We start from the raw sequence: 72,089 nt of genomic DNA, 5'->3' as shown, positions 1-72,089 counted from the left end.
CTCAGGTGAGTATAAGCAAAGAGGGCTCTGCTTTGCCTTAGGAAAAATATTACCTCCCCAAAAGGCCCAGAGGTGACATAAGTGATCCTTAGAAATAAGGATACTTGGGGCTGGGAAGGTGGCTCAGTGGTAGAGCGTTGCCTTGCATGCATGAGGCCCTGGGTTCGATTCCTCAGCACCACATAAGCAAAAAAGAAAAAAAGCCGGAAGTGGCACTGTGGCTCAAGTGGTAGAGCGCTAGCCTTGAGCTGAAGAGCTGAGGGACAGAGCCCAGGCCCACAGTTCAGGACCCACGACTGGACCTCCCCCCCACCCCAAAAAAAGAAAGAAATGCGGATACCTACCACATCCATCAAGGTATTTAACTCTACTCCAGCCTTTGTCTTTGAAATTTAACATTTGGACCTAATTTGTTGTTGGGGGGTGGGGGGAGAGGGAAGGGCCTGGTCCTAATCTTAATCAATACAAATGGTCAAGTTTCAGTAACTGTCGGACTGCAGCCTTGTTCTACTCCCAGAGTCTGTCCCTATGTTTCTCTAGTTACCTGGGACTTGTTCATCCCAGTTAAATGTCCTTCTTCCTTGGTCTAATCAAGTCTCTATTTGCTTAATTTTGACCTGGTCCTAACAATTTCACATGTTATATTTTTTCTCTTTGGGGATGGTCATCACACCCTCAAGACTCAGTTTCCTAACATCAGGTACACACAAGGTGGAGGCAGCAGAATCTCTAGTTCAAAATCAATCTGGGTCTTGAACTTGCAAACTCCTCTCAAAAACAAAATAAAAATCAGTTGTGCTGGAGCTTAACTCAAGTGTCAGAGCACTTGGCAAGCATGTTTGAGGCCCCGGTTCCATCCCCAGTACCAATAGAAAGTAAAGGTCCAAGAGTAATTTAAGCTTAGTTTGAAGAAGAAAAAGAATCTGAAAACTGTACTAGGAAAGAGCAATTATTATGAGACTATAATAATTGTGTAAAACTTAATCAGTACTTCTCTCAGGTTTTGAGATCCTTTTTACTGGTCTCTATAGTGGCTGCAGCTAACTGCTGGTTTCTGTGTTTTCAGTATGATTGCCCTTGGGCATTTAGAGTAGCTGTGATAGGACCTCTCTATTGTTTGGCCCTAGTCAATGTAGCCTGGAGCACTGACCTTTGTTGTGCAGCTTGAAAGACTCTTGGCTCTCCTACCCAGAACTAGCCCAGTAACTAGTATTCCAGAGACCCTGGAGCCTCCAGGCAGAGGCTAACCATATCTGAAAGCACCTGCTAGCTGTGCTTCTCCCTCTGCTCCATCTTCAGTCCCTTTCTCCCTCACAGGCTTCTCCTAGGTGTACCATTCCTTTTTCCTTGGAAAACAAGCTTCATTTCACTCTCTACTTTTAGAGTTCAAGTTCCAGGACCAGCACATACACACAGAAAGGTTTAAATTTGTTATAATGTCCTTTGTTTGTTTGTTTCAATCTGATATTTAAATGCATATAAAGTATTTTGATCAATTTCACCTCATCTACTACTTTTTCTTTTGCCCTTCCCCTCCTCCCCCCCCCCCCCCCCCGGCCACCCCTACTTCTTCAGCCTGTGGAAGGAGAGGCGCTCAAAAGAAAGTATAGAGGGAAACGTGTATGAAGTACTTTGTTAGCATGCATGGAGATAGAAAATGAAACTATTAATATTGCTTAAAAGAATGTGTTTTTCACAAAAAAGAATGTGTTTTTCTCCTTTTGCCATATTTATCTTGTGTTGTTTTTCTATAAAGACATCATCGCTCAGATTGCCTTTATACTGCATCATGGTTTCCTTTTATTTCAGTCATCTGATTTCCAGAATATGATCTTGCAAAGCTTCCTTGTTGGCCCACTAACATCTATCTTCCTAACTTAATTCTTTCCTTCACCAATCCTTTTATAGACTTGGTCACTGAGCATGGTAGCAAGGAAATACTATTGAATAGAAGCAATAGAGTAGAAGATCATTACTAGTTGGTTAAGTGAACAAAGGAAAGAATGATCCAAAGAGGCAGATATCATGATTATCCTTTGAGCTATCAACTATTTGCCAAGAAAATAATAGCAGTCATTCAAATAAAAAAGAATTAACTTTGGGGCTCTGTGTCTTCTTTTTCAAGTGAATCTTTGCATCGTCCTTCCATAGAGATGCTTTGAAATGTGCCTTTCTAAATGGTATTGCTATTTGCTTTAAAATGGCCTATATGACTTAATAACAATAGCTATGGTATTAGAGAAATGGTTTCTTGTATACTTCTTGAAGGATTGATCCCCATCCTATTATCCCAGGTATATATGGGCATCACACAAAACCCCAGGTAGGTGCAGATATGTTTGATGTAGGCAGGACAATCCAACCTAGGCCTGGCCACAAATATTCCATTGTGGACTTAATTGAAAGTCCCCACCTCCCCCAGCCCTAGTAGCCTTTTAGATAACACCTATCTCCTTGCTCTGACACCATAAAAGACTAATTCCAACCTCACCTCCTCACAAAACCTCCTTCCCTGCCAGAAGATTGCTTGCCCCTGGCTGTGTTTCAATAAACACAGGTTGAGAATCCAATTCCACTTCTTCATTCTCCTCCACCTTCCTATCACTTACTTCCCTATGAACTATCTTTTTTTGTTTTTTAGTAAATAAGTGGTTTGGTTTGAATGTTTGCCCTTATATTGCTTATGCATTGAAATCTTAATCTCAAACTGTTAGTTTAGGAGGTGAGTTTTGGGGGTTGTGATTATATCCTAAAGAGGGAGACCTTATCATTGAGATTACTCAAACTAGAGGAGACTACCAAAGACAAGCTAGTTCCTTCTAGTAAGAGAAGACTGGAAGAAAGAATGTTAATCAGTAAGTGGCCCTCACAAGATAATGAGTTGACTGGTACCTTGACCTTGGACTTCCAAAACTCCAGAACTGTAAGAAAAACTTCTGTTTATAAACAATCCAATTTATGGCATTTTGTTATAGTAGCACAACCAACCAAGGCATCAAACATAATGATAAGCCTGTTATTAATATTTCCTTTTCATTGTCTTTTGTTGTTTGTGTAGGATAAAGATTGAGAAATTAACCTCATCATGTTATTTCATACATTCTATTTCTCTCCATTTTTGCCTTTATAATTTTTCAGATTTTATTATATGATCAGCTTTGGTTCATGAATAAAAGAAAACAACCATACACATTTGTATATATTATAAAAAGTATATGTACTTTATTTAATGATATATATATACATTTTTATATACTTTTTAAACTAAGGTGTTAAACACATTCTCTTCCCATTAAATATTCCATCACATTTTTCAACAGTCCCCTAGTACAGTATTATCTTTTAAAAATGAAAGTCGGACTTTTTCAAAGTTTTTCATCTTTTGAAACTCTGAGCTTTTATCTGTAAAATAGAATTTGTGGAGAGAGGAAGGCAACTAAGGCTGAGCCGTGATGGAGTGTGTGAAAAAGAGTACGTTCTTGTCAGTGGCACTAATTCTACTGAGGACTAGAGGACAGTCACAATGTGAAAGTCTGTTTTACAACTCCAGGGATAGAAATCAGTGAAAGGAAAGGTGAAAATGATGAAAGTCAATGTGGTGACACTGTGAAAGATTTACCTCAATATGCCTTTGTTGGTTAGAACTCACTGTGCTGCCTGCGAGAGGGAAAAGACTTGACTTATTTTATTGCACTCATCAGTCATAGATAATGCTCTGCACAGAGGGTGTAAGGAAGTGCTGAACTCATAATCAGTCTGTGTACACATACAATAGGAAGCCGGTCTGAAAACTCAGCAGGCCTGGGCAATGTGTGGCTCTCATAGAGGGGACAGTGATACTCCACTGAGATCAGTAAGCATGAAATTCCAAAGACAGGGGAAGGCCAACTTGATCTTCCTTTGTGTATCCACTGTTGGGTGTGATACATGTACCTCCAGACTTGGTAGGGAGTCCCAATCAATTGCTAGACAAATGCAGTACACTCACCACCAGTAGGCAGAAGTCAACTTGTAACTCTTTGAAGAAGTCCATAGAGAATCCACTCCCCCTGTAATCATGATGAATGGAGCCTGCCCCTTTCCAGCCAAAAGACTACACTTCCAAAGCTGCTGAGATCAATGCTTAGGTGTCAGATGCAGCTGTTAAAAGCAAAATTCCTAGCAAGTTATGAGAAGATTAATACTTGTCAGCAATGCTCGCACCATTTTAGTTATCACAACAATAAAGGAACCAAAATGTGTTTTTTTTTCTCTTATAAGTTTCTCTTGTTTTATCATAATCTTGAGAATTCCTATTATCTAGGAAGTTAAAAAGTTTTTCCCTTTTCCAAGTTCTGTAAATTGCAGGTGCATTTACCTTCTTTATAAGATTTTGTGATTAAAAATTTAGGCTGACAGTAATAGCTAAAAATGCTCACGCATTGTCTGGTTAAAAAGTAGTGTTAGATTTTCAATCTTTAAATATTTTCTTTTTTCTCAAAACGTGCGCTTTGTCATTTACAAGTCTATAATAATCACTTGAGTAATTTTTAAATTACAGCTATGCATATGTCAGAGTAAGTTAGACTCAGCCAGAAAACCACTTGGACTTCCAGTTGGAAAGAACAAAAGAAAGGTTTATTGCCAGGAAGGAGACCAGCAAGACCCATCTCACCAGGTAAGAGGAAGTGAGAAGTGCTGGCTATTATCTCAGATGACCTTTTATAACCTCTGGGATGTGGGGGAATCTCACTGCCTTATATAGTCATAGCTATCCCTACAGGATGCTCTATCAGGGAAAGAGGGGTAGGGGCTGAACATTTGCTGCCTTTACTATATGGACCTAGTGTTGCCTAGGGAAAACATGTTAAGCCCTGAGGGAGGAGGCTTCTGGGCTAACAGTATATCTTACTGTTTTGAAGGCTGGGAGGTCCAAGGTAAGACACTGGCAAATGCTTTGCCTCATAGACAGTTTCATGCGGCAGGATGACAGGGCGAAGAGGAAAGAAGCCTTCTTGTATCTCTTTTACAAAGGCAGTAATGTAATTCATAGGGCTTTGTCTTATGATCTAATTACTTTTTAAAAGTACCTCCTCTTAGTCTTGCATGGGGCTAGATTTTATATTATGAGCATGGGGAGGGATCATGTAAGTATTTGGATCAGAGAATGTCTCTTAATACCCATGCTCATGTCAACTAGCAGTCCCTACCAAATCCCTCCTTGCTCTGCATCTCACTTCTTGGGGCTTACGTTGTAAGATGTTCTCTCTAGAGCCTTGGTTCATGTTCCATTCTTTTCAGATTCCTTTTAGATGAATAGATCAAAAGTTTTAAGTATCTGAAATACTTCACAAGTAAGAAATATGAACTCTTAAAAAATACTGTCAGCTCCAAAAAAGAAGCTTCTTATTCACTTTATTATGGACAGGGAGTCATTCATTATCCCCTGAAAGGACTCTTCAATGAAACTGTGCATCCATTACTATGGTGGTTTGCCATTAACTACACATCATACCTAAGATATTGCCTTGTAATTATTGATGAAGATATAATTTGACATTTCAGAATTGCAAAGTATTTATTTTGATTTTTGATTTTTTTATCCAAGTACTGGAGGTTGAACTCAGGGCCAGAATACGCTCCTTTAGTATTTTGAGCTCAAGGCTGGTGCTCTACTACTTGAGCCACACCTCCACTCAGAATTTCTAACTATTCATTTAACTGTTCCATCTGGCATTCTATCTGATACATTGACCAGTAAATGCATTAAATATTTCTTGACTTTCCTTTAACACAAGTTGCACCCAAATTGAGTATTTGAATTTAAATTACACCAAATAAGAAGAAAAATCAGATGTAATTTTCTTCTTTTTGTTTTGAGGCAAAGGTTTAAAATTCTAAAAGGAAGGTATTTGGGGAATTCTCCTGTCAGAGAAGCTTCAGAGGATGCATTTATCCAAGCTATCATCAGGATAAAGCTGGTGTGCAGTCAAGGTTTTGATAGGGTTATGTGGCTTTGTGGACAAGGATTAGAAAGCTATTCTGAGCATGAAGTAGAGCCATTCTTTGACAGGAATAAGAGAAAAGAAATAAAAAGGTGGCGAGGGTGAATGGTTTCTCTTTACCCCTTGGAACCCTCATTGTCCATCTGACAAATCGTATCTATCCCATTTTCCAAAGCTCTCCTGCAGGCTTAGGGAAACAACTGAAATCAACTCTCATTATTGTATCTGTTACACAATGAGTTTCCTCTTTACCCTCAGGTTTCAGCCTACAGTTTATGCAAAATGTAATTTATTGTGAACCAACTGGTTAGAGAGCATGTGCATTTCATATTTTGTGAAAATATCCTGTTTCTGAACATGCAACATGTTAATTCACATGCATACATAGGTTCGATATGAGGATTATATTGTATCCAATGTACTGAAGTTTCAGTTTTGTTTCTGATATATTCTGGTGATGTGAGTTTTTGCCAAGTTGTTTCCTTTTTATTTTGTAAATAAAGATAAATAATCTTTTGGTGAGAATGCTGTGTGGAATTAAGCCCTTAGCACAGTATTTGGCACACCAGCTATATTAGATGTCATCTTTTACTATTGTTTCTGTAATCAAAGAAGATTGATCATGAATTAGGAGTGTATAAAATATAATGAGTTCACATTGTAAATATCAATTGTCATGACTTTGGAAAAACCACTGAAATATCTGTTTTTTATTGAAAAAGGGAAAGGGTCACAATGAACAATATGAATATGCAGAAATGAGCAAAAAATCATCTAGACTGTGGAAACAGAAAACAGTAATAATCTGCTGTGATTTTTTTTTTACATTTTTGATAGGGCTATTGTTAATTTTCTTATATAAACCTGGAATTGGAACTCTATTTAATAGGATCCTAGTAAGGAAGAGTAGAAAGAGCATTTTAGATAAGCTTTATTCTAATGAGTATACACTGGTTATACTACATATCACTTCTTAGACATTCTAGACTCAGAAAAAGTTATCACTGCTTAGCTAAGTTTGATATGGAAAGAATATTTGGACAATTTGGGCTCCATTACTACAAGTTCGGATTGTGAAACCCCCAAGTATTGCTTTACAACTCTTCAGATTAAAAATTAATTACAACAATTATCAACAAATATAAAAAGTCAAGAAAATAATGGGAGCCCATCTGTCTAGTTGGCATTGAAAGGCAGAGCATGGTGGTTAACAACTAAATATATACATCTTTTATGGTGAACTCTAAAAGTCAGACCATATGTAATCTCTTTTCCTTCTTTTATAAAAAATGTCTATATTCTTTCTTAAAACAGATGAACTTGTTTCCTATGAATGCAATGCATTCTTATCTTTAAGCAAAAATGTATCATGTAAATCACAGTAATTGATGACATAGAAATTTTTGAGATGGCTGATTATATTTCTCCTTGGAGATATCTTGTACAGAGAACAAGGTAATAGCTTCTCAGTAGCTATGGTTATTAAGCTTAACATGTTTTAACAATATGTATGGCATTATATGTATGTGTACATGGGCAGACAAAATTTGGTGTACTAAATAACTTCTGTAAGGTTAATCACAATTGTATTTAAGGTAGTCATTTCCTAACAGACTGACATACTTTTGTGGACAATTGCTACTTTCAAAAATGTTTTATATGTGGGTCACATACCCATACATTTATCCTACATCTAAGTCAGAAAGATATTTAATTTGTCCCCTTAAATAAATAGTATAAGGTTGCAACTATTTTTTTCATAGAAAAAAATAATTAAAATTTCAAAGAAGCTTTTCAAATGGATTTTATATTTATTTCCAAGAACTTCTGCTCCATGGAAAAAATACTCTGAATACTAAGAGATATAATTAATGAATAGAGAATCTAATTAATAAATGGGATCTCATCAAATTAAAAATCCTCAAATAAGAAAGAAAGCATAATAAACAATCTATAGTAATCGATCTATAGCATGAGGGAAAAGTCTTGCCAACTATTTTTCAAATACAAGATTAAAAAACAAAATGCATAAAGAGCTCCAAGAACTAAGCACCATAAATAAATAAATAAATAAACAAACACCTATAGAATGAACAGCTAAATTAAGGCATAGGAAAATAAGTTGAGAAGACAATTTTTAAAAGAAGTGTAAATGACTATTAAATATACCAATAAAGCTCTACAACCTTTGCCATAAAGGAAAATGAAAATCAAAATGACCTTGAAATTTCATCTTACCCAGGAAATGACGATGATTTAAAAATAAAACAACACCCCCAAGATAGGGACAGATCTTTTTTCTTTCTTGTTATTGTTTCGAACGTATTGTTTCGAACTTATAATGTACCATGTGGTTTTTTTTGTTGCTTATGTTTCTCCCCCACAGTATAACCCCTGTTTTCACTGTATTTGATGTTGGCACCTTGCATCTTGTATATACACTTCTCTAATTCGGGGAGAGGAAGGGAAAAAACAAAATGCTTAAATGAGGATACAGGTTGACTCATTGTAACAATGAGATGTACAAAACACTATGCTGAAAACGAACTTTACAACCTCGGTGGGGGGGGAGGTGGGGGAGGGGGAGTGTGGTTGTGGAGGTAGGAGGGAAGGGATGGTGGGGGGGGAACAAAGAAGGAGGCAACAATACTCAATAGGAAATGTACTCATTACCTTGCTCATGTAACTGTAACCCCTCTGTACAGCATTTTTACAATAAAAAACATACCAAAAATTAAAACAACAAACAACAGCAAATACTGTTGAGAATGGGTATATGGTGTAGAAAGAATGCTCATGTAGTTCAGAAGACAAATTAGTGCAGCCAATATGAAAATCAGTATGTAGATTCTTTTTTATTTTTATTTTTTTTGGGTCCAGTTGTGGGGCCTGAACTCTGGACCTGGGCAGTGTCCCTCAGCTCTTCAGCTCAAGGCTAGTGCTCTACCACTTGAGCCACAGCACCACTTCTGGCTTTTTTCTTTTTGCTTATGTGGTGCTGGGGAATCGAACCTAGGGCCTCAGGCATGCAAGGCAAGCGCTCTACCACTGAGCTGCCTTCCTAGCCCAGTATGTAGATTCTTCAAATACTTGAACTTAGAATTACTAAATGATTATGCTATACAATTTGGGGGCCTCTATCTGAAAAAATCTGTCATAAAATAGAGATTCCTACACACCCATGTTTATAGCTCCATTATACACAATAGCCAAACTAAATTAGACTAGGTACCCCTCCAATGATGAATAAAGAAAATATGGTATATATATATATATATATATATGAACTATTTAGCCAATAAAAATGATATTGTATCATTTTCAAGAAAATGGATGGAATAGAGATCATCATGGTAAGTGAAATAAGCCAGATCAAGAAAGGCAAATATTACATGTTTTCTCTTATATGTGGAATCCATAGTAAAACAAAAATGAATGACACCAGCGTAAAACATATTATGTGTTGAAGTGGGAAAGGGTAGGTAAGGGAAAGTTGAAAGAAGTGGGTTAAAAGAAGTGCATATGATTGAAATTATTTACACATGTATATGAAAATTAAATTTTATAAATGATTTAATTTATGTAAAAAGAAGGAATGGCTCAAGGTCATCATTCTCAATTCTTGCTACTCAGGATGGTGAGATCTGATTATCACAATTTGAAGTCAGCCTAGGCAGAAAGTCCAGTTAACCTCTAAAACCTCAGAAATGAAGCTGTGGCTCAAGTGGTATAGTGCTAGCCTTGAACAAATAAGTTCAGGGACAGTGCCCAGGCCCTAAGTTCAAACCACAGACTTGCACAAATAGAAGAAAGAAAGAAAAGGAAGGGAGGGAGGGAGGGAGGGAGGGAGGGAGGGAGGGAGGGAGGGAGGGAGGGAGGGGAGAGAGAGAAAGAGAAAGACAGAGAAAGAGAGAGGGGGGAGGGAGGGAAGGAGAGAGGAAGAGAGAAAGAAAGAAAAGGAAGGAAGACAGAAAAGGAAGAAAGGAAAGAAAAAAGAGGAAAGAGAAAAATGGTCAAAATACATTAGATATATTAAAATAAAGGCCCTCTGTATGATTTATATGAGTTTTAGAAGAAAGGAGAAATTAATACATATATCAGGAACAATTTACAACTAGGTTTTATGCATTTAACATACTTCTGCTAGGGTAAAAATGAAGCTTCAAAAGCAAGTTAGTTCCACAAAATATTGTCTTCAGAGTTATTGGAAAAATGATTACAGGTTGTTTGTTCCTAGAATTCTAAGGGATTTTTTTAGAACATATTGATCTTTTGTATCATTTAAAATATTGATTGATGTAACTTCTGATTGGCAAAGCATAATATAATTTTTGTATATCAAGTGTGAACTTTTTAAACTTATAATTTATTTAACACTAATATTTCCTTTGCTGCAATGCTGAAAATTAAGTGACACAGTTAAAAACCGGGGAGGGGTGGGGGAAGGGGGGAAGAATGAAAAAATAACCAGAGGTTACATTAGTTGCTGTGAAAGTTTCACCAGGTAAAATGTAACCAGATAAATTAAAATAAATACAGTTTTTGATAATTTGCTGAGCTTTTAGAGCATTAAAGAATTTCTTTCCCTTTTTCTTTCCTTGTTTCATTCCTTTCTTTTGTTTCTGGGTATCTGTCTCTGTCTGTCTCTCTCTCTCCAGCATTGGTGCCTCAGGGTCTAGACACTGTTCCTTAGCTTGTTTGCCCAAGGCTGATGCCACAGATACCACTTGAGCCACAGCTCCACTTCTGTTTTCTGTGTGTGTGTGTGTGTGTGTGTGTGTGTGTGTGTGTGTGTGTTTGTGTGTGTGTGTGTGTGTGCCAGTCCTGAGGCTTGAACTCAGAGTATTGGCACTGTCTGAGTTTTTTTAGCTCAGGGCTACTGCTCTACTAATTGAACCATGTCTCCACTTTCAGCTTTTTTGATACTTGAGATAAAAGCTTTCATGCCTGGGCTGGCTTCAAACCTCAGTCCTCATATCTCAGCCTCCTGTGTAGCTAGGATTACAGGTTTGAGCCACTTGGCTCATTTCTGGGTTTTGTTTTCATTTGTTTTTGTTATCTTTAGTTGGATAAAGGAAGGTAAATTCAATATAGCAGTATCTTGATTAATATTATCCTTTCCATGAGTTTCTAAAATGCAAAAAAGGAGTATCAGTAAGCAGTGTAGCCAGAGAGAGCAGAGAGTTTTAAGCAAAATGCAACTTGAGATGAATAGATACCATCCTTGGTATGGACATACAAGGACTTCCTTAGAGCCCAGGTAAATTCCAGACATAACCTTTAACTCCTGCATTAATCATACAAATATTAAAAGGAGCTACATGGTCCCACCGCAATACTCTCTTGATCTTACAGAAAGCAAAACTTCTACAAAGTAAAAACTCTCTTATTTGCTGGGTTCCAGTATAATTCTAGTTACACAGAAGGCTGAGATCTGAGGATCACAGTTCAAAGCCAGCCTAGGCAGGATTAGTCACCAAAACCCCAGAAGTGGAGCTGTGGCTCAAGTAGTAGAGCACTAGCCTTGAGCACAAGAGGCTCAGTGACAGGACTCAGGCCCTTAGTTCAAGCTCCAAGGTTGGCCAAAAAAAAAAAAAGATGATGCTATTTGAGCTCTCCATGAAGTCTATTATAGTTTGGTTAATTCATTTGAAACCACTTGCATACTACCTAGTATGTTTACTTACATATTAATTTTTGTTGGCTTTCTTTCTTAAAAATTTAAACCATTCTATCCAAATACCAAACAGTGTTTGATACCTGGTAGGGTGTCAGAATAGAACTTGTTAAACAAATGTACAAAATATACTATTTATATTGTCAACAGAATTAAAGCAGTGTTGGTTCTACAACAATCATAATAATAAAAGTCTTCTGTTTTATAGGGAGGTATATACATAGTGATAAATACCAAGGTCTTAGATGAAAGGTCTCAAGATTCAAATATATAATGAATCTCCTAATGGCTTTTGTAAATTTGTGACTATTTTAACCAAATTTTGAAAGAATTTTTCAGTCTAGTTTTTACACAAAGGCCCATGAATCACTAAACAAAAGAAAGTAGAAGGAGGAAGGAGGAAGGCCCAGAAAAAGAGAGGTTTGACTTTTTTAGAATATGACTCAGGTATATAATGCCTTATTTTAAATATAGAAAAATTAATTAATAGCACATAGTAGAGGGTTTAGAAATAGCTCATTGAACAAATAGAAATATAAAACCTAACTGATGTGATATTGGAAATCACTGTGGGAAAGGGAGAATAATCAAGAAATTGTGCTGAGCATTGCTTTTCCAAATTAAAAACTAAATTAAATTAAAATTTTCTATTTAATTATGTGCAAAAGTTAATCACAGAACAATTATAGACATTAATGTGAATGGAACACTTTAGTACCTTCAAAATAATATGATGAGAAACAAGTTGACCTTTTTAGAGAGTAGAATGTTTTAGATAAGACCAAAGGCTTTATTAAGATATTGATAAATTTACTATATTAAAACCAACCATTTCTATTGATCAAATAGCACCACAGACTGATCATTCTAGTCACAAATTTAGAGAATAAAATTGCCTAAGACATAGAGAAACACAATTCAATGAAGAAAAATATGTGTGATAACATGTCAGAAGAAAAGTACAAAAGGATTTCTTCATGTTTGGTAGTACTGGAGTTGGAATACAGGGCTTCAAGCTTACTTGGCAGTCACAGTAACATATAAGACACATAGCCAGCCATTTTGTTCTGGTTGTTTTTGACATAGAGCCCCAAAATTTCCAACAGACCAATCTAGATGGTAATCTTATTTATGTTCCTACATAGCTTAGATCACAGGAATGCGTCACCAGTCCCTACTCTTCTTTTCTGTTGACATAGGGACTTCTTAACTTCCAGGGCTGGCTTGGAACTATCCTCTTAATTTCAGATTCCTGAACATCTGGGATAGCAGGTCCACACCACTGTGTCCACTTACTAGTTGAGAAAGGGTGTCACAAACTTTTGCCCAAGATGGTTGCAAATTACAGGCCTCTCGATCTCCAGTCTCCCAAGGATTACAGATGTGAGTGAGGAGCACTCAATTGAGAATTTATTCATATCCATATCCTAGGAGAAGAAACAATAATTCCAAATAGCCAAGAGAATATGTGCTAAACCTCATTAATAATTGGGGATATGATGAACAAATGCAAAAGCATGGAGTGAAGATGTAGAACTCAGAATCTCCAAGAACACTTGTGAGCCCAGAGTTCCCATGCTGCTGAGTTCTGCAATTAGGTGACAAACTGCATGAGCAGATTAATACTGCTGTTATAATAAATTATTATACATTATTATTATGGAAGAAAGGGAATTCAGGGAATAGAATACACACATATTCTGGAGTTGTAAATATGTTTCTTTGTTGCTATTTTCTAAAAGCTATCAAACTTCAGATTTTAAGAAACTCATTTCAGTACATGACATATAAACTGGGTAATAAGTCAAAGGATGTTGTGTTTATTTTATTCAGACAATTATAGACAATTATAAGACAATTATTTAGACAATTATAAGAATTACAAATAATTTATTAATTTCTTTTTTGCAGTATTGGGTTTTGAACTCAGGGCCTCCTACCTGCTAGGCAGGTCCAATTCCTCCTTTTATTTTATGTATTTTTCAAAAAATATTTCACACCTTTTCATAGTCAGTAATAGTTTCTTGCCACCTCTTCAGCTTTTTGTATAATTGAGCCTCTAGTGAATTTTATCATTAGGGATTTTCCCTCTTACCTGATCCATTCCAATTAAGAATTGCAGTGATTTTATGCATAAAGTGTTTTATTATGTGAATGATCAATCAGATACTATAGCAGAATAAATTATAGTATATTCTATAAAAACATTGAGACTGGAATAGGGAGAGAACAGATCACAGTATGAGAGAGGATGCTATATTTACTACAACATATAAAATTATCTTTCATGAGAAATTCTTTGAGGGCACATGATTCCTTAGAAAGAGGAATAAAATAGAGTGAAACACAATGAAGCAGTAGTTATGTAGGAAAAGAGAAAGTTCTATTGTGAAATGCAAAACAAGATGTGCTCACATTTTCAGTGTGGTAGTACCCCAGTATCCATGGACACTTGATTCCCTGACACTGCAAATACCTAAATCCATGGAGGCTTGAGTCACATGTAGGATTGCAGAGTATGTGCATATAAACTGTAAGCATCCTCCTGTACATTTTAATCATCCTACATTATTTGTCATACTTAAATACAACATAAATGACATGTAAATAGTTTTTATGCTATCTTTAGAGAATAATGACACAAAGAGTGCCCATGTTACAGATGCAATTTTGTTTCAAAATTGGTCCCCAGTTCGTTTAGTCTGAAATTGTAGAACTCTCAGATACCAATGATTGATTGTAATTTTAATATTTTTCTTCACTGTGTTTTAATGGACATTGGTTTTTTACCTGTGAATGCAGCAAATAAATCATTTCAGATATACTTTGATATAGCATCACAAAAGATATTCTCTTTTTTGAGAAAAAGGGTCATACCAAAAGCTAAATATTTAAATACTAAAAAAACATGATTCTAATTTTTTCAGAAAAAAAAATGGAAGAATGGATAGTAGTGAGGTTTTTTGTTTTTTATATTTTTTGGCCAGGAAAAGTACAAAATGGAGCAAGGAGATGGATTTGGGAGAAAAGAGGTAAGATGAACTATTGCAGACATGAAATTGAAGGTTCCTTCCTCTTTATATTCTAGATGAAGAAAAATTCAGAGAACAGTATCGCAGCAGGCAACAGCAGCTCTTGCAGTGTGGTGTTAGGTGCATCTGTAGAAATGGCTGTGTGTCAAACACTGGAGACATGTAATCATTATTCTTAGAAATTTTTGGACATTTTCTATTTCCTACCTATCATAATTTATTTCTTACCAGAATGTTGATCATCTATAAGAACTGTGTACAATTTGTAATGCAGTCTTGAATCCCACCTTTTGAGACAATTCAGTGTAGAACTAGAAGAAGCCTACAATAATTATATTTTATTTTATTATTCAACCTGGAGACACACAAACAAGAAACCTTACCTGTTCACAGATCATACTGAAAGCAACCTAACTACAAGTGTTTTTTTTTTTTTTAATGAAAAATCACTTGAACATTGAAAACTGGTGTTTGATGATTTTGATGATATAGCATCTATGGTGTTCAATAAAGGACTGTTTGGCCTCCCAGCTTCATGTAGCTATGAGGATCTCTTACTTTTGCTGCATTATAACATACATTCTGTCAGAAAGAGTCTTCCATGTTTTTCCAAGACACAGCAGCACATACCAAGGGTGGTGCTGGAAATTAGAAATCAACTGCCATTGAAACTGATATTTTGGTTTGGCTGATGATTCCAAGGCAAGTTTCTGTAGTCTTAGGCTGAGTTCACAAGCTACTATTATCATAGGGCTTTTTTTTCCCTAGTCCCTTGACCTGCTATTGATAATTTGGCATCTGCAATGTTAGACAACATCAGTGCATCATAGTTTGACTAGTTACTTTTTACCAAATTGGAAACAATATTTTTAAGCAGGTGAAATTATTTTAAAAGAAAAATAAAGAAACAATATGAATCATGAAAATGACAATGGGGCAAGTCATTTGAGGGTTGTCTCTTCTTTCCATGGTCTCTTTTTCTGCAAAAATTAGAGTCTTGTGCCAAATATAGATTCAGGCGGATGCTCTCAATTTCAGTATTTGTTTGGAGACAGAGTCTAATCATGCAACCTAGGCTGACATAGTACTTACTGTATCCTCCTCCAGTTCTGAGATTATAGATACACACTGTCATGTCTAGACATTTGTTTTGTTTTATAGGTCAAGATTACTTCCAACTCACTTTGAAAGCCTGCCTCAGCCTCCAAGTTTTGGTATTACAAATGTGTACCACCACATCTAATCTCTAGAATTCCTTTTTTACTCTCTCTCCTCAACTCTTCTCCCAATCTTCCTTTCACCAAAATCAGTTCAATACCACTCCATTGTTTCTCTATTCTTTCCTTCTTCTTGTCTCTTAACTACTCACCTATCAGTTCTTCATCAACTGATATTATTTGACTTTTACTTAACTATACAGAGATGCTATTTGTTTCTAAGGGACTTGAAAGTAAATGAATTGGTTTTAGACTCTTAAATATCACAAAACTTGATCTACCATCTTTTTGGCTTAGTATCATTATCACACTTTATAAACTAATAAATGAGGCTATTGAACATTAGTAGAATATTCCCTGGAAAACAAGTGAATCACAGAAGCATGTGTCTGAAGTTCATTTTTACCCTATGTACCCATTTCTGTCTCTCTGTCTCTGTCTCTCTCTTCTTCCTCTCTCTCTCTCTTTTTCCACCTACTCACCTATATGTGCAAGTTTTTGTTAGAGGGGAGAGAGTAGTTAATGAAAAAGGAGCAGAAAGAGAAGTAAACATATACATGAAGAGAAGCTAACTACTCCACAGATGGCAAGAATGTAACAAGTGCATTTTTTGATTCCATATAAGTGAAAAATATTGCATTTCTTCTCAGTGAGTCTCATGGATTCTATTTTACTTTTTACACAGTCTTCTATTTTCCTACCAAGTGGAACTGATGGGAAAGCCTATTAATATCTCTGGCTTCTTCAAAATTCTGAAGTCTGTAAATGAATCTATTAGTATTTTCTTTTGAAATTAAAATTCTCCTTGTAGACTTGCAAGTCAAAATTGGAGTGATCTTTATTCAGAGCCCCCTGGGAATTTTACACATCTCATGAAAACTTAAAAAGCAGCTTTTCCTTTCCTTCTCTCCAAAACATCTGTTCCCACTGGTAAGGTATCTGGCTCACTACATTTTTCTTTGTATTTAGCTGCTTATAAAAATCTCCAAGTTCCCCATGCAGACAGGGATATGGCATAGTCTTTAAATTTATTTAAAAGTTGCATTTGCTAGAAACTGAAAAGGAAATTTGGGTTTTTTCTCTCTCTCATAGCATAACAAAACATAAGCAAAACCAACTTACATTGGACCTAATCTTCACTTTAACTTGAGCCCACCATAGATACGATTATTTAATGCATGTAACACTAACATGGGTCAGACTTACACATGGCTTAGAGAATATACTAGTGCCTGTCTGCCTGGGCTAGATCCCATTAAGGCCAGTTACAGCTGTGAGAAGTAGACAACGTAACTTAGCATTTTAGTGTCTCAATTTCCTCGTAGTCAAAAGAAACTGTCTTCTTGATAGTACTCATCCTCAAAGGTTAATTTGAGAATTTGTTGGTTTAATTAATTAACATCAAGCACTAGATGACACACATGATGACTATTGTTGTCTTATAAATGATGCTGAAATGAACCACACAATGGAATCCTTCAGACATAACACCACCAGCTAGCAATACCTATATTTTTGGTCTGTCCTTAGCTTCCTTTTCTTTCCATAAGCTATGATTTTAAGAAGTTACTCTAAATATCTTATTGAGACATTTAATATAGAACAGTTTCAAACATACAAACATTGCCTATACCTACCAACTTATAGTGAATGGTATATGCCAACTATACTAGTTAGGTGTGCATTTTTAACTATCCCACATTATAAGTAAAAAAAAACACTGAAGCTCAGGGGAAAGAGTAATTATAAGTTCTCCAGCTAATCAGAGACACAAAGAGAAAGTCAGTATTGAAACCCAAGTTTACTTACTTGACATGCTTACAGGGAAGCTATGTGGGAATAATGGAATAGAAGACCAGTAAATAGCCACAGGTGCCACATCTTTGATAATGCATATATCTCTGCTTGACTCTAAATCCTGGGAATAAATAGCATAGCCATGAGCTTAAGTGATAATTGTGCTGCTTTTGCATGAATCTGGTAGTGTGTTATTTTGAGTTTAATGAACTGGTCAGCAAGTTTAGAGATAAGAAGAAGAAAGCAGTAGGTGAGAGATAGGGTAATATTGAACTCACTTTGGTGAAAGGAAAATTACAAGAAATGAGGGAGTAAGAAATAATTCTGAGATTCAAGCATGGTGTCACATGGTTGTAATCCTAACACTTGAGAGGCTGAGGTAGGATGATCATATAGTTTAAGGCTAACCTGGGTTTCATAGTGAGCTGGAGGCAATCTTGAGTTACAAAGGAAGATTTTGTCTCAAAAGAAAAAACCCAAAATGAAACCAAAAATTTCTAGTAGTAATAGAAAATCCAGAAGGACTTCTAAACAGGTGTTAGTTACATTGGGACAGAATCAATGTTTCATTAGTTAGCTTTTCACTGCTGTGATAAACACCTGAAAGGAACAATTTAAAAGGAGGGAAGATTTATTTTGGTGATACTGTCACTGATTTCAGCCCAAGGTCATCTGGATTCATTGTCCTAGGCCTAAGGTGAGACAGAACACATTATGGTAGACAAATGTGGCAGAGGCTGCTCATTTCATTGTGGCTAGGGAACACAAGTAACAGGTATGGCAGGTTAAGATATACCCTTTAAACACATGCCACCAACAACCCCCTTTCTCACATGAAGACCCAGTTGTTTCCAGAAATGCCTCACAGACACACTTCCAGGTGTGCGTTATTAATCTCCTGAGCATCTCTCAAGCCAATCAAGTTCACAATGTGCATCAGAATTGTTCAGCACTTAGTCTAGGAGTATCTTGTCCAAGTCTTCATTCAGGTGATCTAGTGTAGACTCCAGTTGGATACCCCACCTACACCATGTGGTGTGTGGAACCTATTGTTTAAGGAACAGAAATCAAATTCCATTCTGTCATTTGATCAAATTTCCAAAAGAAATCATTTGCTCCTTGTCTCTTTCAGTTTTTTAGGAAGAAAAATCACAAGTCTAGTGGTGGTTTATATTGAGAAAATTACTTAATACTTCTCAACCCCCAGGACCATTAGAATGGGCTTCCCAATGGAAACAAAACAGTATCCCTCACATTTTCGATGGAGCACCGCAAAAGAAATGTAGCTAAACATTTAAATGCTCTTTGAGTTGACATTCATACAAGAAAAAGTATTAATTTGACAGTCTTGTTTCTATGGTGTGGCGTCATCATTAAGAATGGGAAATTGGTTTTAACAAATGACATGGGATTGATAGATTAGTGGTCAGATCTCAATGGCCTCAATTTCTAATGATGCAGAACTAATACTAAATAATGCTTTTTCAGTGTAGTTATGCTTTAACTCATACCACAGAGCTGTTTAATGGTCTCCAGAGAATGGCAGCTATGTTTAAGATAACAGAAACCCAGCTAGTACTTTGCTTGCACATCAAATCTAAATATCTCATAATACAAGTTACTTTGGTTTACAGTGTAAAGAAAGGAAACAAAACAAAAACCTTGCTACAAACCATCAAAACATTCTGACCTTGGACAATCAGCCTGCTAGTAGCATAATGATAAGCGTTAAATGTATAAGGGCCAGTTACTGGCTATCAGTAGTCCTGTTTATTCTAATCTTCATTTATAGTATAAAGATGCTAAGACAATTAGGCAATTATCTGTCTGATTTGATCAGTGTAGACAGCCAAACCAGCTAATTCAGCAGGGAGATAACGTCTTGACTAGCTACACTGATCAAATCAAGAAAGTAACTGCCAGAACTCCTGTTAACTTTGTGTGGAATGGATGCTGCCTTGGGGAATGGCTTAGATTCAAAGGCTCTTGCTTTTTGAAGTCCCCCAAAAGTCTGTTAATTGGAGCTCTTTGGACAGTTAAAACTGCATAGTTTGGGTTGGTTGACTGGTTCTCAAACACCATAAATTCACCTACCTTATAATGATTTTATATATATATATATATATATATATTCCTAATAAAAATATTTAGAACAGCCTAATTTTGTTATTTAGAAAAAAACAGAGAAGGGCTGGGAAGGTGGCTCAGTGGTAGGGCGCTTGCTTTGCATGCATGAGGCCCTGGGTTCGATTCCTCAGCACCACATAAGCAAAAAAGAAAAAAACCGGAAGTGGTGCTGTGGCTCAAGTGGTAGAGCGCTAGCCTTGAGCTGAAGAGCTGAGGGACAGCGCCCAGGCCCAGAGTTCAGGCCCCATGACCGGACCCAAAAGAAAAAAAAAAAAGAAAAAAACAGAGAAAACTTGCAATGCTGTTTTTTTTTATTGTGAAAATACCGTACAGAGGGGTTACAATTACATGGGCAAGGTAATGAGTACATTTCTTATCAAGCATTGTTGCCTCCTCCTTTGTTTCCCCTTCCCATCCTTCCCATCTCTCACCAACCCTTCCCCCACCCCAAGGCCAAAGTTGTAAAGTTCATTTTTCAACATAACTACTTGTACATCTCATTGTCTCAATGGTTCCACCTGTATCCTTATTTAAATAATTTGTTTTTGCCCTTCCCCTCCACAAATTATACCAACATCAAATACAGTGAGAGTAGGGGTTATAATGTGGGGGAGGGACATACAAAGCAACAAAGAAATAATCTTATAAATATATTAGAAACAATCAAATGAAAGAAAAAAACATTTGAATATTTATATTGGGGTTCAGCTCTCTTTTTATTTGTAAAGGCAGCCAGGAAGTGCAGGGAAAAAAAAAAACTTCCTGAGTTCAGAATGGTTTCAGGTATACTCTAGGCATACTGACAGTCACATTACTCATCATCAAGATCAGCTAATATCAACAATTAACAGAAGATGAAACACATATTGATATTATATTCTAATTATACTCATTAAAATTAATCTGGACATTTTCATGGGCATGTCTAATTTTTTTCTTTTAAAAAATATTTTTAGCCAGGCACCAGTGGCTCATGCCTATAATCCCAGCTACTCAAGAGGCTGAGATCTGAGGAGCATGGTTCAAAGCCAGCTTGGGCAGGAAAGTCTGTGAGCTTCTTATTTCCACTTAATCACAGAAAAATACTGGAAGTGATGCTATGGCTCAAAGGTAGAGTGCCTTGAGAAGAGCAGCTCAGGAACAGTCCCCAAGTCCTGAGTTCCAGTCCCAGGACAAGCAAAAAAATGTTTGTATAAAACAATGAAATAGCCCAGTGAGAAGACAGTGCTGGAAGGTAGAGCTCAACAAAGGGCAAAATAAAGGGTAATGTTCAAGGTAATGAGAGTAAAATTAGATTTCTGGGAAAGAGGAATGAGTAATTCTGAATAATTTTCCTGGGTATTTCAATGGAGATAGTCACTACAAAGACGGTAGCTTCCGCTACATTATTCATATTACTTCTCTGAGGGATCCATTGGCAAAATTAGGTCCTTCAATCAACTCAGGGAAGTATTTATAGCCTGGTTGATTATCTAGTATCTAGACGTTATTAGAGTTCTTTCCACAGTCTCTCAATGTGGGAAGGGGTGAAAATAGAAGCAAATAGAACAGAGAAGGAGGAAAGAAGGAAGGAGGATGGAAAGGAAGGAAGGAAAGAAGAAAGGAAGGAAGGAAGGAAGGAAGGAAGGAAGGAAGGAAGGAAGGAAGGTCAGAGGGAGGGAGGAAAATAAAAAGAAAGATTTTAAAGAGTCACACATCAGAAGTAAACAGCTCTCAGTCTTTTATTTCACCAAATGCTTATGGAGTATTTATTAAAAGTTAGCATTTTTAAACATATAAAATATGCAAAAAGGCACAACTTTTAAGTGCTTATAGAACTCATAAACATTTTAATTTATTTAACACAACAACCCAGTTAAATGACTATCATTACCATTGCTATTTCTTAAATGAGAAATTGGAAGCTAAGGGAAATTAAATTGCTTCAGTAAAATTGCTTACAAAGCTAGTCAGAAATACATCCTGACTTTAAGGAATTATCACAAAGAATTAACTGGCAAATCAACTAGTAAAACTATTCTATCAGAGTTGGTTACGGTGGCACAGATGGCTCAAGCTCAGGAGTTAGAGATCAGGAAAATTGCAGGTTGAGATCAACCAGCACAAAAGTTTCTGAGACTTCCATCTCAACCAAATAAGAGCTAACAAGATGATATTTGTATGTCATCCCAGCAATGACAGAAAGCATATATGAGAGGATTGAGGTCCAGGCCAGGCTGGCACATAAATTGCAGACCCTAGTTGAAAATTAATAAAAGCAAAAAGAATTTGATGTAGCTAAAGTGAGATTATGTTTGCCTAGCAAGTGTGGGTTCAAATTTGAGTTCAAAACTTGAGTTCATATTGTACCATTCATAAGGAAATAGAAAGACTTGGAAAATTTATATTAACTGAAGCCAGCCAGAGCCAAAGAAACATAGGTTGTAGTATCTGGAATATGCCTATAAATAAAGTAAACACACACTGCATGGTTAAAAAACATATACCAGGACATGCTAAATTATACAGGACTCTACACATTCACACAATGAGCCAAAAGAGGACATGCATAGGAGCAAACCACAAAGGCTCAATAGTTATGTGCATATGATCATATAAAATAATACTTTATGAGAGTAACTCCAAGAAAAGGGAACAAGATTTTTTTAGTTGCTATTGTTTTCTTTTCCTTTTGTCTTGTTTATTAGTTTGTCTTGGGAGGGTAAGGAAGGTACAGAAAAATGGAACAAAGAGTGAGCAAATATAACAGTGGCACTCACTAGACCCTATGTGGAAAATGAACTGTACATCTTACAGGTGGGGATGGGTGGTAAAAACTGGAAGAGAGAGAGGGAAGGAAAGACATGGTTCAAAAGGAAATGTTCTCGATACCTGACTCATGTAACTCATGTATATCGCCTCTACACTAAATAATAAATTTTTAAAAAACCTCTGAGTTCAAACACCATTACCACTAAAACCAAACTAAACATGGCAAAACAAAATACTGGTATGCCATCAGGAAAATGGCCGCTCTGAAGAGTGGTATAAAGTTAAATAATAATATATTAGCAGCAGGGAAGATCAAGCAATATTTTATACATGAAAGTGGATGTGAGGGGGACCAAGAGAAATGGTTGGTAACTCAATAAGCAGTTGTAGGGAATATTAGAGTTCAGGGAAATACTGTGAGCATAAGTGCTGAGTAGTTCAGAATTCACCATGTTAGAGCATTTGCAGAAATTCCTGAAGCCGAATGTGAAAGGAATAATGATTTAGAGAGCTCGTGTTTCAATATCTAGGAGACAGAGGGGCATTTAGACTTTGGAAAGAATGAGTGTGAAAAAGTCATTTTGGAGATGGTTGGTTGGTTTCAGTCTATAAAATGTATTAAAGAAGAAAGAGATCAGAAATGTATTGTTAAGAAACTACTGAGCTATGTTGCCTCCATAATAGATTGTGGTAGCCTTCCTCAAGCAGAGATGGAAAAGTTGTCAGAAAGAATAATTCACATTGGGTTAGGAGGTTGAGATTTGAAAATTGTGGTTTAAAGCCAGTCCAGATGAACAAATTCAAGAGATTCTTATGTCTAGTTAACCAGCAAAAAGACAGAAGGAGAGCTGTGGTTCAAGTGGCAGGATGCAGGCTTTGAGCAAAAAAGCCAAGTTAGAAGATGTCGCCCTGAATCCAAGACCCAATACCAACACAAAACAAACCAACAAGCAAACAAACAAGGAACCAGCAGAATTGTGAAATCAGGAGTCTGTTCCATGAGAATGTTACCTATTACACCGTATGAAAAAAAAGTCAGATTCACAAATGCCTGAAGAATTCCGAATTCTGAATGAAAGCAGAATTCACCATTAAAGGATGTGCAAAAACTGAAGTCAAGTACAGAAGAAAGTTCCTCAAATATTCATAACAGCTTAAATGATGAGAAGGAAGGTGGGACAAGAGCTTGAATGTAATATCCCTTGGAAGAGAGGCCTCTTTCCCTCAGAGGAAGATTAACAGAAGGAAAAAGAAGAACAGGGCAAAGGCACCACAGAAATCGTGACCTACATATTGCACTCTTGGAAGATGGAGTAGCCTCCCATGGGAAGTACTGGGAATTTCATCACTCAGGACACTGAAGGTGAGTTTGAACAAAGCAATAAAACATCTGTCTAGAGAGAAGTTCTATATCTGCATGAAGGGATAGTGTGGTCATGGGAGTCATTTCTAACTCTCATACATGACTGGCTTTATGCTATGCTAACTCAAAAATCAAAGTAACACTTGCCTTGGGGATAACATTTTTTTACATCTCCCAGCAGATTGAGTACATTCAGAAACATGTGACCCTTTCCTCAATCCCTACAGATATAGATTCAGTTTTTTTTTATCACCTTCTCATAGCCTGAAGCAGCTTCCTATCTTTTTACCCCTATTTCAGGAAGGGTCATTAGTTATCTTTCTGCCTCTATTCTTATTCTCTGAGGGTCAGGTGGTTTTGTGCCTAAGACAGGCACAGATTTTGCGTTAAGAAAATCATAATTAGTAGATGTTGTGTTATTCAATTTCTTGGCAGAAATAGGTTGTGTAGTATACATATACTAGAATTATGGCCTAAGACATTCACTGAAGACATTCAGAAAGTTTCTGGAAAATATTTGCTTCACTTTTCAAGTTGTATTAGGGTCACCAAATTCCAACTCACAAGCCTACCAACCTCTTTTCCTATTGACCTTAACCAGAGTGACATCTTCTTGGCTTGCATTATCTCATCCAGTCCTTATTAGTGCATTGCTTCTTTTTTTTTTTTTTTTTTACTAGAAATGCATTTATTTTTATTGAGGATCTTTTAGGTTTCTTTTTCTTAAAATCTATTTAATAGAACTTTGAGCTTAGATCATATAAAAACTGAAAAATTCAAAGGAGGAGGCAACAATGCTTGATAAGAAATGTACTCATTACCTTGCTCATGTAATGGCAACCCCTCTGTACGGTATTTTCACAATAAAAAAACTTATTAATAATAAATAAAAAACTGAAAATTTCACTCAGATAATAAAGCTGCTTCTCTGTATTTGCACATTGTCTTCTCCTCACATGTTGTCCATAGCTGCTGCTAATAGCCAGCTTTCCATCCTTCCACATGTATCATGGCTAAATTCCATGTTCATTATATATTCCTATTTTGTTTTCTGAGTGCATTGCTTCTTATTATCTTGTTATCCCCAGTGCTATATCTCAGGATCCTTCAGAACAATCTCCTGTTTTCATTCTCTGCAAGATCCAGCTTTCACAATCCCTGGTTTTCCCTTTATGTGTCTTTATGTCTTTAATCACCTAAAGAGAACATGTAACTTCTATACTTTCCTTTTTGAGCTCTTGATCCATTTTGCTTGCTATTTTTCAGGCATTTCGATGTGAATTTCATGGAAATAAATACTCTGTCTGTGTAAATAAGTGCTCAGATTGTATCATTTTATGGACACTATAAAGATAAGTTCACCAAATTCATAAAGTTGGGACTTTAGGTTCATATTAGGTTGAACTTTGTCACTCAAATTCTTGTTTCTAGCTGGGTACCAGTGGCTCATGCCTGTCATCCTACCTACTAAGGTGGATTCTCATTGAGGATCAGAGCTCAAAGCTAACTTGGGCAGAAAAATCCATGAGACAACAAGTGGCACTGTGGTTCAGTTGTGAGCGCTTGCCTTGAGCTGAAGAGCTGAGGGACAGCGCCCAGACCGAGTTCAAGCCCCACCACCTATAAAAAAAAAAAAATCAATGAGACTCTGAGTCTTCAATTAACCATGAAAGTCAGAAGTGTGGTTCAAGTGATAAAACACCAGTCTTGAGAAAAAAAGCTAAGGACAGTGTCCAGGTACAGAATCCAAGCTCCAGTTCTGGAACAACAACAGCAACAACAACAAAAACAGCTATTGTTTCTAATCAGCTGATTTCATGAATTATGGGCCAGATGCTTGTCAAATTTCTTTATTTTTGTTACTCATTCAGTTCTACTTATTTGAGATCTTTATTTTAAACATTAAAAGGTGGTGGTTCACACCTATAATCCTAGCTACTGAGAAAGCTGAGCTGAGGATCATCATGCAAAGGCAGCCCAGCAGGAAAGTCTCGAATCTCCAGTTACCAAAAGCTGAAAGTGAAGTTGTGGCTCATATAGTCTTGAGCAGAAGAGCTCAGGGACAGTGCCCAGGCCCTGTGTTTAAGCCTCAGAACCCACCCTCCTCCACCCCCCACAGTGTGTTTTAAAATAATATTATGGAAGATATATTTTGAAAGACAACTCAAAGCAAAGAGAGTTGGAGATGTGGCTCCAGTGATAGAGCACCTGCATAGCAAGCATAAGGCCCTGAGTCCAAACTCTGTTATCACCAAAAATAAACATCTAAAAATAGTAGACTAAAATAATCAAGGTGCGGGCTGGGAAGGTGGCTCAGTGGTAGAGCACTTGCCTTGCATGCATGAGGCCCTGGGTTCCATTCCTCAGCACCACATAAGCAAAAAGAAAAAAGCCGGAAGTAGCTCTGTGGCTCAAGTGGTAGAGCACTAGCCTTGAGCTGAAGAGCTGAGGGACAGCGCCCAGGCCCAGAGTTCAGGCCCCATGACCGGACCCCAAATAATAATAATAATAATAATAATAATGAAGGTGCTGTAAACATTGCACAGACACAATCCTTTGGAAGTCTAATAAATCCTGTACCACCTGTAATACCAGAATGATGTTAATCTCTTTCACAGTAAAATTTTGAATGACTGCCTTTTACTTCCAAATCCAGCTATCTTCAGTGTATTTCATTTGCTATCTTCAGTGTATTTCATTTGATGGCCCTGTTTTCAGAGAGCACTCGGAAATGATCACAGGCACAAAGTTTACTGTCATCCCACAATTAATCAAGATCATGAGGCATATGTTAACTAACAGCTGTTTTCCTTGAATAAAGCAATACCACATTTTCATTCGTACAACATCCTCCCTTCCTGCTGGTGAACCTCTTCTACATCAGAAGCTCCAAATACTCTTTAATGATACAAAATATGTATACAAACAGAAGAAAAAGTTACTCCAGCATTCAGCATTGGTGTTGTCATCCACCAATAAATTCACAAGCCTGGAAGAGTAGTTATTTTATAAATAATTTTAAAAAATGGTCCAAGTGACATTTAAGTCAAAATTCAGACAAAGAGCAGAAGAGTTGAATAGAAAATTAAAGGTTCTGAAGTAAGATGATTTGGTTCAAAAAACAAGAAGGGGCTATGTAAAATGTCATAGAATGAGGGATTGGATGAAGGATTGGGAAGAATTACAAATGAGTGTGGTAGAGTCCTTTGTTGAAAGAAATGGTGTATGTTTTGGTTTGTTTTTTTAAAATAAGAGTGCAATATGTATATGGAGTGGTACAATTTTTATTTTAAATGTAGCATCTTAATTGATTTGGAGAATTGGCAATAAGAGAACAGTAAAGAGCTAAGAAATAACCTAGAAGACAGATTAGGAGAGTTTGAACTAAAATCATATTATTAACTAGATTTAGAATGCACAAACACACACATGTTTAATTTGAGCCACATTTGATCATTAATGTTGTTTTCTTGGGGGGAAGAAAAATTGTGAATATTTTCCAGTTCCCAGTCTCGTAATTAAAGTTGCTCTTGAATATCACATAGAAGCCTCAGTATGGGTATCTGAACTCTGATCTACTATTTTTTTTCTCCCTAACAAGCTCCTTCCTGCATTCTATATTCAGAAGTCCACAGATCCTTCACTGGCACTACAAACTTGACATAAATCCTGGACACTTTTATCATCATTGCCACGTCTATTGCCATTAGCTACCAAAATGTAATCAATTCTTAAGTCTTGTCATTCAACTTCTAAAACACCTTGAACATTTCAATTAAATGTAGCTTGGTCCAAATTATAAGTATCTCATTCTTACCCCCAGGATATTTTCAAAACTCAGTTTACCTCCATCTTCCTTTCATCTGCCTATATTTATGATGTTAATGAAACTAATCTCAAATCTCTTTTAAAGTCTTTCAGTGGCTTCCATTGGTTCTGAGAATGAGAAGTAAATCCTTTTGAGTGATCTACAAAGGTTTTGGAGTATCTAATTCTGCTTAGAAGATGTCGCCCTGAATTCAAGACCCAATACCAACACAAAACAAATCAACAAGCAAACAAACAAGGAAACAGCAGAATTGTGAAATCAAGAGTCTGTTTCATGAGAATGTTACCTATTACACCGTAGGAAAAAAAAAGTCAGATTCACAAATGCCTGAAGAATTCATCAGAATTCTGAATGAAAGCAGAATTCACCATTAAAGGATGTGCAAAAACTGAAGTCAAGTACAGAAGAAAGTTCCTCAAATATTCATAACAGCTTAAATGATGAGGAGGAGGGTGGGACAAGAGCTTGAATGTAATATCCCTACTGTACCTCCTACAGTTCTCCTAAATTCCAGTGTTCCAGTGACACAGGTTTTATGACATGATCCAAGGGAGCACCATTCTTCCCTGCCTCATTTCATTTGCATATGCAGATCTACCTGCATCCCTCACACTATAATACTCACATTTCCCAACATGATCTCAAAATAAGTATATCTTCTACAGGAAAAAAGAAAACAGCTATCACAAGTTCTTAAAATACTGTATACTTATGCTTCCTCATACTATAAGCAATGACAATTACCTGTGTGACTATGTATTCATTTAAATAACCTTGTGTCTTCCAAAACATTCTGTTCCTGTGAGGAAAGAACAGATCTGGTCTACCTCTGTACTCAGTTACTTCCTGTCTCTTTCTCTGGCAACTGTTACTACTAAGTGTGAGACAGTACTAGATTTTATAGAAAAAGAATGTCACTGAAATATTTTTAACTGGGGAATAACATGATCCCATTTGTATATATTAGAAACACAACTCTTCAATTGCTCTCTGGAGAGTGCACAGTAAACTAGAGAAAGTGAGGCACTGAGGAAACTAGAGGAAGTAGGGAAGTGTGAAAGTGGAGAGGAAAATCCCTAAAAGAGAAAATTGGAGTAAAGGAAAGACACAGGAGCAGGAGGAAGGGCTGGTGTGATCTAGTGAGAATCTCATTTCTACCCAATAAAATCTTGGCTTTAGGTAAAGAAAAGAAATACCATACCTTCAGAAGGAAATATGATATAACAGGAAAAAATAAAGCACTCTGATTTACCTTTTTTTTTTTTTTTACGAAATAATCTACATAGAGAAAAAGATTGCTGAAGCAGAAGTCAACAAAGATGACTTAAAAAATAAGATCCATACAGGTGAGACAGAATGGACACAGGACACTGTGGAGAAATGGATTTTTATCAGTGGATGGGGCTGAACACTCATGGTGGCTCCTGTCTGTAATCCTAGCTACTCACAAGGCTGAGGTCTGAGGATGGGGGTTTGAAGCCAGCCCAGGCAGGAATGTCTGTGAAACTCTTATCCTCAAATAATCATCAAAAAACTGGAAGTAAAGCTGTGGCTTGAGTGGTAGAGTACTATCAGATATACTACCCAACCTCTGAGTACAAGCCCAAAGACTGGCATAAAAGTAAAGGTGAAGCTGGGCACCGGTGGCTTCTGCCTTTAATCCTAGCTACTCAGAAGGCTGAGAGCTGAGGACTGGTTCAAAGCCAGCCTGGGTAAGAAAGTCCATGAGATTCTTATCTCCAATTAACCACTAGAAAACTGGAAGTGGTGCTATGGCTCAAGGGATATAGTGCTACCTTGAGCTGAAGAGCTAAGGGACAGAGCCCAGGCCCAGAGTGAGTGGAACAAACTTCCATGGCACCAGAGAGGAAGAGTAGTTTCCAATGAAAGAAAAATGTGGTGCCATTTTCACTTGATGTCTTCTAATTTCTCAATTACACATTCTCAAAATGTAAGAATAAGAAGAGAAGTGATATAGGAGCTTTGAGAGGAAATATATAGATATATAGATATACATGCATATATATATATATATATATATACACATAGTTAATATTGAAAGAATATAATAAACATGCTAGAAAAACATGTAGGATCTCGGGCAGTTACTGAGGATTATAGACCTAAATTTAAGGTAAAATGTGGTAACAGTATTTTTTTTCTATAAGATTTTTTGTGTAAGTGAAAGATTTAAGTACATTTAAAGTTGTAAGCTAGAAGATATGTACATAGGAGGGGGAGGGCAATAGAGTTAATGGTATCTATAAAGAAGTGTTTATAATAATGAAGTAGATAGGAAGTGAAAGGAGTGAGATTTTGTATGGTCATCCAGAACATCTGCGTGAGAAAGATTATATGAGAAAGAGAGCTGGAACCATTGAGCAGAAAGGGTCAAAGGTGGGAGCATCAGAATTAAATATCTGGTATTAATATTGAAAAGTGGGGTTGGCAAGTTTTTAATATGGCTTGATATCATATGTACCACAAAGAGGCAGGAGATTGAAATAGTGTTGGACAGTTGAGTGGAAGCTTGCACAAGGCAAAATGGGAGGTAGAACATGCACTTGTGTGCTGCAATACGAACAATAACAAGAATTGTAAGTACGAGAATGACTATAAGCAGGGAATGGAGTTTCACAAAACTAAATAAACTCAAACCACAGAAATACCTAAACTCTGATATAGCCAAGAAGACCAAAGAAAGAAATTAAGGCATGCATGTCAAAGAAAGAAGCAAGTATGTGCTGTTTTGTTCTTATCTTGTTTGCCATACCTTGAAAATGGGGGGAGGTAGATAATAGTGCTCCAGCAAGTAAGCAGCTGTGTGAATCTTGTGAACTAGAGAAGGAGAAAAATACCAACCAAAAAAAGTAAGCAAGTGTACCAATTACAACTTGGACAAGCACTGTGAATAAACAGACTACTGTCCGAACAAGAAAAACAGTTACCACAAAGTGGATTATGGGCTGAAGATGTGGTTCAAGTGGTAAAGTACCTGCTTAACAGCTGTAAGACCCTAATCCAACCCCAGTACCCTAAAACAGAAAGAAAAGGTGAATCTCTGTGGGTAGATGTGAGTAGAGATAGGAAAGGTAAGTGGAAGATAACAAGGCAAATGATGGTGGATGATAAATATGACCCCATAAAAACTGAATTTAAGGATAGGCATGACTAAAACACTAAATGACATGTGAGGAAACAGACATCGAAAGCAACAGATAAGGTAGAACAAAGGAGGGAAATGAAGTACTAAAATAAGTGAGTGAGTGGGGGATTAGGAATCAATTGTTGACAGACAGATCAGGTTGGATTCTTTCCTGAAAAACTCACTATGTTACGAGGTAAGCAAAGGCTGGTTGAACGCTAACCAAATAGCACTCAGCAGATTTTTGATGTGCTTATCCCTCACACTGTGCAACAGGAGATGTACTAAATGGAACCAGGGTTGTCCTCTGCCCAGGACAGCCGCAACAGCCCTGAGGATAGCCCTGGTTCTGCTCACTACATCTCTTGCTCCACAGTCACTCTAGGCTGAAATCACATTGGTTATAGGCCCTTTGTCCTCATCTGGGCCCCTGGTCCAGAGCTGGGTAAGGCAGCCAGGGTCGTTGTGGGGAAGCAGGAGCTACTGTGCAGAGTACAGAGTAGCACTGTGCAGAGTAGCACTCTCCTTTATTTGGAAGTCCATTTAAGTTAGGTAGCATGCACTCCTCCTGCCTGTAATATCTTTAGCTATTATCACAATGAGTATAGCACTTTAGGGGGTAACCCACTGACAGAGTCAAACTTGACTCAAAAATGTGCAGTAATGAACTACAGCAGCTGCAGTACACTAAATCAAAGATTTCTAGCACAGGCAAGGGAATGGAAGGGTGGAACAAGCTCTGTGAGTAGATCCTTTGCCAGGCAGCTTGCATGCTACCTTAGAAGCAAAATCCTATTATATGGTGAAACCCCACAGTGAAGGGCAGAGTCAGACAACCATCACAAAGTGACTTGGGCAAGCTCCCGGGATGCCAAGGCCACTAGGAACAGCTTTCAGGAACAACAATTATCACATCTGCTGAATCCCTTGAAGAGTACTAACAACAGAGAGGTCATGGCCCAGGGAGGCCCTGGGCTGTCTCTGTTACTCTTTTGGGCCAATCAGAGCAACAAAGCTATGCACTATGCAGAGACTTCCACTGTTTAGTCCAGTTAAAGAAATATATAGATGGGAAAACAAAAGCAGTTTGGAGAACACTCAAGTCGAAGATTGTAGAAAACTGTCAAGGGTTCTAATGAGTTTATAAGACAATCCCTACCCAGTAATGAACAGAGGAGATTTGGAGCCAGTAGAAAAGTAGGGAAAGTAGAATTACTATTATAGACACTCTGGGAGCCCTGACTATATTAATGCAAATTCATTTTAAAGGTTGCTAAATTATTTACACAGTTGTAGAACTTGTAAAATTTCCCTCTCCTCCCCAAAGTGTTTCCTCATTAGGATTCTCAAGAAAGTAGAGGGGGGAACAAGTAAAGAGAATTAGGTCAGAGCTTTTGTCTGTTAATGGCTACCAGTGGTTACTCCATAAATTGACAAGGGAAAGCAAGGACACAATCTGAAGAGAGTGGCACCAGAAACTAACATAAAACATCTCATATAATGCTTCCATGCCTTCCTTTGAAGAGATGGAATTACCACAGTAAGGTGGGGCACATCAGGACTGAGCTATAGAGATCAGATCTTTGTCTTAAAGGAAAGAAGGAAAGGGTAGCCAAAGAGGAAGTATGCACTTTCTTTGCAGAATAAAGGTGATGGAATTGCTTTTCCATATAAATATAATTTTTTAGAACTTAACACATCTATCCTGAAGGTTTGTGATGGTGGAAGGATGGCATTGTCCACTTATGACACGTTTGTTAAGATTTCATGAGGAAGAATCCTCTTCATTTTCTTTTTAATGTGTCTACATCTTTCTAGATTCTCTTCTGATTCTATCACATTCCTATTTCGTATCTTTGATACCATAAATATTATTCCTGTATCACCTATAATTATTTTTTATTTCCTTTATCAATTAGTCATTCATATAATTTGTACCTCAGTATAATATTTCTTAGGCATCCTAGGTTTTTGGAAGATGTATTGCTTTCCCTTTCCAGTTTTCTAAAGCCATGACAGACTTTTCAAGTTGTGCATTCATGTTATGTTGACTACAGAATAATAATGCTTTCAATAACTAATGCTAAGAGGATAAGTTTGGGGGCTTTCATATTCTATTCTTTCATTCATATTGAAATGAAATAGCTCTTAAACTGTGGAGATAGAAAAATGCTAATTTTCTTCATGATAAATAGTGCTCTTATACACTCTGTTATCTTGGTTATAGACTATCATGAGCTTAACAGTCATTACTTCTAAAAAAGTGGGTCACCATTTTATCTCTTATTTCAAATGGATTTTATGTTTACCTGGAAGTATTATTTATTAGTCCAGATTCACATACACCATGGAGCCAGAGCTCTGGAGCCAACCACTGTGAGTTTATGATGAATTTTAAAAAAGTTTTGCATAAATGATGATGACAACATTCCAAATGTAGTTCAAGTCAGTCCATTGATTCAGGGGTTCCCATCAGAGACCAATGACTTCACAAATTGGGAATCCCAGACTCCTGGAGTTTACCTGATAATTCCACGCATCAGATAAAAGTAAAATATAATTTAACATTTTACATTTTAAAAAAATTGCAAGCTGTTTTATGCCAGGTATAAGTGGCTCATACCTGTAATCCTAGCTACTTAGGAGATATGAAGATAGATGTTCAAAGCTTTGAGATTCTGATCTCCAATTAACAACCAAATTGCTAGAAGTGGTATGGTTCAAGTGGTAGAGCACCAATCCTTAGTGGAAAAAACTAAGGGACCGAAACAAGGCTCTTACTTCAAGCCCTGAACTCTCCCTTCTCTTTCTCTCTCTCTCTCTCTCACATACACACACACACATGCACATGCACATGCACACAAACTTATAAGCTTTTACGTAGCTCATTCATATGACTAAAAAATTAAAATAATATAAAACAATGTAAGTGTACTCAAATGTTCTCTTCATCCCTTGCCACTTTCTGTGCTTGCATTTCCCCAAGGCTACACTACCAATCAGCACTTTCATTACTTCCTTGAATGTTCTTCCTGAGTTTTCTTCTGCAAACCTTCAGCAAAGCTGAAGGTCTCCTGACTTCTTACACACACACACACACACACACACACACACACACACACACACACAAAGTACCATGAACAAGTTTTTACATTTTTATTTTTCCACTTGATAACATATACTTCAGATTGTTTGGACTGTAATATAGAGAATTTTTCATTCTTTGAATAGCTACAGAATATTTTCATTGTAAATTCATCCAACGGCTGGGTATACCAATATAATCGTAACTCTTGTTAGCTAAGGCATTTGTAGAAATGACACTTCTATCTGGGAATACAAATTAAGAACACTGGTGGTGCCAAATTTGATATTTGAGGCACAGAGAATTTGTCCTTTTATCTGACTCTCAAAGGCTGGCCTTGGAGAGCTAATCTAGATATCTCACAAGGTAGCTGATGCTGTGTCCTTTGATTGTTGTGATGACTTCTCCTGTAATCTGATCTGATCGTTGTGTGTGTTGGTACCTGTACACTGATACATATATGTGTAGTTTTTCCAGGCTGTAATTCACAAGTATTAAGGGGAAAAGGTGATGGGTGACTGGTGATGCAGTTGGTGACAGTCCCTAGGAAGAATCAAGAATACCACGGTTCTTTATTTCTCCCCAAAGCAGCTGGTGTGCTGAAGTTATCAGACCATATCAGGCTTAAGGGACATTAAATGTCAAGAGAGCAGACCTGCTATAGAAAGCTGATGGTAGCTGCGGGAACCTTTAGTATCAAATGTTCTCCTGTATAATAGGCAGCTGCATCAATCTCAGAAATGCGACTACAAATGTCAAAGAAAACCTTCCCCCGTATATAGATTAGAGTTGCAGATAAAAACAGAGGACCAAATCAAAGCCTTGGTGTCCTGTTTTTTTTTTTTGAAACCACCCTGCCAAAAATGCAATTTCTAAGCTATCAAAAAATAGAATCTCTCAAACAGCATTCATAAAGTTTCACATTTTGGTGTTATCAGAGAGGCTTATATTGAGAGAATGCTATTTCTTCCTTTCCTCCCCTTTCAAGGTTGAAGCAGCATCCTCTCTTTTCTAACAAACAATGTTTACTTTAGAAGGGCAAGCTTGGAGACAAACAGCACCATTCTCTGCACAGTTAGAGTGCCGCATGCCTATGTGCATTTGTCATTTCCTAAGATAGTCTTCTTTTCAAAAGGATCCAGAAAATAAAATTTCTGAACTGACCTTAAGAAGACAACATCAATGACTTCTGTATCAGATTTCATCTGTTGGAGCAATTTAGGCATCCTAAATACAGTGGAGTGTCCATTGAGAAATTTCAATGTAAAAAAAAAAGTGTGGATTAAAATGGTCTTCTTTAGATATGACAGTTCAAACATTTAGCATTGAGAATTTGATGTGAATTGTAAAAGGATGAGCTAGGAGCACATCTAGAGGGGAGAAGCCATGTTACAAAAACATCAGGTTTGGTAAAGGCACACACATTCACTTATGAGGGCTCACAGGCTCATGCTCGAAGGAAACGCGGCTGCAGGAGGCACCTGCTGGGATTAATTGAGCAGTCTGCCTCAGATTCCAGAGCAAAACATGTCTGGGAAATAGCTGCTAAAAATGACCCTAATATGATTTCCTGCATTATGTCATTTCCTTTGATGTCACCTTCACAGATGTCTGGCTTACAAACCCTCCACCTTCCTTGATTATGAAACGTCTCCATAAATGTTTTGATAGCATGTATATATATATATATATATATATATATATATATATATTATAGAAAATACAGCTACAGTAGTTCTTCTAATAGGAAAGTATTTGTGCTTTGATATTAGCATTTGATTTTCTTACCCATGTCACTAACCCATACTATCAATTTCCTATGCCATCCTGGCATCTCAAAGGCACGCAAGTGACTTGGATTCTCCTCTAAACATGGTTAGTAGAGGAAAGCTTTTAAGATATAGTTTCTTGCTGTTATCAATATTCAATTAGTGTGTGAAGTGTTTCTTTGCCACTGTCTTATGCTTGTTGGAGTTGTGGTACAAGCAGCACATTCAAACTTCAGACTTCCTTTTACAGCCAAACTTAAAAAGCCAAATGCATGTTTTTGCTCATTTGTAGAATGCAGATTTAAAAGAAATAAACATCAATAGAAATGCATAGAGGAAATATGAATGCAAATGTGAAATTGTTTAAGAGATCAATAGGGCAGGGGAGAAGGGAAGAGAATGATGGAAAACAAACAGTATTGAAATACATAGTATGTATGTATGAAGATGATTTAAGAAAGCACACGAACCTGCTAAACAATAGTATGGGAAAAGAGCAATAGATGAGATTAATCAGAGTACATAATAATATATGAACATATGAATTATTATGGTGATCCTCTTTGTACAATAAAATTGAAAAATAAATAAACTAATTAGACAGGTTCTGTTGGGGACTTGGTACCAGTGTGAGGGGTAGGGGCAATGGAGAGGGTGAATCAAGGTGAATATGGTTGAAGTATTTTAATGAAACCTATTTGAAATTGTGTTGAGAAGGGGATAGTGATTAAGAAGCAGAGAGATAGAGGTGGTGAGTTTGATAGTACACATTATATGTAAGTATGGGAATATCACAATACCCCTCCTTTGTGCAATTAATATATGGTAATAAAAACAATATTCCTGGAAGATGCTGGTGAGTTGTGCCTGTAATCCTAACCACTCAAGAGGCTGAGAATCACAGTTCAAAGCCAGCCCAGGCAAGAAAGTCCAGATCCGTGAGATTCTTATCTCTAATCAACCATCAAAAAGCCAGAAATAGACCTGTGGCTCAAGTGGTAGAGTGCCAGCCTTGAGTGAGATATGCTAAGGGGTGGGGCCCAGGCCCTGAGTTCAAGTCCCAGGACCAGCACAAAAGAAACACTAGTTCTGTTTTTTGAAATAAATGTTATTTTGTTAAAGCAGAATTATAGTTTACCTAATTAAGATATGGTATTTTAAAATATAATTATAATTTTCCATTTTAGTTAGATCATTGGTCTTCTGTTTTTATTTTACTACTGGCTTTTCTGGTTTTCAGGGCTTCCAATGAAGACTGAATAATAACATTAGCTTTCCTGAGCTTCCAGCTTGCAGACAACAGATCGGGAAACTTCTCAGACTCCATAAATCTTCACCCTGAACTTCAGTATCTTCGAGGGAAAAGAGAAATATGGGTTCAAAGAGGAAGCCCCAGGCAGACTCCAGCAGGTGGAGGATGGTTCTCAGGATTACTATCAAATGCACTGCGAATGCAATATCTTGAGATAAGGAGAGATGTTTTAACCCAGAGATCCCAGATTTTCCCAAGGGATAAATCTCACAACAGAATGTGTCCAGTATCCCTCAGCTGCAGTAAAACATAGAAGATGCAAGGATGAAGCTCCATCTATCTTGGTCAGCTCTCCTAGAAGTTAGGTACTATTTCAACATGAATCATAGGTTTCTATTGTTTTTCAGTACCTATTTGTGAATAATAAACTTTTTCAAGTAATTCAGGTGAATGTTCTGTCTCAAAGGACTCAGGTAAGTGACAGAATAACCATTACATAATGAACCTCCTTCGCACCAATCAGACTCCATTTTTAACCTGATGCAAATTTTATATGTATATTTCTCTTGTGTTTTTTAAAATAAAGTAAGCACATTTATATTTTAGCATGGTATAATCAGATTAAAAATATAAATACAATCATCAGGAACAAATAGTTCTATTGTAAAACCATCAGCTTACCATCACCTTCCAAACAAATCTGAGCTGACCTTATTGCTTCTTTTTCTAGTAATCTGCACTTGGTTAATTACTTTGCTTTGAATTTGTATAATTATTTTACATATATTTTGATTTTCTAATGTTGAGTGCAATGGAATCCATGTTCATGAAGAGCAATAATTTTCTTTCTTGCTTTTCTAGTTGTGGTTTCAGGCTACTAGTGGTGTCATAAAATGAAATGAGAAACTCCCTTCTACTTCATGAATGGTTTTGTGTGGATCTGTTATTAATATTTAAATCTGGGTAGACATCTATGGTGAAACTACCTGTGTATATTTAAAATATCTTATTCTGGATTTCTAAAGCTATGGAGTCAATCTCTTCAATAGAATTCTATTAAAATTATTTAATTTTTTGATTTTTATTTGTATTTTAACCATATTTTAGTTGTTTTTGTAGATGCAAAAGAATTCATTTCATTCCAGCTGTCTTTCTAGATCATCTTTGTTGATTTATTATGATATAGACCAAACCTTTAAAATTTGTCTGAACAGGAAGTAGAACGTGTCAGTATAAAATAAAATTTGAACTACATACATTATATTTTGTACTGTTACTGAGGCTTGAACTCTGGGCCTCTTTCACTTTCTTAATTATGGCACTTGAACAATATTTCCAGTTCAATATTTTTCTGGTAAATTGGTTATAGGAGTTTAAAAGACTTTCCGTCCAGGCTATTTACAAACCATGATCCTTCAGGCCTTGGCACCATGAATAACTAGGATTTTAGATGTGAGCCACTGGTACCCAAATATGTGTGTGTGTGTGTGTGTGTGTGTGTGTGTGTGTGTGATGTATGTGTTATGTGTGTGTTATATGTGTGTTGTGTGTGTGCATGTGTGTATTTTTAAAACTTCTCTTGAAAATGCATCAATTTTTATTAACGGTTTGAAATTGAGCAAATAAATTGTGCTTACCACAGACAAAATCTAGGTGAAAAACTTCCCAAATTACCAATTTGTCAATTTAACTTAACAATTACCATCATAATCCAAATTTTACATATCTCTTAAAACCAGTTACTATTTTCTGGACAGTTCTTTTGCTACTATTAGGTCTGATTAGGTACTTATGACGATCTCAAAATATTCAAGTCAAAAGACCCCAGTAATCACAGTTAATTTAAAAAAAAAATGGATGCATTAGTCAGCTTTCTACTACTGCAGGAAAATACCTGGAAAAAAAAATCAAGTTAAAAGGAGGAAGGATTTAACATGGCCCCTTATTTCACAACTATATGTGTTTGTCACACCAAAGCTATAGCATGACTATCAGGACAATGGGAGAATTATATTATAAAACTGCTTACTTCATGTAGTCCACAAAGCAGAGAGAAGGAAGAGGGAAGACAAAGAGAAACAGAGACAGACAGAGAGAGGCACCAAGATCCCAATATGCTTTTCAAAGGCACACTAGGCCTTGCCTTTTAAAATTACTACAACTTCCCTTCCCAAGATTGCCATTAGCTGGGGAATAAGCCTTCAACTCATGAACTTTTGGGTTAGATTTATGATCCAAGCCTATAACAGCTTACCTAGGACCAAATCAAAACTAGATCTTCTAAGGTTATAGAATCCAAAGAAAGTGGTATTGTCTGGCTGTAATGATTCTTATATTAAAGTGCTAACACATCAAAGTTTTCAAAAAATGTAGAAGCAGTTTTGCCCTAAAAAGATCCATCTCAACTATTGATGTTGATTTGATAAAATGCTGCAAATAGTAGCTTGCTTAGGACCCATATTTACACAATCATTTGAAAATAATCAAAGATTAGAGTCAACCCAAATATCAAACTCAGGCAATGTCAATTTTCCTCTTTTTTTCTTTCAGCTCAAAATTTAAATATATTAATCTTACTAGTATCAAAACCATTCCTCTTCCTCAATAACCCCATGTGACTGAGGCCAAATCAAATGCAATATTTGCTTTTACATCAAAAACAAAGTGAACATTTTATAAATCAAATTTTATGTGGTCTATAGTGTAAAGAACCAGTGAGAGAGATTTATCTCAAAATCCATAAATTGAACACAAACTCACAAAATAAATTAAATCAAGTATGAAAGAAAATCAATATCTAGGTTTATGGAACAATAAATATGTAAAAAGGTTGAAAAATAATTCAGCAGGGCAATCAAAAACTTGAGCCTTAAAGGGAGCAAGGGGTAGGTCATGAAGAAAAACAAAAAAAAATGGGGGGGATAAGAACAAACGATATTCAAATATTTCCACATAGAAACTAGAAGGCAGCTTGATATGCCTTGTGATATTGGAACCCGGATGTACAGTTTTGAACAGTAATTTTAATTCTACCTGGTGAAACAAGCTCTTTTTTCTGTCCTCAGAAAAGGAAGCTTGCTGAAAATGATTTTATAACTACCTATTTTAAAAATATGTTTTGCAAAGCATATTGAAGTTGAAGAAGTAGCAGCTTTTCCTCCGAGAGGGGAGAGATACTGTTAGTTGGCTGCATAGTCCCCAAGTTTGCAATTATCATTCTATTGCTGTAAGAAACTCAGCCAAAGGAACACTCATCATACTAGTTTGTAATGAAATCATCCTGATATCTTGAGCACAAGTGCTTTTAAGGTAAAGATTAGTAGATATATGTGTGTGCAGTGGTGTGGGGAATGATGGCACAGAAGACAGAAGAGGAATGTATTTTCAGGCATTTGATTTTGTACGTATTTGGAAAAGAGGAACAAGGAAATCATTGGGTTATCTTTCTCACTGCCTTCCTAGACTCCAGTTTCCTGTGATGATGACAATTGCTATCTATGCTAAATGCTTACTTTCTCTGAAATAATAATATTGGTGAACATTTTATGGCAGTACTAGGGCTTGAGCTCAAGGACTTGTGCTTATTCAGTTGGAGCTCTAGCATTTCAATAATTCCTCAAACCCAGCTTTCTACTGGTTAACCAGAGATGGTGTCTCTCCTGCTTCTCTGCCTCGGCTGGCTGCAAATTATTCCTCCAAGGCTCAGCCTTCTGAGGAGGTAGGATTATAGATATGAGCCCTAGGCACCCAGCTTTAGGTTAACATTTATTAAGCACTTACAACATGATCCAATGTGTCTAAATATTTACAAAACATTTTCACATCTAGCTCTTCAAACAAATACAAGTCATGTCTGTGTTGATGATGAAGTTGAAATCATAAGGAAGTTAAATAAATTGCCAAAGTTCAAACAGGTAGAAAATGGCACTTGAATCTGAAAAAAATCATTTTTATCTTTTTACTAACTTGAATTCCTTACATTATTTTTCACATGTAGAAGAGTTTTTCTCTGTATATTACAGTTTTTTTCAGAGCAATCAACATTACATTAGTTGTATTTCTTCACGTGAAAGAAAGGGCTATACAGAAAACACTTCCTAAGACCCTTCAAAGCCCTGCCACACTGGATTACTGCTTGGTAAAACCCTAAGAACCTGGAGATATGCCCTTGACATATCAGGGGCCCAATCCTACAGTATCCACAATAGTTTCTTTAATTAATGGTTTGATCCTCATTCAGGAAGAAAGTCATAGCATCAGCAACGCTGGTGTCTCCCTTAGTTTGAGTAACTTCAAGTATTTAACATGAGGTGAATTCCATTGTTTTATACTTCATATGTGAATGAATCAGAAAAACATTTTAGTAGCTGACCAACTGAATTCTTTTAAATTATGGCACATTTAATTTGCATTTATTTAATTTTCCTTTCACAGGGTAACTTATTCACCCTCCAACCTCACCAGCCATTCCTATCCACACTCAAATATATTGAAAGAGACAATAGCATGAGTCAATGCTTGAACTATTTTACCCAGTACTATGTCAATTCAGAAATGAGAATGCTCTCAAATTACCTTTGATGGTGCAAAAAAAAATTTTAGCCTAAAATCTTCAAATGAGATCCCAGCATAACCCATGCCTATAATCTCAACTACTTAGGGGGTGGAGGATCATGGTTTGAGAAACCTCCCCCCCAACCCAACATACAATCTGGATACAAATTGTGCTCCTATAATCCCAGCTAAGTAGGAGGATTGCACTTCAGGACTGAACTCAGAAAAAAAAATGCAAGAACCTATTCAAAAAAATGCTAAATCAAAAAAGAGCTAAGGGTATGGCTCAAATAATAAGTCTATCTAACAAGCATAAGGTCTTAACTTCAAACCCTGGTACTGCCCCCAAGAAACTTTTGTACAATTTTATAGTTATGAAAATTTCCTGGCTACTGTTTAGAATGAATAAGTATAGAAAATTCAAAACCGAACAGGTTTCTTTGTATCCAAAATATCAAGGATAAAGATGACTGAAGAGTTTCTTTTTGAGGAAATGCTGTTCTATGTGGTAACAAAGTCTTAGGATGGAAGTTTGTAGTCAGGACACCGTCTCATGAAAAATACAGAATGAGTTCTAAGGTAAATGTCTTCAGCTGAAAAGTAATTGTATCTATAACCATATGGATGCATTAGCATCTTCTCAGGTTACTTATAATGGTGGACAAATAGTCTTAATACAAGCATCCAGATGAACTTCAATCTGGAAAGGTCAAATAAGTGCGGAATGATGTAAAACCCAACATAGGCATTTTTCATAGATGAGAATGGGACATCTAATTATATGAGTATATATAAATATATATACATAGAAATGTTACTTATGCAAATATTTATGCAAAATATATTGAATCATTTGTGAAATGTCATTAACCTCCTTCAAATAGAAGAGCTTTAATAGCATCTATTTTCCTGTTTATATTTAAATCAACCAGATATAGACAGAGATGGGACATTACAATAGTCTACACAGACATAGAGTAGGATTGAGTGAAACAGGACACATACTACCCAATTCTGAATGGAATATAGAATATGGGCAACCAGAAATGTCAACTTGTGGAGTAAAAAAAGAAAGTAACATATTAGAGTTTATGATGGTCTCTGACCACTAATAAAAGAAGCTCAGAGAGCAGATGTACTGTATCTGTGGGCAGCAGTAGAGTACAGTCTGGGTACAAATGAAGCTGTAGTCAAAAATACAGGAAGCAGAGCTGCAGCCCAAGTGGTAGAGCATCAGCCTTAAGCAAAAAGCTAAGTGACAGCTCCCAGGCTCTGAATTCAAGCCCTAGTGCCAACACAGGAAAAAAAAAAAAGACAAAACACACCAGTTGCTCCAAGATGAAACAAGATACACAAAGATACTGTATTCCTCTTTCAAAACTCAATAATTCATATAAGGCAGGCAGAGGCAGAAAGAGCGAGAGAAAGAAAAAGAGTTGATCTTAGGTGTCAAAGATCAGATTGGGAGGCTGTTGTTAGTAATGAACAGTCACATATATCTCACCATCTGAGGAGATATATATATGTTTATTAATTTATACACATATATATGATTTAATAGCTAACATATAATCATATATATGTATATATTACATATGCACATATATAATAATATAGTCTATATTATTTAATATGTATGATGTTATATATAATAATGTATATATGTAATATATGGCATATATAATTGAAATATATATGACATATGTATAATTGAGATAAAGGAGCACCAAAATATGCAATTGCTTGTGTGTAACAAGCTATTTGGGATTACTGATGAAAAAACTTTTTGAGAAATCTGAGAAAAAGAGAGTACCCCTGACACACTTCTTCTTGGGTGATAACAACTGCCATGGTGACTCAGGGATTCATATCAAATCTCTTAGGTTCAAACTTAAGAGTTTAAGTTGGTTTATTCCCATAGCTGTCAGTATTAAATGTGTGTTACATTGAAAAGACTGCCGTTAGAAGTATAGAAGTGAATAGGTTTACTTTTCAACACTTTGCAAATACAAATTATGAATACAAGGGCTGGGCATAGTGCATCACTTCTGAAAACCAACTACTCAGAAGCAGAAACCAGGAGGATCATGGCTCAGGGAAAGCTAGTGCAAAAAGTTATTGAGACCTCCTGCTTTAGTAAATAAGCTGGTACCGGGGCTGGGAAGGTGGCTCAGTGGTAGAGCGCTTGCCTTGCATGCATGAGTCCCTGGGTTTGATTCCTCAGCACCACATAAGCAAAAAGAAAAAAACCGGAAGTGGCGCTGTGGCTCAAGTGGTAGGGCGCTAGCCTTGAACTGAAGAGTTGAGGGACAGCGGCCAGGCCGAGTTCAGGCCATAAAACTGGACAACCCCCCCCCCCCCCCCCCCCCCCCCGCAAAAAGCTGGTATGGTGGTAATACACTTGTTTTCCTAGCTATGGGGATGCTGAAGCATGAGGATGAGGGTCATGGTTATATATATGTGTGTGTGTGTGTGTGTGTGTGTGTGTGTGTGTGTGTGTGTGTGTGTGTGTGTGTGTGTGTGTGTGTGTGTATACATATATATACACATACATATGTATATGTATATAGATAGAGAAACAGACAGACAAATAGATAGATAGATAGATAGATAGATAGATAGATAGATAGATAGATAGATAGATAGATAGATAGATAGATAGATAGATAGATAGCCTAAAAAAAAAATACACTAGGGAAGGAGGAGGCTCAAGTGGTACAATGCCTATCTAGCACTAGTCCCTGAATTAAAACCCTAGAACCTCCCCAAAAGGTATGAATACAACAAGCTATTCCACAGTGGATACATTTATTTACATAATTATTTGGAAGCATCTGAATGATGCTGAAGTCCTGGGTGCTATTTCAGGCTTTCTATTGTCTTTTGAAGGATTTCTAGAAACTCCTTTTGATATCTAGATTTTCTTTAATTCAGGACTAATGGCTGTTTTCATTTTCTCCCATAAATTCTTCTTCTTTTAATTATCTTTAACTTATTGCACAAAGGAGTTACTATTAAGCAAAGCAGTTTTTGAATACAATATATTTTGATCAATGTCACTCCTTTCAACATTCTCACCCATCCTTCCTTTACCCATCCTTCCCATTACTCTTCTTAATTTTGTGGGATATATATTAGATTACTGACTGCATTTCCACACAAATGAAGCACGTTTCAGTTAGTGTAAACAAGTCAAGAAGGAGCAGGCCAAGGATTCAGCAACTCTTTTAGGATTTGAAACCTAGCTCAAAACCGATGATTTGCCATATTTTTACTGAGACATTTTATTTCTTGAGACTAGAGCTCTGAGGAGCCCAACCTCTAAATAATTTTTGTTAGAAATATGCCTGCTTCTGAAAAGAAATCTTTTGGGATGACAGCTAAGAAAACAAAAGAGAAAGGCAGAAAAGAAGGTGTAAGAGAATCAAAGATAAAAACAGAATCAGATAAACAAAACAATTGAAGTCTGGAAAACCAGAAATCTCCAAGCTGAAAGAAAAATCTCTTTGCCAATTCAAAATAAAACTCCCAAGGCTTATCCTAAGATTCAGACATAAGTATTACATCTGTGGCAAGGAGAGGCACATTATTAAAATTTTAATATTCTAGCACAATTTCTCTCTTCTACCAGAATACCTAATTCCCATTTCTCTTATTACCTGCATTTGAGAAATACATTTTTTCTAAGTCAATTTACATTTTTATATAAAAAGCTATATAAAATACCTTTCCTTAAATATTTATTGGAGAGACATTTCAGGGGAATTTTTGAGGTAGGAAATTGTTTTTACAGTCAATCACAAATTTCCTTTTCAAATGAATAGATAATATGTTAGGTATGTCTGCTAGTTGTTATATCAGAATGGTTAAAAATAGTGTCAGAGTATATTGGAGAAAGATGACGTCTTTGCCATTGCCATTTATTAACTGCATGACCTCAGGTCTTTCTAATATTATACTTTGTTTTTTCTGTACCATTAGAATAATCTTATTGCAGTCTCATCTTCAAGTTTAAATGAGGTAATAATTGCATGGAGCCTGCCAGGCATAAAGTTCATGATAAGAACTAGATATTAATGTGATTATTACTATTATTACATAGCTAGTGTTAGTAGTGTGGCTGGAGGATGCTATTCTAGAGCAATAAGCACACAGTTGGTTTTTATTTTGTGTTGTTTTCATTAACTTACTATGGAGTTTTCACTTCAGAGATGGTGATCAAAAATGAAGAGATCACGGGGCAAAGCTGTGAAAAAAAGAAGTCTACCCAGCAAATATTTTGCTAACATTGGCCTTTGAAAGATCAAGAATTGACTGCCCTGACATTCCTAATTCAGTTGTTGTACAGATAGGGTTAAATTTAAAACTCAGGACTTTTTAAGTTAAACTAATTATCGTTTCATAACCTTAAGAGATTGTGTCATGAGACTACATAGGTTTACATTGATTGATCTCCAAATTAATGGGCCCCCAACACTTTGACAATATAAAGGCTCAAAGAAAAATAAAATTCCATCATTCAGGTTGATTTATACCTTAGATATTTCTCTATTAGTGATTTTTCATTTGGTAATATATGAAATGCAGCCTGTACCTCAAAATAAATCATTTATTTGCTCACGTTTATCCTGAAATGAATACATTTAATTTGGACAATTTCATATTTGGGGGATTTCTGCTTGAATTCTTTTTATCTTAAGACTCTCTAGAAGTGAGAAAGGTTAACTATTGTGACATAAAATGAGAAAATAAAATATAAATGGAAATTATGCAGATAAATATATTTGAGAAAGAATTCAATAAAAGTAGAATGTAATCAATAAAAATGTCAGCATGACAAGAAAGACCAAGATATAAGGATAAAAAGATAATGTATTTTATAGTTTGATATTTTAAAATTCTAACCCATCTTGTAGGCGCAAGTAGGTAGAATAAAATAATTTTTTAATTTAAATTTTATTTTAAAGGTGATGCACATGGTTACAGTTACATAAGTCAGGTAATGAGTATATTTCTTTTTGAACATTATCACCCCCTCCCTCACAGAAGAGAGTTCTAATTAAATGGATTCTAATGTGCATAAAGTATAAAACTTTAAGTTTACTTTAAAGTTCAAGTTAGATAATTTCACATCCATGATATATTTCTAGTAAGATCTTTGACCCAAATGGAATCATCTGCTAAGAGCTTTCCATTTTTGAAGCACCCTCTTTTAACAGTTTCTACAATTTCCTGATAAAGGCCTGTATGGAGAATGAAACTAGATGAGAATTGCTTTGTGAACTCTGTCCTTCTTACATTAGTCTAATCCTTTATTTTCCTACTGACTCATCAGTAGGGTTTAGTGTTTAGTATTGTGTGGACTGAAAGGGAAAGGAAAAGGAAAAGCAAAGAAGAAAGAGAGAGACAGAGACAGACAGGCAGACAGATAGACAGAAGACAGATGGAATGATAAACCAAGGTCCTTAAGCTTAATTCATTCTTCTAATTAAAAATAACAGAATAGAATCTTCATGCCACCAATTTCATAACCATTTTCTCAGTAACAGCTCCATACATAAAATCCATCTGAAGTAATCCAGTGTTACCTACCAGCAGCACAATTGAATAAGTGAAGTTTATCATGAGGAAAAAGGATATACTTCCTAAGGAGCTTTTTAAAAATGATTGACTTCTAGGGAGTGATTAGAATCTGTTGTTGTTGACATCACAGTTAAGTCTGGTGCTATTACTGGGGATGTCTCATGCAGGTGGCTAGAATAATCTGAATTATATTTTCCAAATTTCATATTGAAATCCTTCCTCCTCTCTCCCATCTAACTGGGGAACATTTGGGAATATAATAAATATCAAAGAAGTAATTAAGTTAATGATATTAAATATGTACTCTAAGCCAAGATGAATGGTATCCTTAAAAAAAAGAAGAGGTGAGGACAAAGACACAGAGAGTGGAAAGGGAAGTTCTCATGAGGACACAGGGAAAAACTAGTCATGCATCAGCTAAAGACAGAGGTGTTGGAGCATCAACCTGCTGATTTGGATATTTGAATCACTGGGACTATGAGAAAAAAAATCTATCATGTTAGACTACCAGTTTGCAATACTTTGTTATTGTAGTCCCAGAAAATTACTTTAATAACAAATGTCAGTGCAGTCAATTCTTGATCATTCAAAACAAATGACAATATATAGGTTATTCAACTTGCTTTTTTAATATACATTATTCATTAAAATGTTTGCTAGAAACTACAGAAGAATAAAAGAAAAATTGTGTTGGACATGTGATTTGTTGGGGAAGGTAATTTAAGAAAATAAAACATCTTTTAATCTTTTTGAGTCCATATATGTTAAGTTGGATATTCTCTGTATTCCTACTGTGGCACTTAGAACAATATCTTGGTCTTTTCTAAATTATAAATACTATACCATAAGAATTTCCTCACAGTATCTGGAACAAAACATCCCAAGAGCCTTGGGCACTTAGTTAAGTAAATGTAATAGGTGCCCAATTGATGCCCAATTTCTTGGGAACCTGATAGTTGTAGCTTTCCTTTCCTTTTTACTGATGGAGAAATAGAGTTTGACTGACTTCTCCCAAGATTATATTAATTTTGGTTTTTGGAAATGCCCAAGAAATCACACTCCTCTTTTCTTAACTCTGAACCATTAATCGACACAAAGGAGTCTGAAAATAGAAACTATAATATCAACTTTATTATAAAGACTACCTAGAAGAACATAATAGAGGTGCTTAACAATCCAGGGCTTTCCAATGCAGAGCACTAAAATTAGAGAGCATTGCTGGCCAGTCACAGACAGCTATATTGACTGTGTGTCCCAAATGTACAGTGTGGAACATGGGATAGAGGCAGAGTGGCTTTATTCCTTAGTAGCTGGATCCTATAGTAGGGAGAAGAGATAGGGAAGGTATATAAGGTAAACCACTCCTACACAGCAGTTGTCATAATCAGAGAGTTTTTTTTTAGTGAAGATTATCTTTGAGACAAGTACCTGCCCATAGCCTCTTTCTTTCCAACCAGCCCATCACTCAGAATAAAGTCTATAGACAATCTTTTACTTCTTATAATGGCTTTAGAACCAGGGATTTCCTTGTGAATCTGTATAAACCTGAATTTGTACTTCTTTCTGGAAATTGTAGTCAAGTAGACATCAGTGGTTTCTTAACCAACTTCTCTGTAGCTCTAACACAAAGATCATTCATAAAGGTCTACATGTAACAATTGGTAGAAATGAAATAAAATAGTACAATAATCATTTTGTAAAAACAACCTAGAAGCATTTTTCCTCTGGCCCAAATTTGAGAAAGGAGTTTTGAAAGTGAGAATAAGTGAAGTGGAGGAAGTATTGCAGGGTTGGGGAAAAGTTGTGGGGTTTCATTCTTTCCTTTTCTTGAGACATTTTCAGATGTATTTGTATAGTTGTTTACAGTTTTCAGCTCTTGGCACTAGAGATGCTCTGATCTATAATGTTTACTGATTTTTGTGGTATAATTACTCAAACTATGTCCCCTTTCAATCTCTTATATGATATAAACCAGCTCACAAAATTCATGAAAATTTAACAAGCATTTCTCATGACTCAATCCTGGTAGATTCTGGATTCCATAACCAAATCGAGACATCAGAGAGAGGAAGGTTGAACAGAAGAGAACGTGAGTTGCACCTAAAGAGTCTTAGCCATATGGTAAAGTGAGCAAAACAAGGCTGTAAGAAGTCCACAGAGTTACAAAAGTACACATAGATATTGTTGCACTTGGCTCTTGAGAAGAATAGAGTTTTGACACTTTTTTTGTCAGTCTTAGGACTTGAACTCTAAGCCTGGTAGCTGTCCCTAACTCTTTTTGCTCAAGGCTAGCCCTCTACCACTTGGAGCCATAGCACCACTTCTGTTTCTCTGGTTGTTAATTGTAGATAAGGGTCTCATGGACTTTCCTGGCCAGGCTGGCTTTGAACCATCACCCTCAGATCTCAGCCTCCAGAGTAGCTAGGATTATAGGTGTGAGCCACCAGTGTCCAGCAGTTCTGACACTCTTAAAACTGAGGAATTAAGCTTGGCTCCATCTTGGGCTCATCTCATAATTTCCCTATCATTTCCAGGCATTTAAGTGTGCTGGTACTAGGGCTTGAACTCAGGATCTTACCCTGTCACTTGGCTTTTTCACTTAAGACCAGAGTTTTACCATTTGAGCCACAGCTCCCATTTCATTTCCACACATTTTGAAACCGAAAACAGTTCTCAAATGGTAGAAGGAATTAATTACATAAGGACATAATTGATTTCCATCTAAAATAGTAATATTAATGCTAGCTACTCCCTAATTCTATTATTCAAGCACAATATCTATAGTTGCTGGATATATGGGAGAGTATGGCAGAATAAAACAATGGCAAGGTAATTAGTACAAAGAATGCACTGGCAATATATTAAAAAGGATAAAATTGCGATTTGTATCCAGTGTGTATGGTGACTAAATACAAGTATTTTGTCATATATAAAAGCTTACATATGCACAGAGGAAGAAACTTAGTTTTAATCCTGCTTGTTTGGGTTCTAATTAGGCCAATTATGGATTGCTTTGTGGGTACTCAGTGATTTTCATTAAGTAATTAAATAGAAAATGCCAGTTTATACCTAAATCTGACTGAGAATTTTGGAGAGAAGCAAAGACTGGGAAAAAGCTCAAGTACCAGAAGAGATTGCATATGCTACTAAAGATTTACCAGTAGAAGGAGTCATGAAATGCAAAGCTTTAAAAAAAAAACTATTCTTCGACTTTTTTTGAATTACTGGAAAAGTATTATGTTTATACTTGGAAATATACACAAGTCAGTTGAGAGGTGTTTGCTGCCTTGTCATTTGATCATAGTTTTTCCTAAACAGATCTCTCCCTGTCTGTGTGTCTCTGTCTTTCATCTAGAATAAAATATGGCCATTAAAGCTGGGCACCATGACTATAATCCTAGCTATTCAGGACACTACAATCTGAGATCTTGGTTCAAAGCCAAATAAGGCAGGAAAGTCTGTGAGATTTTTAGTTAGTCATTCCAAAATGTCAGACGTGAAGCTGTGGGTCACGTGGCAAATAGCCAACCTTGAGTTAAACAAAGGTAAAGGACAATTCTTAGGCCCTGAGTTAAAGTCCCAAAAAATAAAAGCAATCATAATATCATATAATACAAACACATCCAAATAAAAATAGTAAAATAAAATATGGTTATTAAAGTGTGGGGAAATCTCTCTGTTTAGCTTTCCAGACATATTCTTAGGGAATTATTCTACTCTTTGGAATGCTCATATTCTCTCATTTGCATGTGCACTTTTCAAACAGGAACTCATTACAGTTATCCTGTGCCATAAGGAGGATTTCTTAGCATGTCTGGTGTGGGGCATTTTAAGAGGACAGAGAGACATGCACTTTCTTATGTCTCAGGACCATGCTGCCAGTCTGGGCTTTGGAGTTAAAGCCATGATGCAGATCAGATGTGGGTGGCTACACAAGCTGCAGCAGGTGATTTGTTCTCTGAAATTTCATTCTTCCTTCAGGAAATAATGATAAAAATCTGTTTTGTTGTGATGCTCGTAAAATTTTAAAACATTAAATATTTTTTGTGTGTGGACTTGTGTGTCAAACTGTGTACCAGGACTGTATCAATGACACAGTTGTTGAAAGTGTTCAGCCTTGTGTTGAAATTTTTGAAATCTGCGTTTCTAATATCTAATGCTATTTAGCCTAGAATTATGTCACATATTTGGAGTAATAACTTCATATCCTTTAATAATCTATGAGCACAATCTTATCAATCTGTTACTTCACATTTGTCAGGAATGAATCTGTGATGGTGATTTTAAACATGACTGGGTCACCTCAAGGAGAGGATGCTGGGATTAAGGCTGGGCCCCTTGTGTGCTAGGCAAATACTCTACCTCTGAGCTACACCTCAGTCCAACTATGGAGATTTTTTTTTCAGTGACCAATGAATGACCCAGAGTATCAATTGTTTCCTCAATCCACTGAAGAAAACAAAAATTTATCTCACATTTAGCTTGTAGCATAATGAAAGTTTATGTAATGTTGGAATGTTGGAGTGTTGAATTTTTTAATAATTTTAAAAGCGTACATTAGTTATATTGTGACATTTCTTTATGTATACACAATGTATCCTGATCAACCCCTCCTTTCTTCATTCTTCTCACATCACTTTCCCCTTCTTTTTTTAAAGATTTTTTTAATTGTAAAAATAGTGTAAAGAGGGGTTACAGTTACATGCGCAAGGTAATGAGTACATTTTCTATAGAGCATTGTTACCTCCTCCTTTGTTTTACCCCTATCATCTCTTCCACCTCTCCCCTGCCCCCCTCCCCCATCAAGTAATAAAGTTTGTTTTCTACAAAGTGTCTTGTACATCTCCTTGTTACAATGGGTCAGCCTGTATCCCTGTTTCAGCATTTTTCCCCTTCCCCTCCCCAAATTAAAAAAAATGTATATACAAGATGCAGGGCACTGTCATCAAATACAGTGAAAACAGGGGTTATATCGTGGGGGAAGAACATACAAGAGAAACAAAAAAAATCACATAGTACATTTTAGATACATTAAAAACAATAGCAAGAAAGGAAAACAAGTTGTGTCCCTATCTTGGGGTTCATTTCACTTAACATCATCTTATATGGTCATATGTACACAGCTTTTGACCTTTTCTGCTTGTCCTAGACTTATACTAGTTATTGCAAATAAGGGAAACCATGGGACTTATGTTTCTTTGGGCCTGGCTTACTTCACTTAATATAATTTTTTCAAAGTCTTTCCATTTCCTAACAAATGGGACATTGTCATTCTTTCTGATAGAGGCATAGAATTCCACTGTGTGTGTGTGTGTGTGTGTGTGTGTGTGTGTGTGTGTGTGTGTATGTATATAGACACATACATACCACATTTTCTTGATCCATTCATCTACTGAGAGGCATCTGGGTTGGTTCCATATCTTAGCTATGATAAATAATGCTGCAATAAACATAGTTGTGCTGATAGCTTTAGTATAGCCTTGTTTGTGATCGTTTGCACTTTCCCCTTCTTAAACATAATTTCATAAAGCTTCAGTGTTCAGTTTTAATTCACACAATCAAACCACTCTGATCATAGCCATCCTCCTCACATTCACCCACTTACCCTCCTCCACTGACGGGTCGTCCATCCCCTGGAAGACAGAGGGGGGTCCGAGGAAAGGTTAATTGCACCACTGGCCCATTCCCCAGCCTCCCTTAACCCCAGAGACAATCAGATGCAGTGGGGAGTCAAGTTAAGCAGGAACTCATTTATTACCACACAGCAAGCACTTTTTAAGGCAAAAAACCACCTGGCATGGAAGGGGAGGAAAAGGAACCAACCAATCACTGTAGAGGTCACCCTATCATGCGCCTAAGCTTTCTATACTTTCCCTGCTGTCTGCAAGTTGTTCACACACTGACATCACTTTGCCTGGTTGTGGTATCCAGTCAGATTTTAACATAAACAACTCGGGCTCTGCCCACTCATCTCCCTCTCAGTGCCATATTTGCTGCCACATGTCCTACACTCCACAGAGCTTGGTTCACTTTCATTAAAGTGAACTAAGTGAAACAGAATCACATATGCTTCTACCATAAATCACTGACTCTTAAAAGTCTCATTATTTTCTCCACTTTTAGTGGAGAAATATCTGCATCAGACTCCTATCTTCACCTTTTTCCAGAAAAACAGGTGTGTTTTTATGTGTATGTGTGAGTACATGTGTTAACATACTCTACTCTCTGATGTTGGCTCTACTTTTAAATACAATATTTACACTGACAATCTACAGTCATCTGTCCCAACATTATGATTTAGTTGATACCTATTTTATGAGAATTTTTAGCATATTAAACTTAAGGTGCACTTTATAACTTATATTATACATTGACACTGCACCTGTCTGAAGATATTAATGTTCTCCTTAAATTCTTTCACTTATTCTTTGGTGATACATTGCTCTGTTCTTTTATTATACTTTTTCTCTAGTCATTTTCAAACTCATATAGCTTTTATAGCTTTCCCTAATTATTTCTCTTCATTAATGCCTTCCTGGCAAATTCTATATTAAAGTTATTTATATATGAACAATGTTCTCTGTCCAAACAAAATCTTTCTTTTTAATTCCATTGTTTAGGATATACATGTGTGTGAATATATATATATGTGTATGTAGATATATGTATATGTATATGCATGTATATATGTATATGTATATATTATGTATTTGTATATATTTACATATATGTAGATGTGCATATATATGTACACACTGGGATATGATAAATTACACAGGACCCTAGTCATTAACATACAGAGACAAAAGGAGGATATGCCTAGGAGCGGTGGAGAAAGGCTCAATAGCTATATGCCGATGATCCTATCAAATAATATTGTATGAAATGAACTCCAAGAGAAGGAAAAAGAGACAACTTTAGTTGCCATTGTTACTGTTTTTGTTTTGTTTGTTAGTTTGTTTGGGGGAGGGTAAGGGATGGCATATAAAGGTGGAACAAGGATGAACAACTACAACAGTGATATTCATGAAACACTATATAGAAAATGAACTGGATATTTTGTGGGAGGAGACAGGAGTGAAAGGCTGAGAGTGAGCAACCGAAGGGAAGACATGGTACAAAAAGAATAGTACTCATTACTCATTACTGATTCATGTCGCTGTAACTCCTCTGTATATCATCTGTACCATAACAATGAAGAGAAAGAACATTAATAAAACTTTCTTTCCACAGATGAAAAGTTCCAAAATATAAAATGTTGATGATTTGTGTTCTTTACATTTTTCCCCCAAAATTTAGCTGGAAAGGAGAGATAAATAAAAGGCATAGCTTGGTTCTTTCTCATCTTAACTTTTTTATTATGGTTTCAAATTTGCCACAGAATTAATTAAGAAAGTTATCATAAGATCATGGGAAACACTCGAGCCAGCTAGTTTTTCAGCCATTTGTATATATCACCAGATCTTCCAGTGAATCTCAGATATCTGTTCAAGAAATATCACAGAATTCCTGCTAGTAATAGTCTTAGCATTAGAGTCTCACATTTTCTTCGCTTAATTGCTCAGCTGGTGGTACTCTACCACTTGAATCACACCTCCAGTCTAGTTTTTTTGCTGGCTAATTAGTGATGGAGTGTCATAGACTTTTTGACCCAGGGTGGCTTCAAACATCCAGTTCTCTAGGCCTCAGCCTGAGTAGCTAGAATTATAAGTGTGAGCCACTGATGCCCCAGCTCAGACAGAACTTTTCACAAGTCTTATCAGGATAGTTTCAGCATCCTTAGACTGTCTCTGTGCGAAATGCATCCACAAAGATCTGTAACAACTCATGGCATTTATAGATCCCTGTGAACTTTCCTTATTAGTTCCTATTTCTATAGAACAGATCCATCACCTGAGAGTTTGTCTTCCTTGCCCTTAGCTACATTGCTTTGTCTATCCATAGCCTCCATCCTTTTGTGTCTTCCCAGAAGATGTTGTTTACATTTTGCCTTTATGGATCATGTACTCCCTCCTATGTGGATGTAATATAGTGCTATTTGTATTTCCTTTCAAATAATCTGAAGCAGAATGATTTTCTTTCCCTTCCTTCTGTAACAGCCAGACTTGCTCATGTGAAAACATATGTAATTGTTCATCAGCTTAGCCAGAAATCCTAAGAGCCTCTAGTTGATTGGAAGACTTAACTTAGTTGTGCATATTACTTAAAGTTTTGTACAACAGAGGAAGCAGATGTATACTTGTCTCTTCTTTCCCTGCTCTCCTCAAAAAACAAGAATCGCATCATGTACACAGCCAACACTGGGTCAATTCATGGAGGAAAATGGGAAACTTACCTCTAAAGACTGGTCACTTAAAAATAGATAAGATGTTGAACTCCACAGTTTATCACTGGCACTCAGCCTAGAATGTAAAAGAGATAATGTTGTGAACAAGTAGCACTTCATTAAAAATTGAAAATATATTACTTGCATCAGTAGTGAGTTCCTGTCGGCTGGCTGCACTCAGTGGGTAACCGCTATAATAGTATCCCAATGAGGCAGACTTGGTTGCGTTTTGAAGACCAGGGAAATGACATAAGTTTTTGATGTTATTTTCCTCAAAATTATTTATAAGGTAATAACAGAGAGAAATTTGAAGCAATGATTTGAAAAGAGCACTTAAGCCTCTGGGAATAGCCAACATAGCCAATATTACCCACACCTGACTTAGAAATGCTAGTTGTCTGCATTATGTTTTAGGGACACTTAGTGTTAGTTGACTTCACTGCCAGGGATATGAGGTATTTTGTTGTTGTTGTTCTTTAACTTTTCTTCCCGAGCTTTTCTAGGATAGTGACTTGGGGTTTGTATTTGGCATAATCTAATCTGAAATCAGTTCAAAAGATTACTGAAAAGAGAGAGACAGTAGAGAAAGACAGAGAGAGAGACAGAGACAGAGACTTTTTACTTGAGCCCAACACCAACATAAAAACAATGCAGTGTCTTGGGGTTGTTTTATTAGAGATTTATTGAGTCTTATTAAACCTGGAGCCTAGCAAGAAGAATACAACAGCTGTTGTGAATTTCAACAAAAGCAAACAGTCTCTTCTCTGTTTTCTTCTTTGTAGTGGCCCTGTAAACTGGTAAACAATCTACACAAGGTCTGGCTTACATGTATGTATCCACTGGAAAGCAGTGTTCATATATACAACATGATACCAGCAAGGATAATCCAAGACATTTGCTTTGATTTATTTCTCATTTCAGGGCATTTCATAATAGCTTACCCAAAAAAATGCTGAATTCTAAAGCTTAAAAGACACCTTTCCAGAAAAGCAAATATATATATATTGGAGCTGATTTCTATGATGTTTCTGCCATTATTTATACTCCTAAATTTTCTAAGTTAAACATTAATGAAACATGCCAGGCACCAGTTGCCCACACTTGTAATCCTAGCTATTCTGAAGGATGAGATCTGAGGATCATTGTTCAAAGCTAGCCCATGCAGAAAAATTCCTGTGAAACTCCTTTTTTTTGGGTCAGTGGTAGGGCTTGAAATCTGGGCTTGGGTGCTGACCCTCAGCTCTTCAGCTCAAGGCAAGGCAAGTACTCTACCACTTGAGCTACAGTGTCACTTTCGGTTTTCTGGTGGTTAATTGGAGATAAGTCTCACAGACTTTCTGCCCAGGCTTTGAACCATGATCATCAGATCTCAGCCTCCTTAGTAGCTAGGATTACAGGTGTGAGCCACCAGTACCTGGCCCTGTGAAACTCTTTATCTCTAATTAATTACTACCAGAAGTAATGTTGTAGCTCAAGTGGTAGAGTACTAGCCTTAAGCACAAAGAGGTTCAGGAACAGCACCCAAGCCAAGTTCAAGTCCCACCCCCAATCAATAATCATAATCATAATCACAATCATAATAATGAAACATAAGAGAGAGAATCAGTAGAACTTGAGGTGTACTCCAGAAAAACTAGAAATGCTAATGAAAAAGCTTCCAGTTATTTATAATGAAGCAAAGTATAGTGTGCAGTATCAATTTGAAACAGTATTACAACACAACAAACAAGCAAATTTTGCTTGGAAATTTACCTGTCTCAAGCTCAAGGTCACATAGGACTCATCTAGAAGTTTAGAAAAAAACATTTTCTTAACTATATTATCATTCCTTAGCTGATAAACTGTAAAATTTTTTCAGGAATCAATTTGAGAATTTTACTCTAAATATCAGAAATTAGTTTAATTGCTACATTAGGCATCTACTATAGATAAAAATGAGTGAGAAAACTTACTATGTGAAGTTTATAAGAACTTTGGCCCAGAAATTAATACTCTGAACCTTCACATCAGACTCAGCCCATGTTGCTATGGTGAAAGTCATCAAGATGTTGCATTCTATTTGAGCTTTTACCTACTGATGAGTATTTGCAAGCTAGATTCCAGTCTTCGACTTGGGCTAATTTGCATTCAACTCTGTGACTATGTGACTGTTTGAGTCATTGACAAGTCAGAAGATAGAATTCACTCCTGTTAATTAATTTATTTTTTGAATATTTTTATTATCTTTAGGTAGCTTTTAACTATATTTTATATAAGACCTTGTATTCAAGAAGAGATGCTAAGGTATAAAGCATACTATAATCACAAGCAGCTCCTACCACAAGGGTTTGAGAAAGGAAAAAGCTACAACTATTAAAAGTTAGAAGACTAGAGGAGGAAGGATGCGGAGAATGGGAAATAAGAGTCCCATGGCAAGGGTCTCTGGCCAGCTGGTAGTGATTACCAATAATTAGAGGAGGGACCCTCTAGAACCCTTAGTGTAAGAAGGGGGCACCTGTCAGCTGTGCTGATATGTTTGAAAAGGTTCAATGAGAATTGTTTGGGAGTATCAGGAAAACAATAAAATGAAATGCTTGTGTTATGTGAAAAGAATCTTTTTCTATTAGGGAATGGAAACATTTCCAAGGCAACAAGAACAGGAGAAAGAAATAAAATCATAAATATAAACAATAGAAAAGATCCAGTCACCTTTTCCTATTCTAGCAGTATGGTCTCAAAGCCAAGACCAACAGGGACTCAACTAATTTACAGAGTCCCAGCCCCAATATCCCAGAGCTGGGTTTGGCTAGTCCAATCTGCTGCTGGGAAACAACTGCTAATAACTGACACAGTCACTGAAATGTGATAGATTCACTGAACTGTGCTCTCCGATCACATACTTCAGACACTTTTTAGAAATAGTCATCTCTGAGACCTCCAACATGCTGGCTCACCAGTGGTTCATAAGACTGTATTTTTGACCCATGCGATAGAGTGATTCAACACAATAAATTTGAAACTGCAGAGGAAAATAGAAGAACATTGCTGATTTGTTCCAGGAAGTGAATACATTCACACTCACAGTGTTTTTGTGGCTGGGCCAATGGCCACTGGGGACTCCATTCATTTTTATTGTTAAACTTTCCTACAGTCAATGGAACCATGGTTACTAAAGATTTGCAGGGTTATTTACTGGAAATACAGTCACAAGTTCAGGGAAGAGTCACAATCTTTTGAGCATGAATCATGCTTTAACTTTCCATGATTGCTTTTGGAGTGTGAACTTCTGTGTGACTGAATTGTCAGCCATCTGCCATATCATTCCAAGATGAGTTTATTCTGCTAGGAGAAGTATGTCTATCAAGAAGACAGAGAATCCTGCAACTCTAGATAAAGCAGAGCAAGTATAGGAAATTTCAGAGCTCTTCTGTCATTTCTGGCTGTGTGCTAGCTTTGGCTCTGTGAACGTGTGCTCTCTTTCTCAAATAGAGTCAAAGTAAAGCTTAGAATCATATCATTATTTGAGAAAAAAAATCTTGATTTTTGTACTCTCTAAACCAGAACAGAAACTCAAGGGTGTAAGGACAAAAGGCAGGCACCAGCATGGCCAGATTCTAATGAAAGCCCTCTTCTAGGTTAGAAACACATGTGTCACAAAATCCATTCTTGAAGGATGTACACTCATGCCCTACTTAACAACCAAAGTTCTACTTTCAAATACCATTGTATGACTCACCGGATTTCTAAAACAATGAATTTTAGAGAATATAAACATCAATTGATACAATGCCAAAGTTTTAAAAGTTGAATTTATTAAAAAAAAAAGATTAACTACCTTTGGTAAACTGTTGTCACATTACTGCCAATAAATAAACCCTACAAATTATAAATTGTCTTTGCATAAATAGTCACAATGAGTATTGGTCTATGGACCAATTTTAAATGATGAACCTTGACATGTTTCAGGACTTAAAAGCTTTCTGATTTTAGAAAAGTAATGTGGCATATAAGCTCAAATACTATTTGAGTAGTTATTTTAGCTGAGAACAATAGACTATAGTCTTGTTTTCATGCATATCAAATCAGGATTCATTACCATATGTTAACAGAATAGTTACAATGAATTTTTTTAAATTTTTAGAATGTTTTAGGTTTTAGAATTGTGAATAAAGATTTGTAAACATCTATACTATTGGCCGTTGTCATAAATAATCTGCATGTCTAATAAATTGGTCTTTTCAATCAAGTAACCTTTAATTATGACATCAAAGAAAGCTTCATAAGTGTAATTTTTTCAACAGAGAAGATTCAATAGGCTAGTATGTGAAAGGAGAAAAAAATAGTTGAAAGTCAAAGATAAAAAATGATAGAAGTAATAAATATTATAAAAGCATAAAAAATTTAAAGAGAAAGAAAGTGATCCATTTTTATCCCTTTACCAGAATTCATTGAGCCAATTCTAGATGTCAGAGTTCTTTAAGAGATGAACCATGCAAAGATTGATAAATAAGATCCAAAATAGAAATCCACAGAAGCACAAAGGAACATAAGGGAGGAAGTAATTGCTTCTTTGGAGGGAGGGAGAGACCAAAATTTTTATTGATAGAACTATGCTTTAAAAGTAAATGGGAGGGGCTGGGAAGGTGGCTCAGTGGTAGAGTGCTTGCCGCTCATGCATGAGGCCCTGGGTTCAATTACTTAGCACCACATAAACAGAAAAAGCCGGAAGTGGTGCTGTGGCTCAAGTCATAGAGCACTAGCCTTAAGCTGAAGAGCTCAGGGACAGTGCCTAGGCCCTGAGTTCAAGCCCCAGGACTGGCAATAAAAAAGTAAGTGGGAATTGTGAGGAATGTGGAGCAGAGAAGAAAACTTCTAGAAGAACCAAAGGTAGCTATGGAACATGGTTATCAGACTATGTGATATGAAATGATACCAATTGCATAGTGGAATTGTATAATCAGTACCTGTGTCACTCTTTTGAGTGCCTGTGAGGTGCTATGGTAGCCACTGGACACTTGTCCCAATAGATACTTGAGCTCAAGACTTTGTACTTGCTTGCTAAACAAGCACTCTACCATATTAGCCACACCCCAGCCCACAATTATACCAAAGTTAAAATAATTTATTAATTAATTCAAAATGACTGTAGGTTTTACAAACCACTCAGAGATCCTACTGTGAGATCATTTCTAATATTCTGGTATACCCATAACACCAGTTAGTTTTGGTAATCCAACTATATTGTTGCACTTGCAGACTTTCCCAAAGAAGTAGTTCTAGTCTATTGGCTCATCCAAATCCAAAAGTGACTGGCTAGTTTTACATCTTACCTGGGAAGTATCTGGTATTGTACAGTATATGAAGGACCAGAGCCAGGCAAGATAGTTCAGTTCAGTGTACATTCCAAAGCTCTTTGGAGTATCATGATAAAAACAGATTTCACAGCTGAGCATCAGTGGCTCACACCCTTAATTCTAGTTACTCAGGAGGCTAAGAATCATGGTTCAAAGCTAGCCCCAGCAGGAAAGTCCATGAGATTCTTATATCCAATTAATCACCAAAAAGCTAGAAGTAGAGCTGTGACTCCAGTGGTAAAGCACTAGCCTTGAGCAGAAAAGCTCAGAGGCAGGACTCAGGCACTGAACACTCATATAAATAGATAATATATGATGTTTGGAAGAGAAAATCCTTTAAGACATCCATTTCATGGAGCAGAGAAATTCAAATTTAAAAGGAAATTTTAAAAAGAGAGAGAGATAGAGATTTGGAATTCAAAGCCCAAACTGTAGTGAAACACACCCAGAGGAAAAAATGAATGTGGTTTGATGGCAGGACTCTGTGGTAGTACAGATGAGGGAGATTTTTTTGTTTCTTTCTCAATGGTCTACGAGGTGAAATAGGAAACATAAGGCATGTACAGAGGAAAGCAGAGAGATTTTTTTCAAAGTTGAAAAGAGTAACGAGAATTCAACAGGATTACAAAGATTTGAGCTAATATATCTGCCAAATGAAGGTAGTTTTGTATTGATAAGGTGGGTCAGAAAAGGCATTTTTGTAAAGTTAGTGTGAAGATATTTATAACATTGGAGAGGACAATTGAAAAATTTCACATCATATGATCATTATATCTTTTCATTGAGTGAAGTGTACAAAATCATTAAATACATTCTATTAACATTTTTACTAAGTAATATGTGTGTGCTTGTAAACGTTTGCCCGTCTTGGGGGTTGAACTCAGGACCTGGGCACTGTCTGTGAACATTTTTTTCTCAAGGCTAGTGCTCTTGAGCCACAAGTTCATTTCTGGCTTCCTTGATGGTCAACTGAAGAGTCTCACAAATGTTCCTGCCTAGGCTGGCTTCAAGCACTGATCATCAGATCTCAGCCTCCCAAGTAGCTAGGGTTACAGGCATAAGACTCTGGTGTCTGGCATTCACCAAATGATTTTTAATAGCATGTGAGATATTGACAATACTATGTAAAGAAAAACACATCTTCCTTCTTCCTATCTACATAGAAAGATACCTTTTATTTAGCATATGTGATACATAGTAAAATAACTAAAAAATCAAAATGTTTACTAGATAATTAGATTTTATTCTTTGTATCCTTATTGGTCTTTCTGAACTGCATTGCTACATTAAAAGTCTCCACAAATTAAGTGGTATAAAATATAATCATTTTATCATGATTGCAATTCCATAGTCAGGACTTTGTGCCTGGTACAACTGTGATAGCTATTATCTGAACTATAGTGCTAGGAATATGTTACTATATTATAAATCTAAGGCCTTTCTTCCTATGGTTTACATTGTGCATCACTCCTAAATTCAGTTGTTGAAACTTAATGTCCAAATGTTACCAGATATTAACGTCTGAGGTCCTTGAGGTCTGATGATATCATGAGGGCTCTGCAAAATACTTAATCCCACATCTTAAGCCCTATCTTTCAGGTTTTGGCAGCCCTCCACTCTCAGTACCAATTACTTCCACATTCACAGGTCAACTTTTAAAAAAGCATAATAAATATAAATGATATGAAATTTTAAACTTATAGGGATTAGACTTTACTTTGTTGGTTCTGGGGAAATAGTAGCTAAGGAAAGTATGGTTGTATTATCATAAGAAAATGACTAATAGTTAACTACAAGGAAAAGCTGGAAATAAATTCTAAGGAAGGTAGTTGCGGCCCTGGCATTTAAGGCTGGGTTGAAAGTTGCAGCAGAACAAGGGTGAGAGGCAGAAAGAACAATGGACACCAAGTAGGGAAAACTTCAGGCAAATAGAATCCAGGGAGACAAATTGGAACCTAGAAATACGGACCATAAATTACCTCTGTCCCTCCCCATTCCTAACTCCACGGATAGATGGCCTGCAGATAAAGCTGGTGCAGACTTCTTTAATATTGCCTATTTGCCTGCCTCAGAACTCACAAAAGCCTAAGGAGGCGATGCAGTACATGAATCATGGCAGTACAGGGAGTGAGCCTTCGCAATATAGAGCACAACAGCCAGCAAACTTTTTAAGATGAAACACAATTGAGTAAAACAGCTTAAGCTTTGTCTAACTCTCACACAGTGTCATGAAAACAGGAAATAGTGTGTCAACAAGTGTGGTTGTGTGGCAAAACAGCTTTATTTACAACAGGCAGTAGGCTGGATCCATTTGCCAACCATATTTTCAACTATAATGAGTACCATTTCACATTCATAGACCAAATCTTCCATAAAATTTTCTTGTAGCTCACTTTAAACTTACTTGAATTGTACAGAGAAGAGAATTTGGGGAAATATGGGTTTATATTAGGCATGTTGACACAGTACAAAACCAACAAGCCATGTCTCTAGATTTTCTGCATTTATAATTACTCACTCCTACAAGTGACAACAACACCATCAACTCATAAATGCTGTAAGAAATCTACCTGTAGTGGAGAGAACATGCCTATTCAAGGGAGCATTTGTAAATGTTATCCAGAGAATAAAAGCATAGAGAATTGAAGAACTGTCATAAAGAATGTCTCTAAGGTGGTAAACTCCATCAAAATATTCAATGCCTTTCCTGAGGTAATTTTCACTGAAATAATAATTCAAATAGTAAGGAAAGTGACATTTTACTTATTTCTGTCCAATATAAAGCACACAAACTGAATGTTTTTAACAACTAATTCTTAGGAGTGCAAACCCATATTCAGATAAACTCTTAACCAGAAGAGAAAATAAGTAAACCATAAAGAGTAGCTTCTACTGGAAAGTGTAGATAAAGGAAAGGGATAAGAGTAAGCACCTTTAATTAAAACAGTACCAGATGGGTGAGGAAACTGCATGACAAAGGTAGCTACAGACATAAGGGGCATCTACAGGTTCCATTAGGATGACCCTAAGTATACAATACAACTCATTTCATATACTGATATCTCTTATATCAGTGAGAGCAGGTAAGAGAAAACAGATGAAGGAAAAGTTAAAGTGTGGGTTCAAGGGCCCAAAGTTATTTAAACATTAAAGAAAAGAGTTCCCATAGTATTTCTGTACATTAACATATCTCAGGCTACCCAAGTACCCTGGGAGACCAAAGCAAAGATCCTTTAAATCCAAAGTTTTTCATTAAATACCATGCAAACAGTGTCAGTTTTAATGAAACATCTGCAGCCCATTATTTCCTATAATCCATGGGTTGCTTAGGTACGTGAGCAATGCTTTTAGAAGAAAAAAAAAAAACATTCTTTTGCAAACTTTTCAATATTGCTGAGGAATGCATGAAACCTTCCCCTGAAGTAGCACTAAAGGTTTGAAAATTCTCTCCTCACATCTTTTAAACACCTACTAGAGCTGCAAAACAATTTGTTTAATTGACAGAGCAGAACTATTTCAAAAACCAGTGGGTAACTTTCCAGTGATCAAGGCTAAAATGAGAATTTTGTCTTCCTACTGCTAATGGCTAAAGTTGGGACTGAGACTTTGGCTATTCCTTCCCATCCTGGGTAACCTTTAACAAGATGGGCTTGCCACGGCTTGCCTTACACTGATATAGTGTCAAGATGCAGAGAAAAGCAATGAATTCAGGAAAGATACAACTGGACTCTATTAGCATCATATCCATTAGTGTGCAAGGTAGTCAGATGGCAGAGCAAACAGGCCTTTGCCCTCACAGGAAGTCCATTTGTTCACCAACATAGCATATCTGAACACTCTAACCTCAATCTGTGTTCAAGTTTAGAATGTACCTCTCTTTTATAAGTATCTTTTTTGCTTTGGGGCTTTTGTTCTGAGCAACAGAAACCTTCAGAAATCAAAGATAGTAAAATGACTTGACCCAAGCAAAGTTGATGCAATGGTCCATACCTAAGTTTACATAGTTGTCCATATCCCCTGATGACTCCAAAGATAAGCATTGGGATCTACAATGCAATGGGCAGATGCCCTGCCTCCCGATCCTTAAGTAATGGAAATGTGGCCTATTGTCACAAAATTAGTTCAACATTTGAAAACTATAGTTCAGACTTTGGTTACCTATCCTCATGGGCATGGAGTCAGCACTAATTCTTTCTCAAAAATTTAAATTATAACTGCATCTAGAATAGTAATGTTAACCAGTTGAAAATAGGATAAAACAGAGACTACAAATGTTCCCCTTCAAAAAAAGCCAGCTTTCTACAGAAAGCGATGCAATATTTTCTAAGTAAACTATTGATGTGATGAATGTAAGATTGAATTGGATTAAGTAGAACAGTCACTAATAAGAAAAAAACTCATATATAATCCTAAAACTCAGAATGATACATACTTCAGGTTATCAACTGTCCATGAGAAATAGTTAAATAATCTCAGGAAGGAATATTAGCTTTTGCAAAGAATAGTTTCCCAGGTATTTTAAAAAAGGTTAAATAATGGTACTTGTCAGATGAGAATGAGTAGGAAAATAGGAAACATGCATACCATCTGAGACTATTATAATGTGACTTTGGCATTCTTCCATTGATATATTATTAAATTGCATTAGACATTGATTAAATCACACTATGGATCTAGTGTTGAATTGGATGCCAGAAATAGTAAGTCACTGGGCATTTATTCATTTCCTTGAAAATAGGACTGAAAATTTCATGGAAGAAACAGAAGTCATCAAACATTAGAAATTTCTTTTAGGTTGGGCTTACTTTTCAAAAAGTATACCATTGGAGATTATATCTGCCTTTTAATCTAATGGTTTTAGAAACATTATGTGATAAGTGCCATGCAAACTTCCCCAGCTGGACACTCTGCAAAGATAAGGGATGACTTGATTAGGCTTCAGAAAGGTCAAAACAGTAGACTAGTACATCCCTCAATGAATAGCATTTTCTCAGAAGGAAAGGAGGGGCAAAAAATGGAGCAGTATGATCTATGGAGATGTGGCAGAATGTCATGTCTGAAGAAAGAAAGCCCATTGTTAGCATTGCTTAGGAATTTATGACAGGTATGAAGAAGTATAAGGTAAATAATGAATTGCAGTGTTACTATAAAGCAGTCAAGTGATTCTTTATTAGGTTTTATTGACCTAGGGAATCTACAGCTAGAAATCGGTGGTTCCGGACTTGACCATGAAATAGCTCTTTGTTTTACTCAAAATACTTATTTGCTTTCTCAAACTCCTACATGTCACATTTCTTACTCTACATTAACTGCTACACACAATGAATACACTGATAGTTTTTTTTAATATACAATACAAAGCATAGCATAAGTTTTAGAAAGAATGTAATCATTTGAAGTAAAATGTTCATGGTCTCTGTCATGTAGTTCCATTAAATGATCAAATCCAAGCAAGTGTTAAGTGGAAAGGTTTGCACTGAGATAGCAATAGTCAAAATGGAAAAGACAAATCAGAGTGGCAATGTGGGGGAAAAAAAGAATAAAAATTAGCATAAAGAGGAACAGATACTCTAGTCCTCGAATTCTTGGAGAGCAGAATCTCTTCCATCCTTGGAAAACCTAAGAAGAATAGCACTAAGGCCAAGTTATCCATGCCCACTGTCCTGACACTTGACAACCTCTCCTACTAGCAGACTTCTACTTAGATTCTGCCACTCAGAGGACTGGTGGATAATGGAAAGCGAGAGACTAAGTTCTTTTTATATTTACCTTAAAGATGTCTTTCTTTTAACAGTATTGCTAGTATCCACTGAACAAAACCTTTTCCTTAGTCCCCTTCAAAAACTCACACACACTCAGCAATCTCAGAGCCCAACTTCCTAGACCTCCCTTTGCGTCTCTAGCTTTGGTTCTCATCATGTGCTCTATGGTGGATTAGCTAGTCCTTGGGATGTAGCACATACTCCAGCTAGTACCAGCGTAGGGATGTTCCTGACATCTTGTAATCTGCATTCTCCTTTGTTGCCCTAATCTTTTGAAGAAATTGTATCCTATGATAATCTCTAGATATTGTCCTTCCCTTTTTGTTCTTTCTACTCCATAACAACATATCGATAATCTATATTAAATCATCACTGCTTGAAAAAACAAAACAATCATTTCTCTTTTACTGACCAAATTATCTTTTATTGAAACCCATAGAGGCCAAGGAAAAAGATTTGCCAATATTGGATCGTGACAGTGGGTTGCAAAGATGTAGAAGCTTCAAACAAGGGATGTCATAAATATGACTGGAAGATGAAATACAGATACTACAGAGAAAGAATTGAGATCATAATTTCTTGAGATGAGGTATCGTGAGTAGAATGGAGAGAGTAGCCTTATATGGTAGCCCTACAGTAATTTTTCATAAACTTATCTTCAAAGCAAAGCAAATATAGATGAAAATCAGATTAAAACACTTAGTTGTGCTGCACATTATATCACAAGATAAGATGAGCTATGGCCTAAAAGGCATTGGCAGGAAAGATGACCTTGAAACTTGAAATGGAAATCTTAAGATGGCTGAGAAAGAATCTGAGATGTATGAGCTTACTTGGTCAAATAAATGAAACCCCTCCCATGTTGACTATGGAAACTAATCTCTCATTGCTTGAAGATCTTATTATAACCTTAACCAAGATAGTTTAGTAGTTGTCTTTCAAGAGGATAAGCATTTTCCTCCTAATCCATCACCACTTCTATAGTCATAACTAAAACATATTTCCCAATGGAAGCAAAGACTAAATCTGATTCTGAAAGAAACATCTTAAACTGCTAAGATATTTGCAAGATCACTAGCTTATATCAGTAAACACCTGGAGACTGTGGATAGGAATAGATTCAAAAGCTATTAAACAAAGGAGAATGGAATACATTATTATTTCTAGCCAAATATTTTACTCTGCATATACTTACCCAAGACACTTGTAGCTTGAACTACTAGAAATGGCCCTGATGGCTGTCATGATTAATTGGTTAAACCAGGACTCAGTAGGCTAATACATTTCTCTAACATAATATAGAAGAAGAAATTCCAAAACTTAGGATGAAAATTTTAGAATGGACTTATGATATGAGATCTATCTTATCTCTCAAGAAGTCCTAGAAGACATAGCAACCAATCCCTTCAGGCACTGAAATATGAAGTAATGACAGGTTTCCAAATCTTATTGGAAAGTTCTGTGGCATCTGCCCTCTAGGCTAAGGAAGATGTTAGCAGGAATTGTTAGTTTGTCTCCTTCCAGTGGAGGAGAGTAGGACTTAAAATGCAGACACCACAGACCGAAGATCCAAGAAAATATAATATAACACATAGTTATATTATAAAATATAATATATTAAAATGTTATAAAATAGGTTATAATTACAATTGAATATAATATGTTATTGTTAATAGATATTATATATAATATGTTATATATTATAATGCACTATATGTTATAGTTAATTTATTGACTTATTTATAATATAAATAATTTATAAGATAAAATTTAAAATATGATATATATAGTAGAAAATATATTTATCGATAATATAATTTATAATAGAAAATAAACTTAATAATATAATTTATACTAGGTAATAAAATTATTTTTTTACAGTATTCGGAATGCATTGAACCCAACAGACAAGCACTCTTCCACTAAGCAAATCCTTCAGCCCCAGTATGAGCACATTTAATGAAACAGACAGAGGAGAAAAATCACAGACAGGTATCTATGGTTTGACAGGGATATTTGATGGTAGTTAAGTAACCAAAGGGACCTTAAGTACGATATCAGTGACTAAACTGATATCATACTTTGTGTGTAGGGGAACTCTAGAAATCAAAAATGTCATTGTAGTTCCCTCCCCAAAGCAGGACATTGGAATTTTGGACTAGTTTTTCCTTCAATATTCTATTCTCAACATTGGTTTATTTCCTCCATTCTACAATAAATAATTGAAACAAACTGAGAGAAGTCATACATTCAGAGTAGGATATACTGAAAAGTGATCAAAACCAAATACAGCATTAGTATGGCAATGGCCAAGATTCTTGTCATCATTCAAATGTGTAAAATGAAGAAGGGATGATCCCTACCAACTCCAAGTGTTCTCAGCTGTGTATTATTATAGATTTAATCATGTAGTGATTCTGTTTGCAGCTGCTGTGGTGTCTCACAAGTGGGGTTTACTTATGATATTGATGTTATGGAAATCAACGCAGAAACTGTTATTTCTGCCTGCACCCTTTATAAGAGCAATTGGGAGCAGCTTTCTCTTTCCAGGAAGGATCAGCTTTATACAGATATTCACTCTTCCTTCTGGATATTCCAATCCATGAGTTTTTAATCTGTTTCTAGGCTTCAAGGTCTTAATAATCTTTACTTCCCACAGATAGAATGTTAGTGAGCTAAATAATATTCCCGACTTGTAAATATGATGTTTGACATTTGTATTCTTTGCAGAAGTTGAAATAACATTGGATAATCTGTTCTTCAAAGGTTTAGTAGAAAGTGAAGCCACGTATCATAGTATTAACACCAGAATCTATTTTGTCCAAGGAATTGATATAATTTTCTAAAGTATTACTACTTTGGCATGGGCAGGATTTTTTGAACAGGGTTTCACACTACAGTACAAGTTAATGTTGTGTGCATGACCTATATGTTTTAGGATGCTGAGTGATGGGTATACCACCATGCACGGGTTTTACTTATTGTTTTCTATAAGTCATACTTTAGTTAAGCATTATTATTTTATACTTATTATTGGTCATGGGACTTGAAAGCAGGGCCTGGGCACTGTCCCTGTGCTCTTTTGCTCAAGGATAGTGTTCACAACTTTGAGCCTCGGTTCCACTTCTGGTTTTCTGGTGGTTAATTGGAGGTAAGAGTCTCAAAGACTTTCTAGCCCAGGCTGTCTTTGAGTTTCGGTTGTCAGATCTCAGTCTCTGGAGTAGCTAGGATTACAGGCATTGAGCCACCAATACCTAGCCTAAATCTTTATTTTTTAAAAAATTATCATGAGTTGTGAGATGAATTAGTCTTCTATTACGTGTGTATTTCTCTCTATCTTGTAGATTTTGTTTCCTGAAACTGAAGTATTTGATTCATATTAAATGGTCTTATCGTTGTGAATAATTCTTGTTGTGAATAATTGTTGTTGCTTGTTATGAGACTTGAACTCAAGGACTGAGCTCTGTCCCTGAGCATTTTTGCTCATGGCTAGAACTCTACCACTTGGGCCACAGGTCCATTTATGGTTTTCTGCTAGTTAATTGGAGATGAGAGTCTCACGAAATTTTCATGCCTGGGCTGACTTTGAAGTGCAGTTATCAGATTTCAGCCTCCTGAGTAGCTAGAATTATAGGTGTGAGTCATTGGCATCAGACTGTTTGTTTTTAATGCTACAATCCTTTGTTGGCCAGAAGTCTACCTTGACTAACAGATGATGACTTCAGTATTATTTTTGTTTTGCTTTGTCTTAAATAACGTTCCATTCTATGATTTCCAGCTATTCTACATTGCTTTGTTTTAACTATTAAACATATTTATATAGAAAATGCATTTATGTATATTTACACAAAGTATCTTGTAATTTATTAGAAAAAGTTTTCCAAGAATATATAAGCTAATTTTTATGCTTTGTGATATGAAAGATTATTTTTACCTTATTTCTACAGCATATTGTATCAGTTCTGTTTATACAATTTTTCAAAGACATATTAGAGTTAGTGTTTCAATTTATTCTTTTTGTGCAAGTCCTCTGATTATTAAGAAGGTTTGTCTTTTTGTTCCAGTCATTATCTTTATAATTATGACTTTACATAATAACCCTGTTTATCTTTTATCTATTCTTTTGACAGTAATTATCCCTGTTTGAAATAAGAATAAAAGTTTCCTATTTTATTTTTCTCTCCCTAATCTTTTCTCCGCTTCATAATTTTGTCAATAATATTAAGTTTATTAATATTTACATTTGTGCTTTTAAATACACTTACAATTATGTTACTGCTTTTCCAATCTTGAAGCATTGTTTGACACCTAGCCTTAATAATGAGTGAATTTATGTATATTCTATCCATTTTCTTCCTTTCTTCCTTAAAAATTTTAGTTGTCTATATCCTATTTATAGATGTGTGTAACTTTCACCTTCTATTCTGTCACAGTAAATCTCACATTTAAGTCCTAGACTTATTGTTACATATATTCAATGCTTCCCACAAATTATTTTGTCACAATTTCTCCAGTTGATGTCAGGGTCAAAATTAATTTTCTAATAATAACCTCAAAAAAGACTCATGGGAAACTACATTCCTTGGTTTCTTCTGTGTTCAAAGTTGTTTATGTGAGCTCTTTGTGCTTGGAGAGCAACTTGGTTGAATGAAAAATCCTTGACTCACAATTTCTTCCCTTGAGTATTTCATAGCTCTTCTCCACTGCCTGTTGCTGTGGAGAAATCCACAGCCAGCTTTATTTCCTCTCTTATAAGTGTCTGATTTTTTTTATACTACTGCCCCAGAGATTCATTCTTTATCTTTAAAGTCCAGGAAATTTACTAGGTTTAGTCTCAGTGTGAAATTTTCTGGGTCAGCTTTTTTCTGAAAGAAGTAGACTCTTGCAATCTATAGATTTAACTTTTTGTTTGTGTGGTTTTATTTTTGAATTTACTTAATCTCAAGAAAACTTCTTTGTGTTAACTTATATATTATCTTATTTTCTGTTACATTGTTTTGATTGTAGTTTTCAAATTCTGCAACTATGCATTATTCAGATATTTGATGTTTATCTTCTTTGATACCTTTCTCTTTTAACCCATTAAACAACTTTCTTTACGTATGCATTATTTTTTCTACCTACTGAGATATTTTTGGAAGCTTTTACATGTATTTTTATGAGAAGTAGACATTGTGGTTTTTTCATATTTTTGAACCTCTTGTTAATTTTGAGTTCTTTTCAAGGAGTGATCAGTAACTTAAAGAGTCATGTTTATGTAAAAAGTCTTGGATAAAACTGAAATCAAAATTGATAATGGTAATAGATTTCCCTCTACAACTCCTGTACTTTTAAAAATTTCACTGAAGATCTTGTCAGAATGAAGACAGGGGAAAGTGATAGCACAAATATCAGAAAGAAGAGAAAAATGGTTATTATTCAGAAATATTCATAGATGTATAACTTTCTATGCAGAGACCCAAACTAATTCATTTATAAATTATTAAAATTAATAAGAGTTTTA

This window comes from Dipodomys spectabilis, unplaced genomic scaffold (assembly GCF_019054845.1).
Source record: "Dipodomys spectabilis isolate Male_0828 unplaced genomic scaffold, ASM1905484v1 ptg000097l, whole genome shotgun sequence".
Taxonomy (NCBI): domain Eukaryota; kingdom Metazoa; phylum Chordata; class Mammalia; order Rodentia; family Heteromyidae; genus Dipodomys; species Dipodomys spectabilis.
This window is presented reverse-complemented; position numbering follows the sequence as displayed.